Raw genomic sequence first — 70236 nt, forward strand, 5'->3', positions numbered from 1 at the left:
GTGTGCGTGACTCTGTGCATTAGGCAGGCTAGCAGGGAGTCGCACGGGGGTTAACCCCTGAGGACACTTTGGAGACATAGTTGCCAGTGGGGTGTAGAATGGTAGGCTGGGAGTTACAACCAGGGCCCTGTGCATGCAGTGATTTGCAGTTTCAGCATTTGTAGTAGCACCGAGCCCCATGCTGCAGGACTGTGTGCCACAAGCTACGTTTCAGTTAAGCTTAAAATGGTGTTTTTAGCCCTCGTGGCCATGATGAAAATGTGAACCATGTGTAAATTGACGCAGTAATTCCTGCTTGAGTCTGCAAACAGCCTGAAACAATAGCTCTGAGAGAGAGGGGTGAACTGCTCCATGCATCTCTATAGACTATTTGTTATTCAACACTTATTTGGCAGTAGAGCCTTAAGGGCAGCCAACTGGGGCCCCATTGTGCAAGAGGCTGTACAAGCACATTGTAAATGTGTCCCTCTTCCTCTGAACCCCAAACATAACAACATAAATGGGCACATTATCTATTTCACTACTGATAATTTTGGCAGAACCATCCAGCCGCCAGAAGAGGGGGGATGGCACACACCATAAATTCTGCACCCGTCATTTTTTACAGCATCCCAGTCCAGGCTCCTGAACTCCCTGGGAAGCAGACAGCATCCTGGCATGCTCTGTGAAACAGTTGCAAAGAGAAGTTCCCCTTCAGTGAAACAGTAAGTGACTAAGCCAGCCATCCCTGGTATGGGGGAAAAGCACTAGACCCTCCCTCCTGCCCCCATTTCCTGAGGGCTCTGCTGAGCGCTTCTTTCCCACAGAATTCCCTCTTTGCCATTGAATGTGGCCCCCACTGTCTTGCTGAATCGGGGATAAGTATGCTGCAGACTATGTATGGGGGGGGTCACCGCCTCTAGCAACCCTACAGCACTGCAATCGCATGCTTGACAATGCATAAAGGTTGCAAATCGCTGCGCCTTCCTCGTATCTATGACGATGAGACTGGCATGGTTTTAAGCTAATTAATACAATGTGTTTTCCGGCGCAGCCGCCACTGCCGAGCAGATTTGTGGATGTGTTTGCAAACAAATACACTGGCCAATTTGGGTGAGCTTTGTACATTGCAGTGACCTTCATGAAGAAGCATAATGTAGCCTTAATATACTGCGCTTTCCAAAGGGGAGACTTCAGACCTAATTTTTGTTTCTCGGGGTGTAAAAGTCCCACTGAATCACTGCAGCTAAACTCCAAAAAAAGGCAGGTGGGGGAGGGGAGAATGCTTGCAGCTCAGGTAGGATTTATGCTGCAGCAGAGGGACAAGAGGGGCAGCCCCTCCTTATTCCAGGGTTGTGTCCCACCTCACTTGGCTGGGCCTGTGGAAGAAGCATGCCAATCAGGGAGAGCACTTGGAGTGCCAGTCACTGTAATGTGCCACACTCATTCAGGTGTGATACGGAACACTGAGAAAACAGACTTAGTGGGGTGTGATTTTTCTGGCTCCCCTTTGTAGGGGAGGAGAAAGAGCAGTGATATTGCCTTTCTATCACCAGATGGTGCTATTGCAAGTAGCCTATTTGACCAGGCAATAAGACATTGGAGAAATGCTGTTGATTGGTTGTGGTGCAATTCTTTCTGGAAGCTGGGCATACCATCAGTAAAAGGCTGCTTACTGCCTTAGGCCTTGGCTACACTTACCCGCAAGTTCGACGGCTGGAAATCGAACTTCTGGGTTCGACTTATCGCGTCTAGTCTGGACGCGATAAGTCGAACCCGGAAGTGCTCGCCGTCGACTGCGGTACTCCAGCTCGCCGAGAGGAGTACCGCGGAGTCGACGGGGGAGCCTGCCTGTCGAGTGTGGACCAAGGTAAGTTTGAACTAATTCGAACTAAGGTACTTCGAACTTCAGCTACGTTATTCACGTAGCTGAAGTTGCGTACCTTAGTTCGAATTAGGGGGGGTAGTGTAGACCAAGCCTTAGTCTCTATGTCTGAAATGATTTCTTAGGTGCAGAGTTACTGCCTAGGGTGATATGCACAGAAGCAGACAAAATGCATTATGAGTGCCAAAAATTTCAGAAGCCACCTCTGATTCCCCTAGCTGTCCATGGAGAGGAGTGAAGTTAGTATGATGAGCTGAGATGCTTTGAGTATACCTGATGTAGGCATTATCTAGTACTTTGCTATGGAAGGTGTGCCTGGGAAAAAGATGAAAGATTTCACTAAAGAATGGCTGGTGTACTGTCCTGCCTCTTCGAAGGTTTTTTTTTTTTTTTTTTTTTTTTTTTTTTTAAACTGGGGTAGAATCTAGTGCAAATACTCTCCATTCAGTCTCGTCTTTATATTTGGGTTTTTAACAGGAAAGCGGTTAATTTAATATCACCCATCCTTCATCATTAAGATTTCCAAAGCAAGGAGCTGATCCGGACAGCCTTCTACATGCATTGACATCCATAGGAGTTCCATGCACCAGAATCGGGCCCTTAAGCTGATAGCTGAATTCCATAGAGGCATCACTTTCTCCCCCTTTAAAATGCAGTCAGCCCTGGGGTGGAACATATCAATTGTTTACCAGTGCACAGCAACACAAAGCAACTTCTTAGAGCAAGAAGTGAAGAAGACTGTATCCTATTGAATCCACTTGGGGAAGTGGGGGAGGCAGGGTATAATTCACACTAGAAAACACCAAGGTATTTACTGTCGTCTATGGAAAGTACATTTAGTTTTACCTGGTTCAGGTGAAGCTGCCAACTACATGGGCATCACTCCTGTTTTATACCATGGAATTGGGACCTAGGCACTTATAGAACTGAAAGCTTCCATCTAGCAAAGCATAAGGACATCACTTTAATCATGTGAAGCCATGGGGATTACTCAGGGCTTACCTTAAGCACGTACTTAGGTGCTTTGCTGGATTGGGGCCACCAGTGCCATGCCATCATTTTAAAATATTAATTTAAATACTAAAGTACCCGCATTGCTTCTCAAAACCAGCTGACAATTATAAATAGTAACCCCAGATCTGTATCCCTAGCCCATCACCCAGCTGGGGAAAATGATGGGCTTTACATAATATAAAAGTGTCAGGGGGTTTATGGCTGTTGTCTTTAGGTTCAGAAGGTCTCTCTTCTCTCAGCTCTGCCCCTACTTAGCTGCCAGGTGAAGGAACCACCCTGGAAATTTAAAAAGCTATCAAACAAAAAGGGCAGCTTTAAAAGTGGGTGGGTGGGGTGAGCTGAATGGGCTCTTCTGATAGCACTGTCTGGGGGCCCAGAGACACAATCCAAGCGCTCTGTGCTCTGGACAGAGAGCTTCCCTGCTCTAGGCACTCAGCTGCTTGGAACGCTGCCAGAAAGTCCCATGGCTTATCTTTCACTCGCATTAACCCAAGCTAGGGCCGGGTAGTGCTGGGAGCTGATTCAATATCAAATGCGTGTGTTTGTGCCGGATGCATACTTCTGTTGCACCCACAGTGCATAACATATGTGCTGGGGCAACTGGAATGAAGCAAAGGGGAATGGAATTACGCAGAGGACACTTCCCTAAGTGTAACATCTGTCAGACCATGGAAGACTCATCCAGGCATGTGATGGAGCCCCTGCCACCACTAGAGGAATGACAAGATGGACCTGGTAGAACAGCTTATATTATTCTGGAGAGAATGGTCCCGTACTGGCAAGGAGGAGGAACTAAATGACCAAGGAGATCTTCTCCAGCTCTAATGTCCATGAGTCAATGTTTTTAATGCTGTCCTTTCCTATTAGGGCAGAGGCCTTAATTGCAGGTGAGACAATAGTTGATCTAGCTCTAGGACACTCTGGTTGGACACCATTGTTAGTACTTGAGAGTGGGCTCCCACTGTACGAGGTGCTGTTACATAGAGATGGTCCCTGCCCCAAAGATGTTACCATCTGAATAGACAAGCTAAACAAAGGATGGGGAAGTGAGGCCCAGAGAGACGCAAGGCCCAGATCCACAAAGCTGCCAATGGGAGTTAAGAGCCAATATAGCTTCATGGAACTGGGCCAAAGTGACTTACCCAAGGTACACAGGGAGTCTACATCAGAGCTGCAAATTGAAGCCAGATCTCTTCAGGCCCAGTATAATGCTTTAACCATCAGGATCTCCTTTCCCTTTCACAGTCTTCTACAAAAGCTGTGTTGCATCCAGCCTGTGTGTCACTGGTTCAAAGACAGCCCAGGGCAACACTGAAGTAAATGGTCACTGGCTCGTGGTTGCTCAGTGGCCTGTTGATGGAACAAAGGCAGAAATTCAAATAAATAAAACACATGAAATGTCTTCTACTTTGTTTGCCGTGGGCTGGTGTCTGCCACACACAACACGCCATGAGCAGTGGCACTAACTGGCCCACTTGTTGGCAATTTCAGCCAAGAAGCCCAGGACTAGCTGGGGTGTGAGATGAACTACCCTCTCAGCCCCTGCAATTCCCATCCAGGAGATGCCGGAGGGTGTTCCCCTTCTAGGCAGCACGTGCTAGGTGTGCAGGGGGGTTGCTTTTATGGCCTTTCTCTGAAGCATTAAGAACCGGCATCTCTCTGCCCATCTATCCATGCACTTAATGAGTCCTGCCCTCCACTCTGGTGTTTGAGGCATCACTGCTGGAAGCAGAACAATGGACTGGCCCAGTCGGTTTTTATGCCAGATCCTATGCTCCCAAAAGCCATTTTTTCTCCTTCTGATGCAGCATGGTAAACTGTGGTGGGAGCAAAGGAGTTGTGTGGTTCCTGGCATGCTGCCAGCCAGGAGACAGACGGAAACGTGTTAGATTTCCTGCTTCTCTGTATGCCACCAACCCTAGGACAGCCTGGGATCCATTACCACCATTCTGGGGTGAAACCTCCGCTGTTCTGCAGAGGAAGCTTCCAAATGTGAACAGAATCGGTTTTACCTCCTTCGGCCTGGCAGCGTGACTGGTATGGCCTCATGCTCTGGAGCCAGTTGTGACAAAGTTCCTCCTCTATCTTGGTGGGTCCTGCGCTTATTGGCAGATTTTCCTGCCTCAGAGGTTCACCATGTGGGTTGGGGAACAGCCCAGAGACCTTCCCCTTTGGAAGAACCCACAGTCCAGGTCAATTGGGAGGTTTGGGGTGAACCCGGGCCCGCTCTCTACTCCTGGTTCCAGCCCAGGGCCCTGTGGACTGCAGCTGTCTATAGTGCCTCCTGTAACTGCTGCATGGCAGCTACAACTCCCTGGGCTACTTCCCCATGGCCTCCTCCAAACACCTTCCTTATTCTCACCACAGGACCTTCCTCCTCGTGTCTGATAACGCTTGTGCGCCTCAGTCCTCCAGCAGTACTCCCTCTTACTCTCAGCTTCTTGCGCCTCTTGCTCCCAGCTCCTCACACTTGCCCCACAAACTGAAGTGAGCTCCTTTTAAAACCCAGGTGCCCTGATTAGCCTGCCTTAATTGATTCTAGCAGCTTCTTCTTAATTGGGTCCAGGTGTCCTAATTAGCCTGCCTGCCTTAACTGGTTCTAGCAGGTTCCTGATTACTCTAGCGCAGCCCCTGCTCTGGTCACTCAGGGAACAGAAAACTACTCATCCAGTGACCAGTATATTTGCCCTCTACCAGACTCTGTACCCCACTGGTCTGGGTTTGTCACACAGTGCTGGGGGTGACGGAATTTTTTTCCACCCAGCAATTCGGGAGGGGACGGCAGTCATTTGATACTGAGGGGTCCAGTGCCAGAAGGCAGCCACGCTGTCGTTAACATGCCTGGTGGCTGAGCAGCCCGGGGGAGTTTGGACTCACTGGAGCTGAATTAAGTCGCTTGAGTTGCTTACGTCTCCATTGGGAGAGTGGATGGAGACTCGGGGGATTTTTTCCCCCCAACTTTATTCTGCGCGCAGGAACGTCTATGCTGCTATGTCCCTAGCGCCAGCCTCAAAGTCTGAGTCAGCTAACCCAGGATCTAAGGCTCACTGCTGTGTTATTGGTTTTTTTGCAGTGTAGACATACCCAATAACACATGCAGGGCTTTGCACTGTGGCTGCTTGCACCCAGGCTTGGCTAACCTGGCACTCAGAGCCGACTGCCAGTCACCCAATTCACTCTGCAATGAAGACACAGCAGTGTGAATGGCCCCACCGCTATTAAGCTCGTCAGGGTGGCAACTCTAAAGCCTGATGCTGACACTTTAATTATTTAATTGTTGGTCATTTTAGCTCTTTGACATGGCTGGGAGCAAGCAAACCCAGAGGGGCTGGAAATTTCAAACTTAACTCAATTTATGCCCTCTGCTCCTGTTTGTACTGGAGAGTACAATGAACACACAGGATCCAAGCCTGACTGTACCTGCTTTTCCAAGGGGTTAGCACAACTAGATTGTGGGGTACTTAGGCTATGTCTACACTGGCAGAGTTTTTTCGACAGAAGTTTGGTCGATGATTAAAAAGCACGAAAAGAAAATCATTGTTGCATGTTCACAATGTCCTTCTATGTTGGCATAGCATGTCCACACTTGGGGCAGTAGCATCAACAGTGAGAGCAATGCAGGTGGGACGCTATCCCACAGTTCAGCTCTTCATCTTCTGCTGCTAGGTCTTGTGGGAAGGCAGAGGGGATTGCAACGCATCATGGGTCTGGGCTCAATGTACTATGATGCATTGCTTTCTGTTCCAGCATTCCATATGCTTCCAACTTCAGTTCGTGGCATTTTTCAATGTCCCTTGTTTTCTGCTTGCCCTGCCATCTCTGTCTGAAAGAATGGATCCTGCACTACTCTCCAATGTTCTGCTAGCTGTCAGTAGCACATCGCGAATGGCAGTGCAGTTAATCTTGAAGTTCCAAATTCAACAGGATTCAGTTGCCTGATGTGCTGTCTGACATGGATAGGAGCAACATTAGATTACTTCTGGCATTCATGGAGCAGCTGAATGTGATGGAACGTTGCTTTTGGGCTAGGGAAACTAGCACTGAGTGGTGGTATTGCATCGTTATGCAGGTATGGGAAGATGAGCACTGGCAGCAGAATTTTTGGTTGAGGAAAGCCACCTTCCTGGAACTGTGTGCTAAGCTCTCCCTAGCCCTGCGGCGCAGGGACACCCAAATGAGAGTTGCCCTCACAGTGGAAAAGCGCATGGCAATTGCAGTGTGGAAGCTGGTGACTCTAGACTGCTACTGGTCGGTTGCAAATCAGTTTGGAGTCAGGAAGTTAACCATTGGGGCTGTGTTAATGCAAGTGTGCAGGGCCATTAATTGCATCCTGCTGTGAAGGACTGTGACTCTTGACAATGTGCATGAAATACAGGGTGGCTTTGTAGCAATGGGATTCCCTAACTGCGGCAGGGCGATAAATGGCACACGTATTCCAATTTTGGCACTGGACCACCTTGCGACGGAGTACATCAATAGGAAGAGGTACCTTTTGCATGGTGTTTCAGGCACTTGTGGATCACCACGGGTGTTTCACTGACATCCATGCTGGGTGGTTGAGAAAGGTGCATGACGCATGTATCTTCAGGAACACCAGCCTGTACAGAAAGCTGCAAGTGGAAGCTTTCTTTCCAGAACAGAAGATTAGAGTGGGGGATGTTGAAATGCCCATAGTGATCCTGGGAGACCCGGCAGACCCCTTACTCCCATGGCTCATGAAGCCTTACACGGGAAACCTGGACAGCAGTAAGGAGTGGTTCCACAACAGGCTGAGTAGGTGCAGGATGACTGTGGAATGTGCGTTTGGCAAATTAAAGGTGCACTGGCGATGCCTTTATGGCAGGCTAGACCTCAGTGAGGATAATATTTCCATGATCATAGCCGCATGTTGCACGTCGCACAATATTTGTGGAGGGAAGGGTGAAAAGTTTGCTCAGGGGCAGACTGCTGAGGCAGAACACCTGGCAGCTGATTTTGAGCAGCCAGACACCAGAGCTATTAAAGAGGCACAACAGGACGCTATTGAATCAGGGAGGCTTTGAGGCAACTCTTTGAAGATGAGAACCAGTAATGTAGGTTGGTATACTCTGGACTACAATGCTTAATGAAATCAAGTTTTGCAAGGAAGCACTTGTGATTTCTGTGGCTTAGGATTCAATGTAAGCAAATGATTTAACTGCTTGTTTATTAGTTCCTGCCATCCGCTATCACAATTTGCAGGAGACAAATAAAGACTTCTTATCATTCAAAAAACTTTGCTTTTATTGCACAAAAAAACTACAGCACCACACACACACACAGAGAAATGCTTGTGGGAAGAAGAGGTACCAGGGGAGGGCCGACTTTCAGAACTGTGCGTAAGTCCAGCTATCATTTGTGGCGGTGGAGTGAATGAGATAGTGAGAAGTCCCAGACAGCGGAAAGGAATTTGCGGGTGGAGTTTGGGAGGACACGGGAAAGAGTTCTGAATGCGCTGAAGGGGAGGGCGGGCATGCATCTGCTCAGTTTGGAGTGTTATGAGAGACTGTAGCATCTCAGTTTGCTTCTCCATAACTTTAATCATCCTCTCTGTTGGGTCCCTAGCATGGGCCTCATTTTCTTGTCTGTCCTGCCTTTCGATTTCCGTCCAGTGTCCACATTCCCTGTTTTTGGCATCCAAGCATTGCATCACCTACTGGAACATGTCATCCTTGCTCCGTCTTGGGCACTTTCTTATCCAGTGGAGGCACTCGGCCAGTGTGTAGGGGCCCTTTCAAGGCCACATCTGCAGAAGCACAAGGAACAATACACAGAAGCATGATTGTTAAGCACATGCACAGCATTGAAACAATACAGTAAAATACACCTCTAGAAACATACCGATCACTTTCTCACTGATCCTTGACAAGCACACATGCCGGTGAACACCCCAAGCATGGTGAGTTTACCCTGGGGTGGGGAGCATTGTACATGGGGAGATAATCAATATGAAAGAGTCGTGGTGCAGTTGACTAGGGACAATATTCTAAATTTTCCCACCCTTTTCCACAGGCGGGGGTCATTATGGCAGATATCTCATTCCTGAGGTTAACAGGGATGAAAGAGTGCATCTACTACACACTTGCGGCTTCCACCCCGGTCCCTATGCTGCTCACTTATGTCCTGCTTTGGTCCCTGCGCAAGTGATTGCAGAATGGTTCAGGAAAATTTCCTTCAATGGGGAAAGGAACAAAGTAGCTCTGCCAAGGAACCTCCAGTAGAGGATTGGCAAGTGCATCCAGGAAAGTTTCCTAGAGATCTTTCTGGACGATTCCAGTGAAATCTCGGTGTGCATCAACATCCTGTTCTGCCATAGTGTTTAGCTGCATGGGGAAATGTCCAGCCCACAGAAACACAGCCAGCCTTGTACATGTCTATGCCCTCAACCCACCTCCGCACTTCACAAAGCAAAACCACTTATCGTCAGTCTCCTCTCCCGCTTCTTGCTCGCTGGATTGCAACTGCCGAGACTGTCTAGACACCTCCGGGGTGGAGAACAGCTCCTGACTGGACGAACCACTGGGCAATCCTGCCATGGTCTCCACATTGTCATCCTCCTCCACCTCTTGGTCAATGACTTCGTCCTCAGAGCTAGGTCCACTTTCTGTCAGCTCCAGCCCCGCCGAAGTATCCACAGGATTCTTGGCGGTGGAGGTGGGGTCGCAGCCAAGGATAGTGTCCAACTCCTTATAAAAATGGTTTGCCTTCCTTACCTTCTGATACGCCTGTATCAGCTCCTTGATCTTTGCTGTGCACTGCAGTGTGTCCCAATCATAGTCCTTTTCGTGCAAGCTTCAAGAAATCTGCCCGTAAGTATCAAAATTCCTATGGCTGGAGCACAGCTGGGACTGCACAGCCTCCTCTCCCCAAATGCTGAGCAGATCCAACAGCTCCCCATTAGTCCAAGCAGGAGAGCGTTTGCTGCATGGAGCCACCATGGTCAGCTGGGAAGATGAGCAAACAGGAAGTGGAATTTCAAAAACTCCCGGGGCTTTAAAGGAGGAGGGGCGGACAGTTGCTTACCTGGCTTCAGGGCAGCAGAGTTGGAACTGTTGACCAGAGCAGTCATGATGGACATTTTGGGACACCTTCTGGGGGCCAATTATAGCAATAAAATCAAGCGTGATGTCTACACTGGCACTTTGGCGACTGAACTTGTGCATGAAAAGGTTATGACTCTCTTTGAGGTGGCTTTATTTTGTCACCGAAACTGAGGAATTTTATCACCGAAAGTGGCATTGCAGTGTATACACATCCACTGTTTTGTCACCAAAAGCTGCCTTTTGGCAAAAAAAGCTTGGCAGTCTAAACAAGGCCTTAGATATATGCAAGGTCTCAGCTCTTCCGGACCCTGCTCTGATTTCTCTGACCTTAGAAATTAACATGGACACTCATGAATAAAAGCCTTCATCAGTCTATTGTTACGATCGGAATTTAAACTCAAAAAGCCAGGAAATTCAGCAATCAAAGGTCAATTCCTTTTTCTTTCATGGCATCTCCACCACAAGAGGTTTCCAGCCATGGTGGCCCATTCTGTACAGTTCTCTGCTAATCTCTTTGTGGATGAATGGTTCTTTTGATTCACCCAGGTTACCACCTCATCCATCCAAGATCTTCTTTTTCTGCGATCCCTGTAATTGCCAAATTCACACATCTGGTTCACACTGAGGGCCAATCAGCTTGCATGGCAGTTGCGGAATACTAGATCAGGTTATCACAGTATAACTTTGGGGCTAATCCTGCACAAGGACCCCATGAATCAAGTGTAGCCAGTTTTTGGGGGTTTGAACCCTATTCTTCGCCCCACAGCCGGCTTATTGAATGGCAGCCTGCACTCGCTGTTTCACAGGGCCAGCTTTGGACATTTGTGCCATTTTATAGAGACAGCAGTGGCCTCTGTTGCTCCAGTGCACCCTGTTAGTACTGGCGTCACTTGTTCATGACTGCTCATTTGACAGGTTCCCCTGCTTATGTCACAGCTAGCCGTCCATCTGGGGGCGTTCCACAGAGGTGCTTAGTGGCAAAAGACACTGCCCAAAAGGACTGCTGTGCACTGGACTTTGGCACCCATCAGGCCCAGCCATGGCCATCCTTGCCCTATGCCCACACAACGACCATGCATCATGGTGCAAATCTAGGAGGAATGGGGGCAGTTCAATAACGTGCAATGTGGATATCTGAGAAATAAATCCCTCCGTCCACTCGCTCTGCCACCCTGCACAGGCTCTGTGGCAAGTTTGTCTGTACAGCGCAATGGGAAGCAGTAGGCAGTGGCTAGTTCACAGCAGGCTATAGTATAGTAAACTGGCCCTGCTGCCATAAGAGATCAGACGCCTTGAATTTAGGATCCAGTGTTGCAGAGCTCAATCCCTATCCCAGTAAGTCTTTAAGGCTTCCAGAAAGAAGGGGGGTATTCTTTTGGCCTGGGCTGATGGCAGCTATTGAGGCACTGCAAAATCTGTAAGACCCGCAGAAGCAGGAGCATGAGAAAAGAGAGCTCATTAACATGAATCATTATGGGCTGCTGGGGAGACTGAAAACCCGCTGGGCTGATCCAATGACAAAACTCTTTTGCCAGAAATGGAAAGAACGTGCTCTGTACAAAATGGAATGGTGTGGCATCGACTTGCATTCGTGGAGGGATGGACGAGGACAAGCCAGACAAAGGTGATAGAGGTTGACCTGTATCCCGTGGAACTTTACAGCCTGACAGCAGAGATACCGAAAACAGTACTGTACTCTGACAACTCAGAGCTCTGGTAGGCTTTCTGTGGGGCTAAGGAGTGGAGCCTGTGGGAGGGACTGATTTGTAGAGTGGAGGGTTGATGCTGGGGCTCCTGGGTTGTATTATTAAACTCTGCTGCAGACTCAGTGCACGACCTCAGGCCTGATTTACACTTAAAAGTTAGGTCACTATAGATGCATGGGTCAGAGGTATGAAAAAACACCCCTTGAGCGCCATAGCTATGCTGATCTAACCCCCAGCATACATGCAGCTATGTTGACAGAAGAATGCTTCCGTCGTCATAGCTCATGTCATTCGGGGAGGTGATGTTCACTCACCAATGGAAAACCCCCTTCCATCACTGTAGTCTGCATCTACACTAGGGGGTTAGGCTGGCATAGTTACAGAGAACTAGCTATGCCAATATAGTCTCCATAGTGTGTATATACCCACAGACAAACCTCATCGGCATTCATCACTGCATCTATCTGTGAAATGGATCTGATAGGATGAGCCTGGTCTACACATGTTGTGCATTGCTTTAAGTCAGCTGGCTTCTGAACTGATTACATTAACTCAGTGTAATACCCTTAGTATGGACACTATTCAACCAGTTTAAGAATGTCCACACTATGGGCCTGCCTACACTGACAAAAAAGGTGAATTTTTCAGTCAAGTTAGCTGAATGCCATTGAACCCCCTCCAGCAATTTAACACCTTTAAGATCCTTTGAACTGGTTGTGTTGTAACCTAGCTGGCAAGTGTTTTGTGGACAGGACTGAGGGGGTTACACCGATTTAACTCAAAGTAGTTAAAAAGGTGTACAAACTGGGAATAGAGCATCCCTTAATTATGAGTGTTTAGAAGTAGTTTTGAGATCATGAGCTGAAAGGCAAAATGTGGTTCTTATACAGTATTTAAGCTAAGAATGCAGGAGTACGGCCTGTAGGAATGGCTGAGCTCAGCAGAATATTGGTAACTGATAGTGACCCGGCTGTATGGGTCTACAGAATAAAAAAGTCCATTAAGATACATGTTTGGCTCCAGTGTCCTGTATTGTCCAGCATCCCTCTTCCAGGACTGGTACTGGGTATGTTACTAAATATACCAGGTTCTTAGCAGCACACATAAAACTTTTCCATGGGGCTCTCATCCAGATGCTCTGGGGGCATAATGTCAGGGCAAGCTGCTGTCATCTCAGATCTCAAGAAGAATATGGTCCCCTCTGCCTATGGTCACTGTCCACACTCAAAAGCAGTGCCCCACCTGGCAGACATTAGCCACGAGTGCGGCACACCAGAGGCTCCAGCAGTGGTGCTGGGAGCCTGACCAGCCCCTACTAGTGAGCAGTGTGACGAGCAGCTGACCTCAGTCTCTGGGTCTATGACACCTTGCAAAAGCCGCCTCAGGCACTTCAGGATGGTTTTTAAAAAATTAGCAGAAATCTATTTTTTTTCTGAGCAACTAAACATTTACTCTGGCTCCCATTTTGAGATAATGGCTTGAAAAGACGCTGACACCAAGAGACCGATAAGAGTTCCCAGGGAATTTTGAGAGTTAGGCTGTTTCACTCCCAGTTCTCACTGGGTCCTCAAAAGGCTAAATGAAACCCACTGCTTCTGGGAGCTGTAGCAGGAAGTGTGAAATAAATACTCGCAGAGCATTGTGATTGCAACAGTGTAGTGTAGTGTTACGATGGATGTGGGTCAAAACTGCAACCATTTGTCTCCCAAAGCAGATTATGTAGTGACAGTACACTGCAGGGTTGGTACCTACAACAGTGCTCTTTTACTGGTTCAGCTACCAATGGTGCAGTTTTCCAGGGCAGATGCAGCCTGATTTGCGCGAGGTTATGCAGGTTGTCTAAGGCAGAGCTAGAAACTGAAACATTTCCTGACTTCCAGTCCAGTGTCTTCACTGCAAGACCAAGTTTCCTCTTGCTCTGCTCAGTAACTTAAGGGCCAATCCTGGACAAGGAATCTTTGAGTAGAACAGCCTTTTGTTGATCATATATAAGTTGACATGTGCAGCTGGAAAATACAGGCCCCTGCTGCATATTCCTCTTACTCCTGCAATGGAGGTGAATTATTGTGTGAAGTCCTCTGATCTGTATGATGCAGTGTCAAACTAGATGATCATAATTGTGACTCCTGGCCTTAATGAATCTGTGGTGCAAGGATAATGGTTTTCCAGCTGGTGTGTAGTCATTTTGACATAGGGAACTTGGTGCAACTATGTCCCTGTCAGGCCACATTAACTGTCAGACTAGCTGTTCTCCAAGTATCAGTGACTGAGTGGGTGTGTGACACGCTTCTGTGGATGTTTATGAACATAAGAACGGTCATACTGGGTAAGACCAATGATCCATCTAGCCCAGTATCCTGTTTTCCGACAGTGGCCAATTCCATGTGCTTCAGAGGGAATGAACAGAACAGGCAATCATTGAGTGATCCATCCTGTTGTTATCTACTACCAGCTTCTGGCTAGAGACAGCCAGAGCATGGTGTTGTGTCCCTAAGCATCTTGGCTAATAGCCATTGATGGACCTATGCTCTATGGCAGTGATTTCCAAACTTTAACAACCTGTGAACCCCTTTCACCAAAATGTCAGGTCTCGCAAACCCCCTCCTAAAAAAGAATATTTCCAGGGATTTTCTCCATTACCTGAGAATAAAATATAAAAGCAGTGATCTTGCAAATATAAAATTTGTTTATGACATGCTTATTACACACTATTTATTATTAATTATTATTTATCATTATAGTATTTTTATTACATTATGAAAATGGCAATACTCTTCCAAGATCTCACTTTCGTAGCTTGTATCACTTTGAATAAGCTTGTTATAAGACAAGGCTCCTATGTTTCATCAAGGAGTATCAGATGTGAAACAGCATGAAGGTATCTAAGAAGCCAACTCCAAGAGTTCCTCTTATACAAGCATTCAGGTCTTGAGCAGTTAGGGTGACCAGATGTCCCGATAAAATTGGGACCGTCCCGATTTTGAGCTGTTTGTCCCAGAGATCGGACGGGATGCAATTTGTCCTGATATTTTGCGCCGGCTTTTTTTTTTTTTTTGCCCCCCACCCCGGTGTCCCAGTATTTTCTTCATCTCATCTGGTCACCCTATGAGCAGTTCAAGCAAACAACACATGTTATAACAAAGCTTAAACTTGTTCTTCATAATAATTTTAAAAACAATACTAGCTGCCTATTTAATTTTAAAAACAGCAAAAAATATCCACTTCCCTTTCCATTTCTTATAAGGAGTCTTGAAGTTTAAATCTCCTCAGTGTGATAGATACGCTTGCTTTGATCTGCTTAGCTCTTGGAAGTCCAGGGGCTCCGGGCTCCTGATCCCGTGCTGCCCGGGGTCCCTAGGGACAGCTCTGTCCGCCATTAGGGAATTTTTTCCCGAGAACCCCCTGTAACATTTCGTGAACCCCCAGGGGTTCACGAACCCCAGTTTGGGAACCACTGCTCTATGGCTCCATGTGTGGGAGACAGTAGCTCCATATAGGCGGAAAAGTAGCAACAAGAGCTCCGGTTTTCATGCAGAGGCCGCTGGGAAGGAATGATGGTAAATAATGACTAGTGAGAACGAAGTGGCATTCCAAGTATGTGCTCTGTGCCCGTGACAACATGTTGCCTGAGCAGCGTGATTCTAACATGATTCTGTGTTTGGAGAGTGTGTGTGTGTGTGTGTGAGGAGAGCTAGGTAGGCCCAGCTCCTCAAAGGTATTTAGATGCTTCGCGCTCACTGATTTCCATTGGACTGCATGGTTTCGCTACACTCAGCTAGGCACACACCCGTGAGAACAGGAGGATGCAGGGGGGTCTGATCCTGCCACCTGCTCTCAACCCTGTGGCATGGGGCAACCAGGCTGGCCCTGGCAGCACAGGGAAGGATCGGACCCCGTCTGCATCTAGGTGGGACGGGTGGCACTGTCCCAGCGGGGTTGGGGCTGGCGTGCAAGGCTGCTGTGACCTAGCTCTTCTCCCATAGCTCCCGCCACGTGGGCAGAACCCCGCCCTGGCCCGGCAGCGAGTCCCTCCCGCGCCAGCTGATGCTTCCCCACACGTGCGCCTTGCCCTTTAAGAGCCACCGCTTGGCCTGACGCGGCATTGCTGAGACATCGCGAGATCCGGGCCTCTCCCTCTGTGACCAGCTCTGCCCCCTCGCGGCCCAGGGAACTACAAACCCCGACATGCGCTGCACAGGGGGCGGAGGCTGGCCTGAGTAGTCAGCCAATAGTGATGGGGAGAGCGCAGCCTGGCGGGACCAGCCAATGGCGGAGAGCGAGCTGAAAGGCGCCGATTGGCGGAGTCGGAGGGTCCCGCCCCCTTTTCTCCTCCCCGCCCTCTCCGGGGTCCCTCGGAAGTGATGTCACAGGCCCCATGTGAGCGGATTGCAACACATGCAGCGCGGAGAGGGGGAGAGAAGCCGGTTTCCGACGTCAGAGCCGCCGCGAGCCCCGAGCCGCCCCCGCCGCCGCGCAGGGAGGAGCCGCCGCCGCTGCCGGGGGGACAGGGCCTGAGGTGAGCGCCGCTCCGGGCGGGGTCGCGGGGCGCGCGGGCCGGGACTAACCGCTGTGCTCTGTGTGTCCGCCGGCCCGGCCGCCGCAGGGAGGAGGCGGAGGAGGAGAAGATGGCGGACGACCCCAGCGCTGCCGACCGGAACGTGGAGATCTGGAAGATCAAGAAGCTCATCAAGAGCCTGGAGGCGGCCCGCGGGTGAGCAGCGGCGGGGAGCGGGCGGGGCCTGTGCGGGGCCGGGGCTGAGGGGGGCCCGGGTGGGGTCTCCCCCTGTCCCGCCTGGGAGGAGGCGGGCGGCCGCCGCTCCCGCGTGTCCCCGGCGGGGTGGAGGCTCGGTCTCCTCGTTCTGCTGGTCCTGGGAGGGCCCCGCCGCTGGCCTGCGCGGGGCAGCATTTGAACCGAAACTCGGGCCGGGCGCGAATCGCTCGTGGCAGAGTGAGCCCCACCCGCGTGGAGGGGGTCTCGCCGGCGCCAGGCGTCCCTGGCAGTGGACCCCCGAGGCTGCTCCGCCCTGGACGATGAGGGTCAGAGGGACAGGTTACTAGGCCGCCCTCCTTTCGCTATGCGTGGCTCCCGGGGCTGGCGGCGGCACAGTACCGGGGCGATCGTGTTATGCTCAGCGGTGCTGGAGCCCTGCTGACGGGCCGGCGGCTTCCTGATTGGAAGGTCCACTGCTTGGTGGGATCTGAAAGCAAAGGTGTCCCGTGAGGACGGCCAGGGTGGCACAAAACATGAGGTGGAATTGATCAAGGTAATTAAATTTTCGTGCCTTGGGGTTTAAATCAGTGAGTCTTCTCATGCGGACAAATGACCCCATAATAATCCTTTAAGGGTGCCCTGCAGCTTCCTCTGAAGAACTAAGTATTGAGCGCTGCTGTACAGGATACTGGACTGGATGGCTCCATGGTTTGATCCCATGTAAATTCCCTGTGTGTCGTGGCATTCTCCCTTAAACATTTGCATGGGCGTCTAGATAAAGTTGGGGATCTAGGACAGTGGGCTCTCCAAATTGCCCAGGAGTTCAGAAATGCGCAACATGTGATGCTTTGGGAGTCCAGATACAAAGAGCATTTTGATAACTGAGGGGAAAGGAGGTTTAAGCTGGCTGTGATACCTTAACTAGCTGCTGGCATATACTAATAGCAACTGGATACTTTCTTGGCAGAAAGTAAGCTATCCTAGCATTAGTAGCTTGTAACTCGAGATGTGCACATATCACTGAGTAAGTCTGGCAGTTGCCATGTGGTATGTATTTTGGTCAGCCCTGGTTTGAGACGAAGTTCCGAAAAGCTGGCATTTTCTCAGCAGAGCTAAAATGCGGGGGAATGTTAGGTGTGTATAATGAAGTAGCCATTTCATACCCACACTAAGCTAGAACACTGAATGTCTGTTCCAGCTCAGGGAGCTGTAAGATACTTTCCCTTCCCTTGCAGTTGTTCCAGTATCACCAGCTGGGAAGGGGGTGGGGGGAGGGGGGAAGGGAGGCAGGGAATCTTTAGCAGCCTCTAATAATGTGTCTAAACAGACTGTTGAAACAAGCAGGTGCCTTCAATGTTTCAGTTGATTTGGGCTGAAAATAAAAATCTGTGTTTAAAGGCTGGAGTATTTTAAATGCAAGCAAGTGGGGCTGGAAGGGAGAGTGAAGTGGTCCCTGAGAGAGACACTGATAAAACTTTAATCACAAAAGTAAAGCATGGAATTTATTTATTTATTTATGGGGGAGGGGGAGAGAAGTGCAGTATCTTCCTCAAAGCACCACTGTGAGCCTAGGAAATAGGTTTGTGTTGCAGTTGGTAGGTCTGTGACTTGCTTCATTAAGCAAAAGCAGTCTACAGCTGTTTGCCCATAGAAACACCACAGGTCCTCTGTGTTTTTCAGCACTGAAGACTAATCCTGCGCATCTAAGGGAAGCGGGGAATGGTCTGAATGCTGCCTTTCCTGGTGGCTGCAGAGCATCAAGCTGAGCATTCAAGGGGCACAGCCCTCCTCTTGAATGGGGTGGAGCTAGGAACACCTAATGGCCCAGTTGTCATGTCAGCTGGATTTTAAGAACGTCAGCTTCTAGTCTGTGGGGTTTGCGGAGGCTTGTGCAGACAGTCCTATTGCTGGGTTAGGTTTTACCCTAGATGAAAGGGCAGTCAGGAGAAAAGGGGGCTCAGGACTGGACTTTTGCTCAGTTCTTCTGCGGTCAGCTAGGTAGAGCTTCATATACTGCCTCTACTTTCTTTGGTGTGAGTGACTAATGGGAACTTTCCTCTTTACTATCACAGCCAAAAAGTGACTGACTCCTCGTGAGAGAACGAGGACCCCTGTCTCCCCCAAAAGCTGCCAGCTAACCCTTCTCAGAAATGTATGGTCATATTATATTATAAGCCGCTGAGTCCATCTGTGCCTCAGGCCCTTTCTCCAATGTTTTTTCTTAACAATTTAAGTGCAAAAAAAGGAAAATTGTTTGAAGCTGCTTGGCCTGGATGTTGAAAAGAAGTCAGTTCTTCACCCCTTGTTTGACTCTCTTGATCTTACAGAGACAAGGTTGGTGAGATGATATCTTTTATTGGACCAACTACTGTTGGTAGAAGAGACAAACTTTTAGGTGTGTATAGTGAAGTAGCCATTACATACCCACACTCATCTAGAACACTGAATGTCTGTTCCAGTTCAGGAATCTGTAGGATACTTTCCCTTCCAGTTGTTCCAGTATCACCAGCTGATACTGAGCTCTTATTCAGAGTTTGTTTACCTGGGGGTGGTGGGTTGTTATGGTCTTGGGTTAATGTGACTAACCAGCATATTTTTGCTGATTATCTAGTCTGGCTCCCTAGGAGCCTGAGCTATGTCTACAGTGCAGCTTGGAGCGAGCCTCCTAGCTCAGGGGGGAGTCACTAGTGCTAGCTGTGTGAACATTGCAGCCCAGGCAGCTTGGATGCTCGAGGCCACAAACCTCCCGGAGTCTGCGCTCAGGTGGCCAATCCAAGTCTCTGCTGCATTTTTAACACACTAGCTCAAGCCCTGCATGGTTGGGAGAGCTATGGGTATTAGAGCTCCTGTGTAGCTAATGAAGACAGCTTGTTTCTTTGAATTCAGAATGCAGTAGGAAACTAAGCAGGTATGGGGGGGTAGTACAGGTGTGCACTAGAGTTTCCTGTTAAACTGCTTGTGAAGTCAGCCACTGTGCTTTAGTGACCCTCACTGTTTAGAGAGATGCTGATCATAGCTGGGCTGCATGGAACATTTACTAGCCATCATGTACTACTAGCATTCTGGTGCTCAGAGTTTCAAAGTATGTTGGCATAAGCAGGTTTAGTCCAGAAAGGCAGTTCTTTGGATTTTCTTTGTTTGCAGTAGATGGCTGTTGCAAGGGTTAGTAGTGAGAGATCTCAGCTAAACATAAGCCTCAGAAAAAAGGCAGCGTGGAAACCAGCAGCGTGAATGCAGTTAAGGAAAAGAGTTTTGCACAAAGGATAATATCCTCTAACTAAAGTGTTGGTGCAAAGCACCAGGCTGTGGACTAGAGAAATAAGGGACGCAGTGGATGGAGGAAGAGGAGTGTGTTGTGTTGGCTAATATATAGTAAAATCCTAGTGAAGACAAAGTAGTTTTAAGTTAAACTTGTGCTAGCAGGTCTGGGAAACACCGGATTCTAGGATTCATCTAGCTCTGCAACACATGTTAGAACTGCAGCTACCATGTCTTCATTAGGATTTTACTTTGGCTTGGTCTGCACTTAAAAGTTGTTGTCATAGCTACGCTGGTCAGGCGGGTGGGGAAAAAAGAACACTCTGACTAACACAGCTATGCCAACAAATCCTCTAGTGCAGATGTACACCTCTACCCTGATATAACACAAATTCTGATATAACGTGATAAAGCAGTGCTCCGGGGGGAGGCTCCGTGCTCGGGCGGATCAAAGCAAGTTCGATATAATGCGGTTTCACCTTTAACGCGGTAAGATTTTTTGGCTCCCAAGGACAGTGTTATATCGAGGTAGAGATGTAGTTGTGCTGGCAGAAGAGGGCTTCTGTTGATGTAGCTAACGCTATTCAGGGAGGTGCTGTTCCTATGCTGACAAACTTCTGTGGGTGTAGGCTGTACCTATGCTATGGGTATGTTGACGGCTATGCTGGCATAGGCTCCATAGTGTAGACCGGGGTTCTCAAATTTTATTGCACCACGACCCCCTTCTGACAACAAAAATTACTGCACGACCCCAGGAAGGGGGACCAAAGCCTGAGCCCTGCCAACCTGAGTGGGGGAGGGCCAAAGCCCGAACCTCACAGGCAGACTGAAGCCGAAAGGCTTCAGCCCCAGGCAGGGGGCCTGTAACCTGACCACTGCTGCCCAGGCCTGAAGTCCTCAGGCTTTGGCGCTAGGAGGTGGGGCTCGGGCTTCTTCCTCAGGCCCCACCAAATCTAAGCCAGCCTGTGACCCCATTAAAATGGTGTTTCGCCCCAGTTTGGGGTCCTGACCCACAGCTTGAGAACTGCTGGTGTAGACATACCCATGGTGTATATGTGTGTTACCACATGTTAACTTAGAGTGTCTGAGACTGAGAGAGGTCTTTTAAAAATATGTTAACTAACATCGTGTTGTAAAGAGCCTAGTGTAGACAGGACAAGTTATGCTCTAATGTGTTGGTTGCAGGAACCTGTAAGGTGATCCCTGTTGAACACATTGTATCTTATACAGCCCCTCAGATGGGGATAGGCTCAGCAACTCTTCTCGACCTAGGAGTGCTAAGTTCTTTAGCACAAGAGAATTGAACCAGTGGAACAGGCTTTTCCTGACCTCAGGAGTCATTTCCTTTCCTTGTGAAGTTGGAGGACCAGCTCTGAGAATTCTAGGATGGGTGGGTGGCAGGCAAAGTCCTGGAGAAACAGGGTGATGCAAAGGGCAGGGACTCAGAAGTGTATTAGTAAGAAAGGGTGGAGATGCGGTAAACAGTAACCAAAAGCAGTGTCCTAGTTCCATGTGCTGGGTGTTACTGAGGTGGGTCTAGGTCTGTACAGCACAAGGTAATAAGTAGACACATGATGGCAAAGCTATTCTGGCTCTTTTTTGACCACTTGTAACAGCTTAGTGAAATCTGCAGGGTGTTCCCAAAAGGGTTAATAAGTGAGTGCGATGCCAGGGAATACTTTTATCATGTCTGTGGAATAGATGAGGTAAGCAGCAGGGATGTGGCCAGAAAACTGAGGGAATGGAACACAGGACTCCATATTTACCAGATGACTAGGCAGAGGCCAGTACAAAAGAGGGGTCCCACCAGATACACCTGGGGCAACATTCCAGAGAATACCAGCTCCTGGGAAGGTGGTGGAATTCCTGTCAAGGTGCTGTCCCTGGACCCTGCTCTTTCTCATCAGCATCTGGCTAGTAAGTACCCATTGAATCAAATTTCTCTTCCCTTTGCTGCTGGAAGGGAACAGCTGTGGTCAGGGAGTGTCTGACAGGCCAAACTAGCCATGTCTTATTAGTTACTCCCCTTTCTTCCAAGTTAGACGAGCTGCAGATTAATCTTGTAAAAGTTAATGAGGCAGTCCCTTAGGGAGTGATGAAGGAGGGAGAGAAGCTATCTGCTTCTTATTGTGAGAGCAGGCGTGGCCTGAAAACCTAGGTACTTGTGACCCTGGTGACTAAACTTCTACTAGCCAATGGCAGACAGGGGCTGGGGGCCAGTAAGGTGAGTGCAGTATCCTGGAGAGAAACCCAGCCCCATGTCATCTCCAGCTGCAAGGGAAGGGGAGAGTGCTGAAATTCTTACCAAGGTGCAGTGCTTGGTCATCTTTTTGGATCATCTTTGGCTATTGCGTTCTTGTATAACTGACTCTTCACATCCTCCATGTGCTGGGAGAGCAGCTCTCTTCTTTGAGCCTCCTGGCTGCTGCAGCAGTGGGACAGTTTCTCCACTCCTTTAGTCATTCCTATCCTCTGGTCTGGCTGCTGCAGAGGGCAGAAGAGAAATGGTATTGGCCACTGTACTCCTCCCTAGCCTCTTTTTATTTGGTTGATCCTTTTTCATCCCTCCCCCTTTGAATAATTCCCTTGCCTGCCTCTGTTGCTGCTCACAGCTTTCCCATTAGCAGCATAAAGCTGACACGATATTTGAATTTTCTTGGTGACCAGGGTACTGAACTAGATAGCTGTGAAACTGCCAGACTCATTAACTTCAACTGCTGCTTCTTAGTAAACCTGAATAGTGGCTCTGTTTCTGCAAACCATCTTGATCACGCTCTTATTAAACTTAGGTGATGCTGCTGTCCCCTCCTGGGCGGGGGAATGGATTTTCAAACCCAGAGTAAGGGAGTACAAAGGAGGACTGATAGAGGAGCTGTCCTTCCTATAGAAAGCAGGAGCACTTCTGCTGGTGCCTGTACAGCAGAGCCTGATGACATGAGCATGTTGGCCACCTAAAACCATCAGATAAACTGAGGGTATTTTGGGGGAAGGGAGATGATTGTGAGGATGAACACTGACTAGCTAGCAAATCATCTTCAACAGCTGCATGCAGGACTGCTGAGCCTGTGAGCCCTTGTGTGAATCCATCGTTTTAGGGCTGGAAGAGAAGGGTGATGAAGGGACGGCTGTAGTGAAACTGCTCCTGCAGGGCTTATAAGCTCTGCTCCGGCCAAACATCTGTGCAGCTCTGCACCCAAGTAGAGGGATTCCCTTTCAGGGGAAATAGTTCTTACAAATTGTTGTTGAAATGGGGGGCAAAGCAGAAACGTGAAAGGAGTGTTGTGGGGGCTGATATGGGTGGCAAACACAAGTAAGGCTGACAAATGGGTGGGTAAGAGTTGAGGGCAGTAGCTGGTGAAGTGACTGGAATACCCATGGCTCTCCAGGATTGTATAGTCGCTTTACTGGCCCATGATTCAGGTTTGCATTTCTTCCAAATTAAGGCTATTTACTTAAAGAGAGGGGTTCACTTGGGAACTAAAGCAGATACTTCCTTTCATAGCAAGAAGAGAAATTGACCTGTTCAGAAGCAATTCTGCAACTAATCCTAAGAACTAAACCAACCATTGGGGTGGGGGGAGGAGGCTTAGTGATCTGTATCAACTCCATGAAGGCAAAGCAGTGCAGGCTCTTGCAGGAAGAGGGATGCTATCCAGCAGGTCTCTTCGTGTCTTACATGTAGGAAAATAAACACAGGGTAAATACAAAGTGAGGTAAAAAGATTGAGGTTCAAAGGTGCATGCAGGAACTTCTGCAAAATACCACACTTTAGAGCTGACCTGTTTCAAAACTGGTTATACTTGAACACTAGCTGGGTGACTTATAACTTAACAAAGGTAGTACCCAGTATGTGTTGCAAAAAGCTGCCATTGTTTCTGAATTTTCCTGTGGCCCATCAGGCAACTTACTGACCCATGTGGAATGGCCCAGTTACAGGAGTAGCCTCAGGCTGCCATCGCTTTCCAGTCCTGTGCGACACTAATTGAAATCCATTCTGGGTAACAGCACACTGTCAAAGCTGGGAGGGCTTGAATCAGATTTACATGCATTGTTTTGGTGCATGCTTGTACCATGCCAGTCTTATGAGCTGGCAAAACTTTGCGGGCCCCTTGGAAGTTCACATACCCTTCTGGCTCTGGAGAAAAGGCAGATTTAATAGTGTGATATTGGCATGACGGGCCTCTTAACAAATGACCCATAACTTCTATTTAGTGGGGATTATGCTGCATAGTACTAACCTTGAACGGCTGACATTCTGCTCCTGAATGAATGGGCACTCCGTTCTGAGTGAGATGTCCCTTTACACTTTGGCCTAGTTCCTGTCCTGTGTGAGGACCGGGCTCTAGCTAAAGGAAAAGGTTCAGTAGGGGCATGCTGGCATTTTGTTGGTGTGCACTGGAGAGACAGTCTTGTCTGTTTTGATGAATATAATAAAGAATATATCAAAATTCAGCAACATGAGTATTTAAACTACTTATTGAAACAGCTCTTCCTGGCTGTAAATGGTTCACTCTACCAATAGCAGGCATAGCATTAGGCCTTGTTAACGCTGGGTTATTCTGCCTCAACTACACTGGTCTAGTTAATGCAGTACAGCCCTCCCTAGTGTGGATCCCCCCTGGCTATTTCTGTGTTGGGCGGATGGATAGGAGAACTGGTATAAGGCACCTTTTTATCAGTATAATTGCACCCACATGCGGGTTTGTACTGGTATCGCTATTTCAGTAACACCCCCACCCCGCAACTGACAACTATACTGACCAGGCCTAAGAAGGAAAAAGCTGCAGTATCCTTTCTCATTTGCACACACACTTCTGGCCATACACCAAGTCAATGTCACTTAGTGCTCTTCCCACAACCAAAGCCCTTGCAGCCTGAATTGGTATCCTCATTTCCATCTTGACCCTGCCCCACCTCTGGATCCTGGTGAGTGGGAGCTGGAAAACTCACTATATCAGTTTGAATAGGAAACTTTCCCAGTCCTGAGTCTGCAGCTTTCCCTGAATGTCATCCACTTTTGCAGAATCTAAGCCTTCCTCTTAGCGTCCCTTGTGGTTGTGGAAAAGCTCCCAAAGGTGAGCGGGAGTGTAAACAGTTCTGTCTTCCTGAGCCTGCACTGCAGCCATCCAGCTCCAGTGCCCGTGCTGCTGCTCTGTCAAAATGTAGCAAAGTGCAAACTGACCAGAGCCTTGTCCATTGGTTCTGCTGCTGTGCTTACCCCCAGGTGTAGCTGTGGAACTTGTTAAAAAAGCAAATAGGCTTTACCTTGCTGCAGCAGGGCAAACTCTGAGCAACAGAGGCCAACAGCGACAAAGTCCTGTGGCACCTTGTAGACTAGGGGTCAGCAACGTTTGGCACGCGGCTTACCGGGGTAAGCACCCTGGTGGACCGGGCCAGTTTATTTACCTGCTGACACGGCAGGTTTGGCCGATCGCGGCCCCCACTGGCTGCGGTTCGCCGTCCCGGGCCAGTGGGGGCGGCAGGAAGCCACGGCCAGCACATCCCGCGCTGCTTCTCGCTGCCCCCATTGGCCCGGGACGGCGAACCGCGGCGAGTGGGGGCTGCGATCGGCTGAACCTGCTGCGTCAGCAGGTAAATAAACTGTCCCGGCCCGCCAGGGTGTTTACCCTGGTGAGCCGCGTGCCAAATGTTGCCGACTCCTGTTGTAAACTAACAGACGTTTTGGAGCATAAGCTTTCGTGGGTGAATAAAACGTCTGCTAGTCTATAAGGTGCCACAGGACTCTGTCTCTTTTTACAGATCCAGACTAACACGGGAACCCCACTGATATTAGAGGCCAACAGTAGACTGCTCACTGAGGAGAACCTGAAATCTGAGACACGGGAAGGCTGGGTTTGCAGACACATCATGCAGCGAGTGGAAGAGCTTTGGGAGGGGAGAGGATCACATAGAACAGCAGCCAGAGGTGGGAGGGAGCTATCTGTATCACAGAGGCTACAAAATTGTCTGGGGATGGCACCCTGATAGGAATCCCAGCACTCCTAGGACAGTGTGGTTTGGCTTATCACCTAGGCGCTGCTCATGGGCTATATAGCCCCTTATTCTGATGTAATCTTGTGCAGATTAGGTGACAAACTGCACTCTCTGTGTGAGAGGTGGGTTTGAGTGGGAGACGGAGGGGGAGAGATTAGCAAAGTTAGAAGAGCAGGGTTGAAAATTCAGGGGAGGGAGGTGTAGAAGGTAACGTATGGTGGGGTCAAAAGGGGTTTAAGGTGATGGAGAGGAAGGATGGACACTGGAAATAGCAGAGGAAAAGATAGTACCAAGATGTGAAGGCAGGAAGGAAAAACATATCTAATGGTATGTGTGGGGTGGTTGGAACAGGCTGGATTTTAAAAATGCAGTAAAAAGTTGACTGCAAACAGGATACAACTGTCATGCCGCAGCAGGACTTTGGGAGAGGAGTGCGGCAATATGCACATTCACCGAGGCTACTTTCCAAGCCCTCTAGTCTTCCCTGTCTCCTTCTCTGGGCATGAGGGATTTGTAGCCCTCATCACAATCTGTCTTGAGGCTTGCAGGGTGGGGGAAGGAGGAGGAAGCGGGACGCTGGAATGTCTGTGTGGCCAGAGGAGTGCAGAAAGGAGATAAAGGTACTCCCATCTGCACAGTCTCAGAGCATGCCTGCTTCCAAGCATCAAGCTTTAGGCATCGTTATCTCACTAACTGAAACCCCTCCCATGCACTGAACAGAGGAATCTGGAATTGTAATGTGGTGGGATCACCTTTAATAAAACCCCCTTTGCCTGTACTTGCATCAGGGTTGGGGCAGTTCCAAAGTAAATGACTCCATATTCAACCTGAGAGAAGGCTTGAGTTAGGTCCCAAATATTATACATATATCCGCCAGGAATACTACATGAGATTTACCTTACTGAAGGGAAAATAAGTCTCTTGTTTTGGGCTGAGGGTCCCTCAGTCAAGTCTGTAGCATGTGAGAAGAGTTATATGTTTCCTATTTCTCCTGAAAGCTCACCTAAATCTGTTCTTTAATAGAGATGTTGCTTCCCTTTTGGGGAGTTCTCTGAATATTTACTGCTCTGGTAGATGAGAGAAGTGCATTAAAAGTCGTACAATTTGATGGTGATGACTATTAACCTTAAGGAGAAGCTTTAGACTCCATAACTGAAGTTTCATAATCATTAACCTAATTCCTGTCCCATCAATCAGCTTTTTGGCATCTCTGTAAATCTCTCTGCCTTTGCGTACAGTGTCCTGCTGCTATGAGCTCTGTAGGAGGTAGCACAATGGCTATTGTCCTGTTAGTGAGATGTTGCAGGTTAGCAAGAGACATTTTTTCTCCTTGAAGAAAAGGTTGAGGACTAAGAAACTGACAGTCAGCATGTGCTCTCCATGTCAGTTTCCCTTGTTCCTAATAAATTTGTCATGTTAGCTTGAAGCAGAAGGGATCTGTTAAGAGAGGCACCAGTGGAAGTAGACTTCCTTACTTGATGGTTACTCTTGTGCTCTGTGTTCTAATTGGATTGCTAAACAGCTACTTCAGTTAATGTATAAAGAGTGCTTTATGAAACCTGATGTTGGCCAACTTTGACCAGAGAGCCCATCAAACCTAGGCTGTTTACCCCAGGCTGAAGAGAGGGCTAAATGCATGTTGTGTGAGCTGGCCCACTCTTGATAAGAGGGAGTGTTTGCAGAAAGGGTATGGCCCTTTTGTGGTAGCCAGACTTCAGATTAGAGGAGTTCTCAAACTTCATTGTGCTGCGACTCTCTTCTGACAACAAAAATTACTACAAGGCTCCAGGAGGGGGGACCGAAGCCTGAGTTTGCCTGAGCCCTGCCGCCCTGGGTGGGCGGTCCAAAGCTGAAGCCCAAGGGCTTCAGTGCTGGGGAGGGAGAGCTATAACCTGAGGCCTGCCACCCTGGGCTGAAGCCAAAGCCTGAGCCCTGCTGCCCCAGGCTGAAGCCCTTAGGCTTCGGCCCCAGGCAGTGGGGCTCAGTCTTTGGCCCCAGGCCCCAGCAAGTCTAACACCAGCCCAGGCGACCCTGTTAAAATGGGGTCCGATCATGGACCTATCCTTCATGAATTTATCTAGTTCTTTTTTGAACCCTGTTATAGTCTTGGCCTTCACAACATCCTCTGGCAAGGAGTTCCACAGGTTGACTCTGCGTTGTGTGAAGAAATACTTCCTTTTGTTTGTTTTAAACCTGCTGCCAATTTATTTTATTTGGCAACCCCTAGTTCTTGTGTTATGAGGAGGAGTAAATATATTTACTTTCTCTACACCAGTCATGATTTTATAGACCTCTCGTATCCTCCCTTAATCATCTCTTTTCCCAGCTGAAAAGTCCCAATCTTATTAATCTCTCCTCATATGACATCCATTCTGTACCCCAATCATTTTTATTGCCCTTTTCTGAACCTTTTCCAATTCCAATATATCTTTTTAGAGATGGGGTGACTACATCTGCACACAGTATTCAAGATGTGGGCATACCGTGGATTTTTAGAGGCAATATGATATTTTCTGTCTTATCTTTCCTAATGATTCCCAACATTCTGGTCACTTTTTTGACTGCCGCTGCACAGTGAGTGGATGTTTTCAGAGAACTATCCACAATGACTCCAATTACTCAGGAGGAGTGACACACATTGAGTACTACGCTTGCTCTTAGCTTATTTGGTCATGTGTATTGTTACCTAGCTGTGCACCTAGGTTACTTGGATGCTGGCCCTTGTGTTGTCCTTAGGCTTAGGAGTTAAATATGCAAATGGCTGAGTGTCCGCCATTCACCCCTGGGAGCTGATTCTATCTAAGGCAGCATTACACTCTTTTATAAATGAGAGCTTGCCTTCTGTAGTCTGTCATGAAGCTGGATAAATATAAATCCATGGGGTGAGTGTCTGACACCCCTGTTCTAACTAGTCTTCCAGGACAGCAGTTTTCCTTGAGCCATGTGCTATCCAGAAGGAACTTGTAACTGTAAAGGGGAGCTGGCCATTTGCCTATTGCCTTTCTTGCCTGTCAATTTCAGAAGTGTTTCTTTAGGCTTTTTCCTTCCCCTGCTCTTAACTTTTCTATTGAGCTATGCTAACAGTGCAGATGTGCTCCAGGACACCTTGTTGCATGTCTTTCATAGCTGATGCATTGGTAGTCAGTGTAAAGAACTCTCTGGGTGCATCTGATTGCGAAGCTCTCATGCCTCTGGGTTTGGGAAAACTACACCACATGATGTCAAGGAAAGGACTTTAAGACAAGCATTTGGAGTGACCTGTGTGCCCTGTAATCTTCCTTCACAATGCTGCCTGAATCACTACCAAACAGCATGGTTCTTGCACAGAGCATTATTCACGAACAGATCATCACTGAAACTGACTTTTATCTGAAAGATAGACACAGCGAGAGGTGGGAGTGGGAAACTGAGAAGGGGACAACTTTCTGTGCTTACTGGTGAGTGCTTTGCAATCAGTTCGCTATTCCCCGTGTACCCCTGAGGCCTAAACATCTGAATATGCAAATCTGGCCGCCTTGCTTCAGTCATTCAGGGTACATCTTGCACCAAACTGACTGGCCTAATAGTGTAGTGCAGCTAAAATCTTTTGAAGTTGGAAAGTACAGTAATTGGTGACAGAGTATGGTGGCAGAACTAAGTCTGCTAGTGAGTCATCCGTGTCTGAAGTATAAAAGTGTTCACATGGGTTACCAATATCTGCCTCACTGCCCCAGGAGAACCCTGGTGCTTCAGGCCTGCAAGCTTCCTCTGAGAACATGCCCATACCGTGATGCTTTGAAATCCTTGGCTGAAAAGTGAATACAGCAAAGTGGCAGTAACTAATTCAGCTTCTGCTCCCCTGTATGGGAGCTATGGGATATAGAGAGAGCACTTTACCCACCACTGAAGCGCAGTGACCACGGGCAGATCAGTGGTTCCTTACCATTATACGTCCGTGCTCTGCAGCAGTACATGGGCAGCCAAAAATGCCATAGCCCGCTGGAACGGCAGGGTATTCAGGGCAGCAAAATGGAATTACCTGAGTTGGGATCTAGTGAGGAGACAAACTGTGGCAGAAGTTGTCAGAGCAACAGTTGCAGCTTAGGGACCTCCACAGGGGTGGGCGAAGGGAAGAGGCTGCAGAGGGGAGTTGGTGGGTCTGACATGTCACAAGAGCCCAGCAGTGGCACCTGGCCTAGTTCCTGCCAGATGGAAGTATGAGGAGGTATATGATCTGGTTCTTCTGTCATCTCTTCCACTCCACCCCCACCCTCCCCAGAGATGAGCTATGCATGCTGAGTGTAGGAGTCAATGCTGGCAGCAGGCCAGAAGCTGCTCAGGGGAAGCATTGCCTCTGGGTAGCATCTCACTGAGTGTAAGCAGTCTCGCCTCTGCTTCTTCACTCAACACCCACCTGTTGCATCCTTGTGGGGCTCTCTCCCACAGGCCGGAATGAGGTCTCTGCCTAGACAAGGCGTTGGGGGAGAAGAGCCTTGCCACTTAGTGTCTCTTGCTTGTTGGTCTCAGTGCTTGGCTCCCCAGCTTGCATCCAAGGGTTGTACAGCAGCTGGTGACTGTTCCCCCTGCTACCCCTACAGAACTCCCCTCCATAGGGGGAGCATCTCTTCCCTAAGGCAGTCCTTGGTGGGACAGAGGAAGCTGGGGAGCTTGGACAATCCAAATGATCCACTGTGTGGCATCTGTTTAGTGCTGCCTAATCTGGCACATGAGGTTGAGCAAGAGCAAGGATCGAGTTTACAGGGCTGGGGATGAGAACTATGTTGTGAGAGACTGGGCCCAAGCTGTCACTTCAGTCCACAGTGCTATTAAGCATTGCATCTCCCTTCAGTGCTGCTAAGCTGCTCTAGTTTGCCACAGGGTGGAGTGGGGCACTACAGGGCAGCTGGGGTACTAGCTTTGCACAGATCAGAAGTGCCTTTCAGGGCAAGGAATTCCATTTCCTTCAAGTTCCCGTTCTCCCTCATTATACCCAGAGCTACAGTTAGAGAAGGAATGTATCAGACTCCTGCCACCACAATCCCAAGCAGATGGTCCTTCTCTTTCCCAACTGCTATCGGATACTTGATCCCAACTTCCTTCCACCTAGCAACTGGCCCTTTTCTCGGTAGTTGAGCATAGCATTCCACGTGGTCCAACAAAGGTGCTGCACAGAACGCTAGCCGCTTCCACAACCTTCCTTTGGAAGGATGCTGTTCAGAACATGGGCTGGTGCTCTGGTGGTGCTCTGCATCTTGGTGCACTTGAGAAACCCACACAAACGGCAGTATATTGATGCAAGAGAACATGGGGCTTTTACTGAGTCTATATTGAGAGTTGCAAAACATTTGCCACTAAGTGAATAAATGCTCCTGATGACCTGGGTTTGAGCTCAGCCTGCATTTGGGGCCCATCAGTTGTTGCTTGAAACTTGCACTGTCCAAACTGTTAGCTAATTTCTTGGCTCTCTTTAGATATCTGTGAATTGTTTGTCTACTGCTCAAGGGACATTTCAAGATTCTGATTACTTGGAATGGATCACATGGCATTTTGCCTGTTCCTGATTGGCTGAGACCATCTCAGGAAGGGCCAGTTCTGTAGAAAGCATTTTCACTTCCCTTCTTGGAGGTTGTGTTAGTTCCTCTCTGGCAGCAGATTATACCAGTTATTTGAAGACTGAGCCAGGGCTTTCTATTATTGGGTGCGTTTCAAAGTGATGTTGGTCTATCAAGCCCTGAATGGGTTTGGGCAGTGGCTACTTGAGACTGCTTCTCCTTGTTTCTGTGGCGGTGGCGGTGCTGGCGCCTATCTGGGAAATGCTTGCCCTATCTGCATGCATCCCAAAGCATGACATTCAGGGTACCATGTAAGTAGGATAGCATTGTCAGGTACTCATCCTATAATGCTAGGTGCAGAAAACAGACTGAATACCATTGGGGTATTGCCTAGTTGAGGGTGTGACTATAGGTATTCAGTAAAATGGCGTATGTGTATAAGACAGATTTAACAAGAAAACCAAGACTAGCAATGATTTTATTGAGATTTGTTTTTGCAAAATCCACGTTGAAGAACACCCATCCAGCGCTCTGAGCATAGGAATGTAGAGGAGCGGCAGCAGCACCTCTTCCTCCCACCCAACCATAAATCCTTTGATTCTGAGCCACATGGCCAGCATGCGTTGTACTTTCCCACTAAATACCAGTTCAGCCCTCAACCCTTGCTCACGCAGTCTCTGCTTTGTGCCAGGAAGGTCAGCAAATTCAGGCTATTTCAGACCTTCGGGAGGCCGGAACATTCCAAAGGAAAGGAGGAGGCCTTACAGGACTACCAGCAGCTCCTGAGCAAGGGGATCAGGCTCGGGGGCCTCATTGCAGCTGTGGCAGTATGGCATGGGGAGAGGCAAGGCAGTATCAAGTCAGTGAGTTTCCAGATATTGTATACACCTCTACCCCGATATAACGCGACCCAATATAACATGAATTCGGATATAACGCGGTAAAGCAGCGCTCCTTGGGGCGGGGCTGCGTGCTCCAGCAGATTAAAGCAAGTTCGATATAATGCGGTTTCACCTATAACGTGGTAAGGTTTTCTTTTTGGCTCTCGAGGACAGCATTATATCCGGGTAGAGGTGTATGTGCAGAATCCTGCCTTTTCTGAGCCTTCTTCCCCCACTAATGTAGCATTCCTTGTTTTTGCCATATTGGATTCTTGAATTTCATGGAAACTTGTTGAGCCTCAAACACCTGGAGGCCAGTTGTGCCTATTGATCATTCAGAAATGTGGACATCTGGATGAATGTGCAGTACTGACTGATGGAAGCCATGCACTAAAAGTTTCAATCTCCCATTTGGCTATGGGACGTGCCTCAGTGAGGCATAACCTGCAAGTCAATTATGTATGGCAGTGGGGAGTACTTCTGCCCAGCCCGTTACCACCACATTAAACATGGAGGGACTTTGCTTGTATTCTCTAGTCCTTTTTTGGGGGAGAAAACACAGAAGTACATCCAGGAAGGTGACTCTTCTGATAGCAGTATCTGGGCTCGATGGTTCCATAGAAAGTCTTCCAGCTACAGTATGTAGCTAGGATCACTTATCTGCATATCTTGTTTGTGGTAGGCTCTCTGCAGGCTCTTACAGTTAAAGAAATAAGGGCTTAGAGTAGCCCTTTGAGAACATTGCTCCCAGCTTTTACTACCTTCAACTAAAGCAAGCCAACTCTGCACTTGACTGACAACATTTAGTTATTGGAGAGACGTGGTGGGTGAAGGTAATATCTTCTATTGGACCAACTTCTGTTGGTGAAAAGGGCAAGCTTTAGAGCTCCCCACTGCTCTTCGCCGGCTCTGACTACTGACATTCCTTACATTTGCTGATATCTGCTCATTACATCTTGTGATATTAGAGTAAAACCATCTATTGTGGAACAGCTACTGCTCAATTGCTTTTTCTGTGTTTCTAACAAAGGTTCCTCTGATATTTCAGTGTAGGCCACTAACTCCTATTTATTTAGCAAGGTTGGTTATAAACAGCAATAATCCTCCCTTGCCAGCATCAGGTCAGTAAGGCAGTCTAGAGTGAGCCTAGCTCCTCAGATTTCCACCTGTGATTGCTACTTGCTCTCCTAGCACTCTGAAAGATCCTGAGGTGAGAATCGCTGTCACTACGAATGATCTGTGTGGTACCAAACCACATTGGAGTCTAGGGCAAGAGGCAGCCAGTTTGCTGAGGCGAGGCTGTGTGCCCCTTCTGGAAGAGACTAAACTGATTGCCAGCTTGGTTTATCCGTTGAAACTTGAAAATGTGAAAACCTGTTCAGCTCTGTCTAAAAACCAAATCCCTTCTCAGCAAGATGGCCGCCTCTGGTAGGAAGCTCAAATGCCGATTGTAATGAAAGTAACCATCTACAAGTACAGAAGGCAGCTTGCTCCAATGAAATATGCCACTTGTCTTGTGAACGTTCATATGCTGGCTGTGCTCTTCCTTCAGACTGACTGGAAAAGACACAGAAATGAGTACAGCTTGGAGTTGCAGCTCCCCGGGCTGGACCAATTCAGCACAGCCATGCCAAACTAGTTGTCTAAAATGTCTGCTCTGGAAGTTTGGAAGTTCCACTGTTGCTTCACAAAAGAGCCCAGAAGACATTTTTTTCTGGCCCTGCAGATTCCCCAACAGCCCCCAGAGGTTGCAGCGAGATGGATGAGGCACTTGGGGATACTCCGACTGGGAGGTGCAAGAGGATTTTATGGGGAGCAGGAATATCTTTAAGTGCAAGCTGTTGCTGAATGCCTCTATGCCTGATCAGTGGGATGCAAATCTGTGCTGCTCACTTTTTTCACTTTTTTTTCTTTGCAGAACTTGGCTAATGACCAAATAGAGCACATCCATTACTGGGAGTGGCAAGTGTTAACACTAACCCTGATGTCTTCCTACAGTTATTAGACTCTTGTATAGCACCATGTGGCCATATAGAAATTCCATGATTGTAATAAGACTCCAGGATTAGTTACTCTCTGGTCCCTTGGAGTTTGCCATTTAAAACCTTAAAATAATTTGCTGTGTATAGGGAGAATAGAAGACATGTTACACTGTCCTAGTGACTTAATTCCTGACAGTTGTGTCATAGGATCACGTTGGATCCTCAAACCTGTAGTGATTGGGGAAGGGTTTCAAACTCTGGCCCTTCCCTGGATTCTGCTCTGGAACCCCTTATGCTGACATCTACTTAAGCCCTGGCCACACTTAAGTATGAGTTAATTGCTGATTGCTGACATGGTTGCTGACACCAGGTGATAGGATGCTATGGTAACTAATCAAGTCTTAAGTGTTTCCTTGTCAGAGGCTGGCACATGGCGGCTTTCCTGCCATGCAGTGTGGACAGGAGCCCCCTAGTATGTCTGTTTGGCTGGTCCTCACCCTGCTGCCCAGAGCTGGAGGAATCCTGAGTTCATTGCCTCATCTGTTGCTTCTCTACATGCATGCTCCAGAGAGCGCCCACCTCCTTGCTGAGCAAATGTCCCAAATACTTCAGACTGAGTGCAGTGATATCACTGCTGAACTGTGACTACAGATGAACAGATGCCATTAAGAGGATGACAGGAAAGCTGCTGTGCAGGCAAGCTGACCTGCCCATTAACAGGAGACACTGTGCCTCTAACAGCTTACAAATGCCTGGTACAAAGGACTTTAGTACCATCCTTCTAGCAGATCTAGTATAACTTTTGTTGTGACTCACTAAAATCAGAGGGGAATTCTTAAAATCACTGTCTTCACTTAAATGAAAAGTCCCATGTGTAGCTAAGTAGGAGGGAATCTCTCTCTTCGGTCTTGGCCTTTCATGGGCGGCTATGAGGGGAAGGGAACAGGGAGAGTAAGCTGGAGTTTTAACACCGTGGTGCATGCTTAGCAACCAGTCTGAACACTCCATTAATTCAAACAACTTTCATGTCTCATGCCATGGCGTTGATACTTAAATTTCACTGTATTGAAAACTTTATTGTGGCAAACACTTGGTGGAGCACAGCTATTCCCAGCTACGGTAGGGGGTTCATGCCTTGCCGCATGCCATCTAGGTAGGAAATACAGTTACATAGTCATGTAAGTAGTTGGTGGACTTTGTGCCCCTGTTTAGATTAGACCGCGTTCCTACCTGGATTCGCAATTGGCACGTTTTCCTGTAGATAATTTCCACAATAATTCTGTCCAGAATACACCATTGGTATAGCAGTCAGAAGTCCAGTAAGATATGGGGTATGCAGAAATATTTGTCTTCTGGTGCCGAGGCAGTCTCGCTGTGACAGTATAGGGGTTGCTAGCAAATGTGATTTTCTGAGCCCAGATACAGTGCATATCACTGTAGAAAGAAACACTGTCTTCAGTGCATCTCAGACTCTGGGCTCAGTGTGTTAAACTGTAGAAAGAACAGTGCTTATCTGAAGATGACTTATCTCACAGATATGATTTCAGATTTACAGGAATAGCTTGGCCATGTAGCAGCATGACGCGTTACAGATATGTAATCGCTCTGAGACAGGAAAGCTGCTTTCCTGTGGTAAGCTATTGCTGATGCAGGTGAGAGTTCTGAGAACTTTTGTCATCAGGGTCTTATTACCACTGTAACAGCCACAGCTCTCCAGCTACCATGGGATGACTCTTAATACACGTTCCTTTGAGCTGGTGTCTTACTGGATTTCTAGTTTCCTAGGTCCACTTAGTATTAAGTTACAGAAGCTGATGGTCCTGTCTCTCAAAAGCATTCATGGATCCCAGTTTGGGTAAGTGAAACTACTTCAGAGCAAAGAAAATCATTCTGAACCCAGAATGTTAAAACTTAGTGCATTTGGGTTGGCTGTTGATCTTCCATGCCTTCCTTTTTAATGAAAAATAATTTGGCTGCTTTTACTCACTTACCCAGCAGATGGCAGCAGAATGCTCGGCATAAACTACTGAGTGAACCTGAATAGACGTGATAGTGTTGAAAAGAGATGGCTCAGTAAACTGGAACATGACAATTGGATAACTGAGCTGTCTGTCTTTCCATGCCAGCTTCAAGCTCAGACTGTGCCATGCCTTTCTAATGGCAAATCGTGAGCCTGCTATCTTACATGATTCTGCAGGAACCGCTTAACACTGAAATGGCCTTCACTATGTGAATGGTAGTGAAGCATGTCAAATCAGAGGAAAGCACTTAGCATGCTTTCACATGAATAGGGAAGGCAGAATTCATTAAAGTGCTCGGTATAAAGCAGAGTATTATTGCTAATCAAACTCTGGCTTGAGCAGAGCAATTCAATGTGCCTTCTCCCTCCTCTTCGGATGCCTTTGCTCTTGTATTGCTAACTGCAGTAGCAGACTACAAGGATCTCTGGAGCCGGCTGTGCCATTATGGCCAAAGATGGTGGGAAGATACCCACTGTCTCATATGTTCTAGTCTATTTTGAATGTGGCCACGAGTGGCTCATTGCAACAGGATTCCTTGCTGCAATGTTGAGATAGGATTTACAGGTGGCACGGTAGTTTGGCACTGTACTGTAGTTTCCCCTATACCCTTAACCATGGGTTGTCCAAACCGTCTGTCACGCTAGCGTGAACTTGGACGGGCGATCCAGCACACAGCAATGGCTCCTGTCTCAGGGAAGCCTGCAAGATGTGGGATTGCCTGATCTGCTTGCTGCCCTAGCTTATGTGAGGGAATGGTAGTAGGCAGTGGGCAAGCTGTGCCAGTATGTATGTATGTATAACAGATCTTTGTTCCTAGTCTAGCTTTAGACAATGGCATGTTCTAAGATAGTGTGTGAAATTCTAGGCAAGGGGGGGCTTGAGGAACAATGGGTTGATGGGGAAAGAACAATGAAGTTACAATGTGAAGGCTGATCTCCGCCATACGCTCAAGAAGATCCATCAGTGATGGATGATCTCGTACCGGGCCAGGAGCACACTTATGGAACCTAAGTGCTCTCTCCATATTTTGTTCTACACCAGGGCACTTTTCTGCATCAGCCTACTATCTCTTCCCATTGCTGTTCAGTGGAGGAGAGGGAGAGAGACTTGGTGTGAAATCTCCAGGACTCTGCTGTTAGAAAGGAGTGCACAAAGTGTATGGACCTGCACATGGCAAAAAACCTTTCCCCCTGTTGGAGCAGGACTATTCTTATTTCATGCCACAAATAAATTGTCTTCAACTAATAGTGTGAACTAGGGAGATTTCTAGTCTCCAGGTGTCTCAGGGTGCTTTCAGAGGAGATATCTATACCTTTTCTAAAGGTAGCATTCACTGGAGTGAGCTCCTACCCAAGACTGGAAGAGGGGGTTTTCATTCTCATCAGCCTTTCTCTTAAAGAACCAGCTGGGAATTTTAGACCATTGTGTCTCCTGCAAGGTTCATGCCATTCAGTGAGGTAGCTAATTGCTTGAAAGAGTGGTATGAAGTACTCTGTGGCTGCAGTGACCTGGAAGTCAAAGCTGCACTTGAAGATCTGTCGCTCACGTTCCCTTCAGGGAATAACTTGTATGCAAGTGACTCTTCACAGCTGTTTGATTCTGCGTGGGACGGTTATGGATATTTAAAACCAATTAGTCCTCTTAAGTTTGGGGACTTGTTTAAACTTATGCTGTTGGGTCAAACTTGGCCCAAAATGTAGGTCTTGGAAAACACCAAGGACACTTGTACATTCAAAGGCTAATGGGAAGTATGCTTTTTTTTTAAAACCTTCCCCTGTATGTTTGTAGCTCAGCACTTTGGAGGACTATGCTAGTGCTTGAGACACTGAAGAGAAAGCTGATGAGAAAATGACATGCCTACTTTCCCTCCCAAACTGAATTGCAAAAAACAATGTGGCTCTTAAACTGTTCTTGCTTGGCAAAGTCAGTAGTAACACTAATTATAGTTAAAATAAAGGGATGTTCAGATTTTCTGGTAGTCCACTTGTTTAGATGCTGCATGCATCTCCTGTTTGTCCCAGGCAATTACTAATGGGTCAGTTTAAAAAAGAACAGGGGGATGGGGGTTCCAGAAAAGAGGAGCCCCTTGTACTTAGCACTAACCCTCAGGAGTTTGAATCTCACGATACTTGGTATCTGTCTTCAAGCCCCAGCTCCTGGATTCCTGTGATTACATGAGAATCTCATTTTCATTTAAAAGTAAATTTTCAGCCCTTGTGGCTAGAGAAGTTCAAAGTAAACCCCAGAGAGCTCAACCCAGAAGACCAAATAAAAAGGAATCCCAACCCCATTTAAAGCCAATCTGTGATTCTTTAGGGGGCCTGTTTCATGTTTTTTTTTTCTTTAACGCTTGGAGTTAGCAATGCTGAACTAGCAGACATGCTCGCACAGTCTAGTAGCTGCTTCGCAATCTCATACCTATTTGTTTAAAACTAGTTATCTTAAAATGGCTTCTATGGTTGTGTGCAATGTGAGGGGGCTTGTAGTTACTCTGCAAACTGTTCTTTCCTGAGTCACTTTCACTTCAGACTTTTGTATAAAAACTGAAATGGAAAGAGCCCCTCCCACACCCCAAACCCCTCATCCCTAGCTCCGTTGGATCATGGGCAGCAACAATTTTCTTCAACTTAGTTGCTAGGAAAAAAGTTTGAAAACCACAGTCCTAGGGTATTGTTCATACCAAAGACATTCCTGTATTCTCCCCACCCTAAGCAATATGTGCTGTCTTAATTTCTGTGATTAACCCCATTTTTTTCCTTCCTCAGCAATGGCACCAGCATGATTTCGTTGATCATTCCCCCCAAAGACCAGATTTCACGAGTGGCAAAAATGTTAGCGGATGAGTTTGGTACCGCGTCAAACATAAAGTCTCGAGTGAATCGCCTTTCAGTACTGGGAGCCATTACATCTGTACAGCAAAGACTCAAACTCTATAACAAAGGTAACACATGGCCTGTATGGTACTCCTGCTTGCTAAACATTTTCCCAAGGCAAACTGTCCTTACTACGATATTTGCTTGGGCTGTTGCAGCAGGCTGGCCAAGGCAGAACGTAAGTTGCTGTTAAAGCATGTTGTCTATTGCTGCCTCTCACCATCCTTCTGCTGCTTTGCACTAGTAAATTTCCCCTCTGCTATCAAGATGTTTAAAGCAAGTCACCCTTTTGGTGGGGAGGGGAAGGGAAGGGGTGTGGCTCCTCCAATCCACTGCTTTGAAACCCTAGCCCCTTTTGTAAACCTATGCAATCTCCAGTGTGTTGGTACAATGGCCAGCACAGTGGAGCCCAGTCCTCACTGCGAGGACCTCTGAGTACTGTCATGAGTGGGCTCCTGGTTGCCTTTCTTTGGCTGTCTTTGTGGGCTCAATTCTGAAACTTGAACAGTTTAAAAGGGTGTGGATTCTTCAATGTTAAATCCATGCTTTCCTGCTTAACTTGGCCTTGGTTTATCTTTTAGCCCCTCTGTGTATGCAATGTGACACGGATGTGCAAATCTGGGGAGGAAATAAAGCCTGCCATCAAGGTGTACCCTCGAAGGGTCTAATTGTGCAGCTCTTATTCAAGCAAGTAGTCTGACTCCAATAGGGCTATGCACACAAATAAGAGCTGCAGGATCAGGCCAGCTGTAGGAGAGCTGCCATGTAGGAATTGATAGTCTTTATGGAGTGATGCTGTTTAACTCTCTTCCACACTGTAAATATTTGCCTTCTAGCTGGTTTAAGAGCTGGGTACATGTTCTTAACTTAGTCCCAGGGAAGTCTTTGTCATCATAATGCATTGAGTTGCCAATGAATAACTCTCCTGTTGGCAAGCTTACTCCTTTTAGCTAGCTTTTAGAAATGCATTTGTGCATTGCTCCCCGTATAGCTATGATGAGAACACACAAATTAGTCCTTTGGGTTTCTTGAAGGAACAAGTGAGGTGGGGGGTGGGTAGTGGGCTGGGGGGGAGGGGAACTCCTGTAGTAGTGTGGGGAAATTTGAAATTAAATCCTTATGTCCTCAGATCTTGGAAATCCTGGTGTTCTTTGTAAGCAATACTGAATGTAATATTTGGTGATCTAAAACTATGGTACTTCATGTGTCCTTTACAGTACCTCCAAATGGTCTGGTTGTTTACTGTGGAACAATTGTGACAGAAGAAGGAAAAGAAAAGAAAGTGAACATTGACTTTGAGCCTTTCAAACCAATCAATACATCGTTGTATTTATGCGACAACAAATTCCATACGGAGGTAGGAGAGATCCTGTACTGCTCACAGGTCTTGCTGTAGCCAAAGCATGGTGATGCATTTCAAACAGCTGTGCTAGACTTACTAAATAATTCATATTGTACTTGTATCCAGACTCCCTAGAGCAGTAGATCTTAACAGAGGAAACCAGCCTCTTTGTGTAAATGCTGTGGGGTGACTTATAACTGGATTGTGTTCAGAAATGCATGATATTTGCTGATTGGGGTTTTGTCTTGGACAGATTCAGAGTTCTCGTGTCCTCACACTCTGCTGCAGCTAAACTTAATAACCGAAGTGGATAACTTGGCTGAGTTTGTATAACCCACAGGCTTTTCTTTGGAGTTGGTGGCAGGCCTTATCTAGCATCAGAGTGCTGTGACCTCAGAGTATTGGTTGATCACAGGATGACTGAGCTGCCAATGTGATCTGGCTGTTAAAGCTAAGGCGGTCTTGGGATGCATCAGGCGAGGTATTTCCAGTAGAGATAAGGAGGTGTTAGTGCGTTAAACAAGGCACTGGTGAGACCTCATCTGGAATACTGTGTGCAGTTCTGGTCTCCCATGTTTAAGAAGGATGAATTCAAACTGGAACAGGTTCAGAGAAGGGCTACTAGGATGATCCGAGGAATGAAAAACCTGTCTTATGAAAGGAGACTCAAAGAGCTTGGCTTGTTTAGCCTAACCAAAATAAGGCTATGGGGAGATATGATTACCCTCTATAAATATATCAGAGGAATAAATGCCAGGGAGGGAGAGGAATTATTTAAGCTCAGTTCCAATGTGGACACAAGAACAAATGATATAAACTGGCTATCAGGAAGTTTAGACTTGAAATTAGACAAAGGTTTCTAACTATCAGAGGAGTGAAGTTCTGGAACAGCCTTCCAAGGGGAGTAGTGGGGGTAAAAGACATACCTGGCTTCAAGACTAAGCTTGATAAGTTTTATGGAGGGGACGGTATAATGGGGATAGCCTAATTTTGGCAATTAATTGGTCTTTGACTACTAGTGGTAAATATGCCCAATGGCTTGTGATGGGATGTTAGATGGGGTGGGATCTGAGTTACGACAGAGAATTCCTTCTTGGGTGTCTGGCTGGTGAGTCTGGCCCACATACTCAGGGTTTAGCTGATCGCCATATTTGGGGTTGGAAAGGAATTTTCCTCCAGGGCAGATTGGCAGAAGCCCCGGGGGGTTTCGCCTTCCTCTGCAGCGTGGGGCACGGGTCACTTGCTGGAAGATTCTCTGCACCTTGAAGTCTTTAAACCATGATTTGAGGACTTCAATGGCTCAGACACAGGTTTGATATAGGAGTGGGTGGGTGAGATTCTGTGGCCTGCGTTGTGCAGAAGGTCAGACTAGATGATCATAATGGTCCTTTCTGACCTTAAAGTCTATAAAGTCATTCTGAGCCATGCTTGAAGTGAGGTTTAGTAAAGAGTCAAGATACATCTGTGCTAATGTCACTAGTTCTCATACATGTCTTGCTGGAGGAAATGGAGCAGCATGTTGGGTGAGGATTACCACGCACTCGGGGCCGAGCCATTCAGGTTTATTAATTCAAACCTTTGTTTGAACCAAAAGCATGGCTTTGTATTTACAGTTACTATAAAAGCAATGAATGACAGATATCTAGAAAAAGGTATCAATCAGTTACCTTCTCCTGAGGAATAGGCAGGTCACAATGGATTATTCTTCAAGGGTCCCTCTATCCCCTAACGGTTCAGCATATTTATACCTTTCCACATTATCTGACCATCCAATCAATATTAAACATTCTTACATAACCCATACGGTATGCATGAGCAGGCTTCAGTTTACATCACTCTTGCTGTCCATGCAATTTTCATGTCTCTCTCCCAATCGGTTTACTTACTTGCATCATACCATTCAGTGCAGGGACTTTCCTGTTTTTCCCAATACAGGGACTTTTTGTCTGTAACTTTTGTGTTTCGTTGTACTGATTAACTTCCTCTTATCTATGGCTTTCAAGACACTACAAAGCATCATCTTTATCCTACATAGCAGCTGTAATCATGACTTAAACAGCTTCATAAGGATGAATTTAGCAAGCAACACTCAAGTCAAGCAAAGACCAGGCTGAAGCCAGTTAGCTTAGCATAAGTATTACCCTGGCCCGTCTAAACTCATTACACTTCTAGCAAGCACCACTCTATCCTCTGACAGCAGAGGGTTAATTACTACTCAGGCAACTGCCCTAATGAGTTGCATCAATGACTTAGGAGGCAGATTGCAGTCACCCTTCTGAAAACAGTGCTGGGGTCCCTTCCACCTGGACTAGGAGGGAGCATGGCATGCTGGAACTTATAGTCCTTCCTGGCTGTTTTCACTTTGCACAGGCCTTAAAGTTCATGGTACAGTTCTGGCTGCACTTTGCACTTGTGAATTGTACATGCAGCTTTCTGAGGTATACTTACCTGGCATCTAAAATGAGAGCATGCGTCTGAAGTATTTGGGGGCATGTACATATCAGTGACTGGAGTCTCACCGCAGCTCTCCCACTCAGTGTTCACACTTCCGAAGGGTGATAAGGTCCATTGCCAGCCTCATAGTGGATTATAAACTCTGGGGTGGGGACTGTCTTCTTATTCTGTTTCTACAAGATGTGAGAGATCTTTCCCACCCCTCCTTTTGGGGATATACTCCTGGGAGGACTCCCAAACACCCCTTTGGCTTGCCAGGAATTGCTGGCACTGGCAGCAGTCTCCCTGCCTAGGTGGTACACCAGCCTACAGTCCAGGAGAGGCAGTGCTGCTAGAAGCTCCAACTCTCACTCATCTGGGGCAGAGACCATATGGAAGAAGGGGAGGGAAACCACAAAAAAGAATAAAAAGCAAACCCAGGGAAATGGGAAAGACCAGGAATACAAAGGCATAAGACATGGCAACTGCTCCAGCATACTGTGTGGGGACCCGGAGGTTTGAGACCGGAACAGTAGTCTGCAATCTGTCTCAGACATTGGGGGCTCCAGCAAAGTTAGAACCTTTGGCTTCAAGTGGGCTAAACCCCTTCTGAAAAATGTAGCTGCAGCCCAGCGAATAACTTCCTAGCTGGCTTTGCGTTGGTCAGCAAGAGAATGTCATTTACTTTGGAAAATTGTAATAGATAGACAGTGACATGATAATAGCACCTTGTTCCTTGGCCTGTCTGCTTCGCCTGTCTCCACTGAGTAGTGCTTAGTTCCAGTTTTCCTAGCTCTGCTTGTGGTGCAGAATCCGTATATCTATGAAAGAGCATGTTGTATTCTATTCTGTAATGCCAATTTCCACTGACGTCTGGATGCCACAATTGCTATCCATTTTGATGGGTAAAATGGAAGATGCAACACTTGACTCCTGTGATCCAAGGTGGCACCTTTGTTTTGGCAAACAGAAGTGGATGGAGGTCATGGAGTAGCAAGAGAGACCCAGGCTGAAGGAATAGCCTGAACAAAAGCTGCGGGGCTTTTGTTCAGGAACAATAGAATCCATGGCTGAGCAGTGATGAAGGGGAAGTCACTGGTGACCATTTGATACTTATATTAAAATAAGAATGAATCAAGAACACACAGATTTTAGTCACTTACCTCTTGGCAATCGTGAGATCTGATTAGATTTCCTCAAGCTATTTTATTGCATGTGTGAAATTGAAGTAACTTCCCAAGAGGGATTTGAACTCTGAAATCTATGTCTAAGTAGTGGATTTATGAAGACTTTTTGATACCTTGGCTGGAATGCTCTTCCTGGTCACATAATTTGCTTGGCTCTGTCCCAGTTAAATAGGTTACATTGTAATAGGCCACTATTCCTCCTCATAAATTAATTTAAAAAATGCTTAGTTTGGCCAAAGTCCTCCATTAAACCTTTATTTCCCTGATATTTAGCTCAAAAGCCACAGGCTTGTTTGTGTGGATTTTGAATAAAGGTGGCTGATGCTTTTTGTTCCATCCATTCAGTCAGTCTACTCTGAGACACATGCAAACAGCTTAAGCCCTGTGATAGCAAGTTAACAGCATCACTTCTCCAGCATTCAACAAGCTGCTGAGAACTTGTCAACTTAAAATTTAATTTCAGGTACCAGTTACAGATTCTGAAACTCCTGAATTAGGATTGGGCAAGAAACAGTCTAACTTCAAATGCTAATCTTTGCTCACTGTCTACTTGAAATATTCCTCCCTGCTTTCCAGAAACTGGAAATGGAAGCAGCTTTTGCAAGGAAGCAACTGATAAGGTCTAGTCAGTGAGCAACCATTATAAGTCTTGCTGGCTCATAAGGGAACAGTCAACTCAGAACATGATGGAGACTCAAACCCTGCTTAACCTTCAACACTGCAGTAGGAAGGAGGCTCGAGATACCTGATCTTCCAGATGATGTTGTCTGTCCCTCTTCCACCCATAGCTAATAAATCAATAGAATCATTACGAATCCCCCTTTAATCTGTAAGGCTGAGTTTTTGTCACAGTTGTCATGGATTTCATAACTATCAACACTGTGAATCTCTTGCTGGTAGACATGCGATAAAGTTGAAATTCCTTGATAGCGGCCGAGCTAAAGGTTGGGTTTCATTGGTGACTAATACAGTAAACCTAACGGCATTGCACGGATAGAGCCAGATCAGAGGACTACATGAGACATAATCCCCCAGACAGGACTATTAGGAAAACTAGCTCACCTTCCTCTCCACACATCCAAGCAGAATAGGATTTTAACTTGGAGAGCTAATTTGGATACACAGAGGTAATCCTCCTGCTAAACCTGTCCCTTTAAGCAATGAACAGTTGATCAATGGCACCGCAAGTGGTGGGGACAACTTGTGTCTGACTCAAAGCACTGGCATCTTGCTCTAGCACTCAGTGGTACCGGGTACAAGATAGCAATCAAGAATTTTCTCGGGTATTTTTGTCAATTTTATCTTGACTGCTTCATAAAAATATCCATGATTACCAAACCATTGTTTCAGTGATCTGTATTGTGCCTGCTGTTCTCACTTAATGAACTGCTGCTCTGCTCAGTAGTCAGACCAAAGTGCTGATGTTGGCTGATAGTGGTTATTGCTAACCATGTTGTGTTCACATTTCAGGCTCTGACAGCACTACTGTCTGATGACAGCAAGTTTGGTTTTATTGTAATAGATGGTAGTGGCGCACTCTTCGGAACTCTTCAAGGAAACACAAGAGAAGTCCTGCACAAATTCACTGTGGATCTCCCAAAGAAGCATGGTAATGCAGTAACAAAGATCTTAACTGCCTCCAGCAGAAAGGGAATGTGGAGGCAGGGAGAGGAGTGTAAAGTACAGTTAGTGATGCCGAGACAGTGTGTAATTCCACACTCAGGAAACTAACTTAGACAATGAAATATTAAGACACAGGTACATTTGAAAGAATGAAACCGGTAACGTCCAAATCCTGCAGTCCATTTCCCTGCCATCTTATGTTAGTCTCATAAACTGTTAGCAAATCAACATGACCCATATAAAGGGACACTTTCTGGCCAAATTTGACCCTAAACTTGGGTGTTCACAAATGAATTATCCAAAACAAAGACCAGCAGCTCTTAAATTGCAGTGGAAAGTGCCTTTGAATCTTGCCCTGAAAGTGTGTGCATTTCAGACACTGACCTATTGCATGAGCACCACAATGGAACTGACTTGGCCCCTTGCACTGTCAAAGCAACAAGAAATGCCAAAAAGTTTAGTGGTACCGAGTTCAGTAAACCAGACTTCTAAATGTTCAGTCTGGTGTCTGTGATGTAAGCAAGGATATTTAACTTAAATATCTTCCTTTTGTCTCTAAATATTTGTGAATTAAGTACTTAACCAGCAGTTGCCTAGTCTTAGTTAACTATCTTTCTGTTTCATCTAATTTTGCCCCAATCATATCCACATTAAGGAAGTTTGCCCCGATGTAGCCAAACCTGTATAGACCTCTACTGCAGAGGCGCACCGTGCTAGTATGTAGCAAGGCTTAAATTAGTACAGCATAGCCTGGTGACATACCAAAGTAAACTGCATTGGTGTAAGCCTCACATCTCCAGATCTTTAGTCATTCTTCAATGATTCCTTGTGACATACTTTCATGTGGAAGACATGTAGAAAATCACCTGATGGGTGGGTCCTGCCTGTTCACTCTTCGCTGTTTTAATTGAATGCCCTTATCCCTACTTGTGGTAGACTAATTTGCATCATATCTTGGGTTCTGTTGGGGCCACATGCCAACAGTTTCTGTGGTAGTAGACCTCAAAATGGCTACATCCCATCTCTTCTCTCTTAAAGGTAGAGGAGGTCAATCTGCCTTGCGTTTTGCTCGTTTAAGGATGGAAAAGCGACACAACTACGTGAGGAAGGTAGCGGAGACAGCTGTGCAGCTGTTCATTTCCGGTGATAAGGTGAATGTGGCTGGTCTCGTTTTAGCTGGATCAGCTGACTTCAAAACTGAACTAAGTCAATCTGACATGTTTGATCAGGTAAGCGAAAGTGGACTTCCTGTGCTAAATGAAACCCACAGCCTGCCTGCTTAAGGACTGTGACTAATGTCCTCATGGTGCTAGTGGTGGCAGGTGGTTCGTGGCTGATGCATGCTCTTCAGGAGAAACCCAACTAAAGTATCTTAAATTAAGAATACAATTAAAATGTAAAATTGTTGTATTCTAAAGGGGGGGCTCTTTCTAGAAAGGGAGCTATATCCCAGTGACCTGTAAGGAGCTAGGATTTCACTTAATAATGGAGCGTTCCTGATGGGATGCTTGTCTCTTCTGGCTAAAAGTGGAATTAATGTTCTTTGGTTATATTCCAAAGCAAAAAGCAGAGGCTTTAGTAGAATTCAACTCCTCTAAACTTGATCTGTGTGGCCCTGCACTCTGAAAGTTGTATTTACACACTGAATGTTCAGAACTGTTTTGTTTCACTTGCCTGCAGAGGTTCTGAAGTCAGATTACCAGTGTAGCTTGTCAGGCATTTTCATTCTGATGGGGTTTCTGAAGTAGTTTATGGCAGTGCTGCTCAATAGGTTGGTTAACACTGACTTTCTTTGTATGTAGCGGTTGCAGTCCAAAGTCTTGAAACTAGTTGATATCTCGTATGGTGGAGAAAATGGATTCAATCAAGCAATTGAGTTGTCCACCGAGGTCCTCTCCAATGTGAAATTCATTCAAGAGAAGAAACTAATAGGTATGAATAGACCTACATAGCTAGCCTCTCATGAGTTGGATACCCATCCTGCTTTACTACTCACCCCTAGCTAAGTCCTCATGTGAAAGTTGGGCAAAAGGGGATGTCACTGATGACCTCCATTCTCCAAGCACCACCTCAAACACTGCTTTCTGCTTAGAATAAATCCTCCACTCTTCTTTCTGCCTTGCCACAAAAGTGCCCTCTGAATGCACGTGGTGTGAAGTGAGACATCGCAGCAGCTGGCCTGGTATCTGTTACATACGCATCTGGTTGGGTCCACGGTGACACACTGAAGTGCTATCAGTTGTTGCTTTAGTCAAGGACCCCCAAGTTTGTCAACATATGGAGGACTGTGAGAGTTGGGGTTAGGGCACTGGGCTTCAACTCTAGTGACCTGGGTTCAATTCCTGGACCTGCTACTGACTTGCTGCGTGACTTTGGGAAAGTTGCATCAACTCTGCCTCAGCTCCTCATCCGTAAAACAGTCCCTTCTGGCTGTAACATTGTTCATAGCGTCCGAAAAGGAGTCCCGGTCTGTACAGACTAAACGGCTCGTTGGGTGTTACCTGCCTCTATAACAATATTACAGACTGATGTGATATTGTGAATAGAGTGCTAGGGAATGACTGGATCCTTAAATACCCTTGGAAATACAGATGGAGCTGATAATGGAGATTGCTCTCCCTTTCTTACCAGTTTGCCTCCCTTGCAGTCTTTCCATCCATTCCACCCTATTCTTTATCCTTTCATCAGGGCCAGGTTTAGTTTCTCAGACCTCCCATGCAGTCAGGGAAAACAACTCCTCTGCTCTGATCTCTCCCATCTCCAAGAAAATGAGGATTAAACTCTTGCTTTTCTTTGAAATTGCAGCAGAAATGATCCTCTCGTCACACACCAGTAGGAAAGCTTAGTAAGACCCACTCTGGGGGACGGTAACAGTAGCTGCCTTACACTGAAGGGGAATAAAGTTTAGTGCCTGCTTGTGGTTGGTGGCTGGGTGTCAGAGGTTAACCTCTCTGTCTCACTTCACAGTGCTCCTGAGAGAGCTGCCTAGCTGGCACTGAGACTTCCTAGCTAAGAGCTCTGAGTGACATGTTGCCAGCTCCCTAGCAGGTGATGGATAGTTAATTCTGCCTGGCATACTAGTGTGTGGCCTGTATAGCCAGGCACAAAACAGTCTCACTTTACTGTAGCTTTTCTTCAAACGAGGCTTAGTAAAATTTCATGTGACATGATCTGTGTTCACAAGTGTTTCTCTGTCTCCTGAATGCAGGCCGATACTTTGATGAAATCAGTCAGGACACGGGGAAGTACTGCTTTGGTGTTGAAGATACACTGAAAGCTTTGGAAATGGGAGCAGTAGAGATACTGATAGTTTATGAAAATCTGGATATAATGAGATATGTTCTCCATTGCCAAGGCACGGAAGGTATGTCATAATTCAGAGCTGGACTAGGAGCCTGGAGGGGATTAGCTGTTCAGTGTTCCTTGGGAGAACTCTCTGCTGTTAGGCAGGAGCTGTGCTTTAAAACCTCCCTTTTAGGAGTTTTTCATAGAAATCCTATAGACAGTCACTAGCTTGTCACTTCCCACTTGCATGATGATGTGGGAGGAGAAGCTGAAAACAAGCAGAGACTTGGTGGGGTGGCATAGCAGTGCTGGGAGGGGGCTTGGCTAAGTAGGCCTTGAAGATATAGTTTTGTGAAAGTGTTAATCCCTGTGTTGTGATTGTATTTACACTTCCATAATACAGTGGGAGATTGACCTGACCCTGCGGCATCTAGCCACCCACCCATTTCCCACCACTAGCACCCACATTCCTCCATCCTCCTTTTAGCCAGATGCAAAATTCTCTTCCTGCCCCAGCAAGGGCATTACATGCCCAAAGACCTTTTCTGACTTCGCACCTCGTGCTCAGTGCCTCCATGTGCAGCCTTTTCTGTGCGACCCCAAACAGAAAGGAAGGGATTCAGAGACCTTGTAGACCCCTGTGTTGCACTGGCTTCTACAGAGTTTCTAGCCTGCTGCTAGTTGCATCAAATCTCTAACACTGTTTTTCTCTCTCAGAGGAGAAGATTCTATATTTGACACCAGAACAAGAGAAAGATAAATCCCACTTCACAGATAAAGAGGTATTTCAACTCCTGGTCTTGTAGTACACTCAGAAAGGATGATTATGCTGTACTGGTGCAGGGCTTTGATTGACTCTAACTATGCTTAATGCTCCACACTTAGCTAATGCTTGAACGTTTTGCACCAAATTATGCTCTGGCTCCTTTACAAAATCTCGATTTGATGGGCTGTGCTGCAGTCTTTCCTATTGGCTTTGAATGTTACTCCAGAGTCTCACCTTGTTGTTTTTTTTCCTAATTGATTTCCTTGCTGCTCTGTCTTCGTTCTCAGGTCAAATGAGCTTGAAAGATGAAGTAAAAGGGACTAGTTGAACACAACTGAATCTAGCTCTTCTCCTTGAGCACATGCTCCGCACCTGGTGCAGCAGTCTACACCAGTGTGAAACATCACCATTTTGACTGGGTGGCATTTGTACTGGTCTAAATGACTGCACAAGGTGCAGGGCAATGGAGAATCTCCCTCTAGATACAGTAGGGTTGATGGACAACTTTGGGGATGCCTCCCCATCCTTAACTAGAGGATGCTAAGTGCTCTTACATATAATTTTCCCCTTTTTTGTCGTGAGTCAGGCAGGACCCTGTCCCCTTGGAAAAGACAGCACTGAAAAGACACTGAACTGCTGCAGTTTGACCACATGGCTAGCATAGCCACTTCCGTCTCGCTTTGTTTTGCTGTTATGGTTGCCGTGTGCATGCTGAGGGCCCTAATGGTAATGGTGGCACAAGGCACTCAGCTGTGGTGAGAGTGGTCAGTGGTGGATAGGCACATTATGCCTTCCCTTCCCCCCCCCCCCCCCCCCCCCTCCCAACTGCTTTAAACCACTGATCCCTCTGCCTTAGTGCTCATCTAGGACACTCTGTTCTCTGCTCTCACTAGCATGCTCAGCACCAGAGCATCTCTTCAGACCTGTGCCATGAGCATGCCTGGATGCCCATCAGCTACATGCTTAAACAATGGTGTGCCTATGGAGCCAGGACTCTGAAAGCACCACCAGTGCTTGTGTTTGTGAGACCAAAGAGTGCTTCTAAAGTTAATGTGAATTGGGAAGAAAGTGACCCCTCAGTAGATGCTGTGAAAACTGAAGTCAAAGAAACATCACTTAAGCCATACCTGCTATCGTGGCACAGCTATGGCGCTGTAGCTATGCTACTGTAATGCAGGCGCTTCCTAGAGCAATGGGGTTTTCTGTCACTGTAGTAGCTCCACCTCCTCGAGTGATGGTAGCTAGGCTGACGGAAGCATTCTTCTGTCAGCGTAGCTGGGTCTGCATCACTGGTTAGATCTGCATAGCTGTGGCACTCGGGTGTGTGGATTTTTCACCCCTGAGCGCCATAGCTGTTAAGCTAACTTTTGAGTGTAGATCAGGCCTTACTTTTTTTTTTCTTTGTCTGTAGACCGGCCAGGAACACGAACTGATAGAAAGTATGCCCCTTCTGGAATGGTTTGCTAACAACTACAAGAAATTTGGAGCAACGTTGGAAATTGTTACAGACAAGTCACAGGAAGGATCCCAGTTTGTGAAAGGATTTGGAGGAATTGGAGGTAAATTGCAAGAGGAAAAAGTAGGCTAAGCTGAAAACATTGGCCCTATGTAACCTGCTGTTAATCTGGTTCTGAAACCAGAATAGGAGAGGCTACATTCCCATGTCATTTTTCCCTCTGCTCAGTGAGTCAGTGACTGTCTTCAATTATCTATATAGTAAGGACCCCATTCAGTAAAACAACTTTGTGTATGCTACATCATATAGCAGGGATCTCAAACTGCAGCCCAGGAACAACTGGTGGTCCACAAAGCGCATTTCGGTTCTCAGTGGAGAGTTGGCTGGTCACATGATGCTTGCTCCCCTTGTATCCAGCTGCAAAATGCATTACTGCCCTGTCACTCAAAGAAGCTGCTGTAGTTGCATGGGAATATTATGCCCTCATGAATGGGAAGGAAGGTGTCTGAGACAATGGGGAGAGTTTCAAAGGGACACCTGCATTTTGGGTATCTGCCACTTTTTCCTTTGAAAATCTGTCCCCATCCATCTTCCCAGTCCTCCAGCTCCTGTGCGAAAGAGGCCGTTTTCTCTCTGGGTAAGTTTGGAGTGCTGTAGAAGTCCAGGAGCTCTTAAAAGCTTGATGGACCTAAAGACTTAACTCCCTGGTGGGATTTTATTGCCCACTGACTGCTGTGCTCCAGTGCCCATAGTCCTAGAAGGATGGACTTCCTGATTATTGTTCACTTAAGCAAGCATTGATAAGGATCAGGGCCTTCAGAGCACTGTGGGGAGGGAACTACTTTGTGTCAAATAGAACTCTGCTCATGATCCCCAGTGTCAGCCATTTTACCTAGGCCCTTCCTGGGGGGAGATGAATTCAGAGCTGATGGGTGACTCTCAGGTGAAGGTCTAAATCTAAACGATTTCATACTGCAATAACTATCAGGGTGATTTCTTTTGTAGGTAGTTACACCTTTGCACCCTTCCTCATGGACCCATTTACGCCAGTACAAAGGTTTCTTACACCCAGTGTAGCTTCTTCCCCTTTCTGTATGGGAATAAACTATCCCAATATAACGGCATCCATGCCAAGGAGTTGTACTGCTTTAGCTTTACTGGTGCAACTTGTCTGTGTGTACCCTGTCTTACAGCTGCAAAATGTACAGTGGGGGTCACTGCCACACTATGCTCCCTGCCCTGTACAATCTACCGCAGCCATACTCTGGCGTTGGGTGGGAGAGAGAGAAGGTCAGTCTCAGAAACTACCAGCAATGGTGCTAAGTGGAGTAGGGTTTGACAGTTGTCTGCCCAGCTTGGGACTACCAAGTCACTTCACATTGCCACGAGTACTGCTTAGCCCAATGTTTTTCAGTTAGGGGGTCTCCAGCTGTACTGACAATGAAGTTCACTCTGCTCTACTGCTTCTCTGTGCCAAGAGTTCTGTTCCTGGAAGTCTAGTGACTTGGAAGCACATGAAATATTTGGAAAATATATTAATTAGTTTTTGTCAAGGCGAAGATTTCTTGGTCAAGGTCCAGACTCCAGAGAAACGTTTTTCACACTGAAATAAGAATCAGTAAATAAAAAGACTTCATGGTCCATTGGCAGTCTGGGTTTGGCCTGTGGTCCGCCTATTGACTACCCTTGTTCTGTAGCATCTTAATTCCACACAGACCAAACACTAGACTCTGTTGTTAAAAATCATGGTCTCCATCTCCATGGTGCAAGTCAAAGTTTGAGATGACATGATCCAGAAGTTGCTGACTAGCACATATGTTAAATAGGTCCACAGTGTATTGTAAGATATATTTTGTACTAAGCCCTTTCTAGTACACTGAACTAGGAAGAAGCTAAAAGGTGTCTTGTTTTTACAGGTATCTTGCGGTACCGAGTGGATTTCCAGGGAATGGAATACCAAGGAGGAGATGATGAATTTTTTGACCTTGATGACTACTAGGTAGTCGACCTGGGTCCGGCAAAACGTGCCTCACCCCTCCAGCATCCAACCCAAGGAGCAAATGGTGGAAAACACAACAGATCCCTGCCTTAGAATTGGAACATTTCCAGAACTTGATCCATAAGCATTGGATTTAAAAAAACAAAACCCTACACTTTGATTTGTCATAGTGTCAGTACAGCAGCAAACTACTAAGTTCCTATATGCCACTTTGGACTAATTTAAAAGAATCCCAGTTTTTACTCTTACTCAATGGTGAAATTGGTTGCTCTTGTATTTTATGAAAATGATTTTTTTAACCGTCATGATACATTAACTGCTGTAAACCTTCTTCCTTCAAAAATTAATAGAAGTAAGATCATACTGGTTTGTTTCTTTTATTTTGATTGGAGAAAATCAATTGCTGCATTTTGCAGTGACATGACCCATTTACATGGCATTCTCAGCTTAGACTGCAGAAGAAGAAATGTAGTGAGATATTGGAGCCACTGTTTCTCTATTTAGTATTGGAAGAATAAGAGAAAAGGCACTCTTTGAGTGCCAGCTGACAAGGTGTGGCTGGAAAATTCAGATAGCTTGGGGAGCTGCTTTGACAAGCCAAACTCTTACCTTAATCCATTTTGCAAAAGCACTACTTGTACAAATTAGGAAGCACACTTCCTTGATTGCAATGGAAATGCTGCCAGAGTCTTGGGAGGCTTAATTTGGGAATTGAGTGGTGTGGCCTTCACTCTTTTCAGAAATAAACACATGATGTAAGGGAAGTAAGGTGGAACCCCTTTGGGTCTTTTTTGGTAAGATTTTATTATTTTTGCTTTAGGACTGCATAAAATTTCCTTGATTATGTGAATTTGATTGTTGGTGAACCCATAAATGGAAGCAGGTATTTCACAGGAGCAACTAACAAGATGTGACTGTGATTAAACCCTTGGCACTGGTGGATTTGGAAAACTTGATGCTACTGTTGAACACTTAAGTACCCCATTGGGAAATCCCAGCTCCCCAGCACCAAGGACTTCATAATGGATCACCAGGTGGTCATGTACATCTGAGACTGAACTCTAGTCTAGCCTTAGAAGTGGGTTCAAACTTCTGATTATACCCAGACCCTCAAGCAATGTCTTTGTAATGCCTGTTAATAGAATGCATTTCGAAACTGTAAAAATGGTTCCGTTTACCTAGAGCCAAAGGTTAAAATCTGCATTGGCACGAGACCTGATGCACAGAGCTGACCTTTCTGTTCTCTTGGGATAGCGGGTTTTCTGATGGGTACTCTGACATTTTAGTGCCTAACTGCTGTCCTTCACTGATTCTTCCTCAGTCACTTTTAGCATGTTGGTTGGAAGCAGCTTTTTGTTCCCAAGTGGCATACTTGCATATCGTTCCAATAATCCTGTTTCACTTGAATGGAGGGGAGTGTTTGTCTTAAAACATAGCTTCTGACACACTGTACTCCTAGAGGTCCAAAATGACTGTCAATGTGAGCAATATAACTTGTACCGCTGTTTTATAACCCAGCAAACAAGGCAGTGTTTGCCATTGTCTACAACAGATGTTCCCATCAAAGCTGGAGTCTCCTATGGAAGTTTTGCAGTTGGGTCTGCTATAGATTTGCACAAAACCCAAGCGCCAGTGAGTTTGCGGTCTTCAAAGCAGTATGTTTGGATTTTGCCATTGTAAATGGGTCTAATGTGACATGACAAGACCAGAAAAATTGGATGTAAATTTACATTTTTGAATATACTGCTTGTTGTTTCACATGATACATTTAGGATATGCAGCTCCTTTTTGTAGTTTTTATTTTTACTATTTAAGTTTGGAAATGATGCCAAATTTTTGTATTTCTTTAATCAATGTGTTCTCTTTGGTGATATATATTGCATTATATATTGATGTATATATCAATATATACTGATATGTATTACACTTACACATACAAACACATTAAAAGGTGGGTGAGAAATCCTAGCCTTCGCATACTATATAGCCTCTGCAGAGAGATCCCAAGCAGTGATATCTTGGTGTTGTGATGTACAGAAATGGAGAAGAGTATTAAACCATATTTAAGAATATAGCATGGACTCTTGATTTTCTTTTAGTACAGTAATTACTCTTACAGGGGGCGATGTTGCTTTACTGGCCTCATGAACTCTCTCAGCAGAGGCCACCTAGTCAAACAACCTTACTCAATTCTCAAACCTAGATAGAGAGCATCTTGTTTCCATTTAGCACAAAAACTTCCCCAACTGGCAGCCCAGAGTGCACAGGTCTTTGTTTGGCTTCCCTAATGTTGAGCTGAAATGTAGAATATTAGAAGCATGAGAGGAAAAACCAAATCAAATTCAAGCACTCTAGAACTCTGAAAAATGCCGTTCTTAAAGGTTAGCTGCTTGTCTGTGAACTGAGCATGGTAAGCGTTGGGCAGTGCCTAGGACAATTGCAGAACAGTTGGTCATCTTGTTGAAAGAGATGCAGAAATCATATTCCTACTAGTCTTGTATCAAAGCAAACTATCAATGCTTTCTAACAGCCTCTTCCTCTCTTTCCCCTGTGTGTTAGTCTGAGGCTAGGTCTACACTATGGGGGGGAGCGGGCGGGAGGGGGAAGGTCGACCTAAGATACATAACTTCAGCTACATGAATAGCGTAGCTGAAGTTGCGTATTTTAGGTCGACTTACCTGGCTGTGAGGACGGCGGCGAGTCGACCGCTGCTGTGCCGCCGTCTACTCCGCTTCCGCCTCTTGCCGCAGTGGATTTCCGGAGTCAACGGCAGAGCCATCGGGGATCGATTTTATCGCATCTTCACTAGACGTGATAAGTCGATCCCCGATAGATCAATTGCTACCCGCTGATCCGGCGGGTAGTGAAGACGTGCCCTGAGTAAGGTAAATTCAGTTCAGGATAGTGCCCAGTGCTTGTGGGCTATCCTGTTGCAGTGGTCAGCAGTTTTCACTTTCTGTCCTAAATTATGTTAAATGGGACCTCCTCGTAGGTGATCACATTTTCAGTAGAGGGGGAAGTGATTGTAAAATAGCGTAAGTACTCTTGGTTGAAAGGTGCTTTCATTTAAGCTTCCCTGTTTATGATGAAATGCAGGGGCCTCAGGAGTTTTTGTACTCTGAGTTAAAGAAACTTTTTTGTGTAACTGCAATTGAAGTTTGCTAGCATTGGCCAGCTTTGTTTTGATATTAGGCTGCACTGTAACTTTTGAGTAGTGCTATTGTCATGCGTTAGTTATCTTACTGCAATGTGCTTTCCCTATTGAAGATGAGATGGCAGGCTGGGGTTCATTAGCCAGGACTGCTGTCCTGTTACTGACCTCATCACCTGCTACAGATCTCTGGGTGAGTGAGGCTTGTTTTCCTAGCACAGCAAGGGTTGAAGGAACAGATACCAAGTAATTGACATGATAGCTTGGAATAGTGGAAAATGGGATCGTTTTTTGATAGAAGATGAAGGGGAGAATGCATCACTGCTGTGGAACTTGTCTGACGGTGGAAGACTGTGCTGATTCAGCTCATGCTGCTTTCCCTTCCTTGAAGGTATAATAATTTGCACAAACAGCGTTCATTGTCAGGCATGGCATTACAGCAGCCAGTTGGGTCTTCCCCAGTTATTCATTGACACACTTCTGGCCAGGTGCGGGATTGGGCATTTCACAACTAAGCAGCTGGCTGTACAGTGCTGAAACATTTCAATAACATGCCTTGTTGAGTGAGTATCTGTTAAGTGCATTGTAGTGGTAGCCTGAAACTTCTGGGGGGCTTTCCTTGGAAATAAGAGATCACACTGTAGTTCTTAGTGATTCCTTGTCATAAAAATACGAGCTACATCTCTAAGGGAGCTAGGGCTGGCCTCTGAACTCCAGCTTGGCAGTAACTTTTCCCTTACCACTAACAGCCATCAGATCTGGTTGCTAGACCAGCCTCTTGTGGCAGACTAATGGTGACTTCAGACTACTGGCGTCATGGTTCCTTTATATCAGCACTCCAAACCAGGCATTGCTGATCCAACTAATCTCATTCATCCAGCCTTGCTGTTCTGCCTTGGGCTTTTCCTCTGCTCTGTAATCTGAGGCAGAGTCAGACTTGTGAGTTGCCAGTAAGGGCTTGGCTCCCGCTTCTAGAGAACTCTCCGGTTGGATCCTCCTCCTGGTGGCAGCAGGTAATTTCCAATCCCCTGATCCCAACTCTAGAGCAGCAGAGAGCCTATTAAACTACCAGCTTGGCTCCAAAATGTCTTTTTTTTCTCTTCCTGCAAAGAAATGTACTCTCTGACTTGCCGGGCTGCCTTGTTCCTCATGCTGGGCAGACATGCCCACCATGAGGCACCTCTTTGTGCTTATGGCCTGCTGTACTCCAAACAGCCTTGCCAGGCAAGGAGACTTGCAACTTTTCTTCCACCAGTTTATTTTAGCCCCTACTCATTCCCATCCACTCTTTGCTGAGAGCAGTTTCCTGGCATTTGCCACCTGCGCCTGGCAACTCCATAAGATGATGAGCACTATTCCTGCTTCACCCTCTGCTACCCAGCAGAGCAAAAACAAACGGGAAGATGCAGCTGAGATCTCAAGCGCAGGCATTTGTCAGTGCTGGATCAGCAAGAGGACTTGGTGGCCCAGTCAACACCAGCTGCTCCTTGGATCTTAGCTCTGGTAGGCCACCAGCCCTCTCCTGTATCAAACATATAAATGAGGTTCCCCTAATCCATAGAACTCAAACCTGTGCCTCAAGTAGTGCCCTGTCTCACCCTTTGGTCATGCTGCTGCTGGCTGCCAATGCATCTCTGGCTGGGGATATGAGCTGTTCCTTATTGGTCCTCTCCCCATCAGCAGAGGTGACTGCAATGGCTCATGGTCACCTCTTACAGGCAACTGTATACCTACAGCTTTCCCTAATCCCTTCTAGCTGCCTTCCCGCCACACACGTGCAGGGGCCACATGTGGCCTACTCAAGCCAGGCTGCCTCGTGCTACCTTGTGGGAGCTATAAAGATGGACTCCTACTTCACACATTCACCCACTCTTAGGCAGTATCAAAATCCAATTCTGCCTGCATCCCACTTTCCACTATTGCCCTGGAGAACTTGGTGCTTGAGCCTGATGGCAGCATCCTTAAATCAATCACTTATTTTCCAGCTCAGGGATGATTTAAAAGTCCTTGTCTTTTTCAAGTATGTGGGTCTAGGAAGACTCTGGCAACAGCATCGATATTTGAATGGAAACAGACAAGACAGTCTGTTCCACAAGGACACCTGGCTATGCTAGTCTTGATCTACAAACCCTGAGTAACAATTGACTTCATAGCGCAGAGTAGAAGAATCAAGATGAGATCAGCACAAATCCGTCAGATCCTAGAAAATGTAGTTGATGGGCTATTGCTCTCCAAAAGAAGGCTTCAGAGTTTGTACTCCACTGCAGGTGTCAACAAGATGCAGTACATTTAATCACATCTGTATGTCGCATGGCTCCCAAAAGTCGCATGTTTGCATGACCCAATTTTGTCAATGACACTTGTTACTCTGAAGTTCGTGAAGACTGACTGAATTGTGCAATGCAGAGGGAAAATAGCTGATGTGGCTGAGCCAGGTATCCTCTCTAAGTTGGCACTGGGTCACAAATGATCCATACCAGATTTATTCTGAGTATCTAACTTATTCCAGCTATGGTTGCTGTTGTTTTCCCCTAGCACTAATTCAGTTGGCAGGGGGCATAATACTCTTCACCTTAGCACTTCAATGAAAAAGCAAAAATGCAGCTCTATGGAGCTGGGCAAAGGTCACCTCTATACACACATCTAGCGGCCCTCCAGCAGAATAACAATCAAAATGTATGCGCTCCTTGATACAAACTTTCCAGAAGCAATTAACGAACCAGCAGAATCAGGATGCTGTAAGGGGTTGGGATGGGATCCTATTCAAGTGAGCGTACCTCTGTGCTGACACAAGGCCATGTCTCCTGTGACTCACAGTGATGGTATCTACCAAAGGCAGGTCCAGAGAAGATTTGTTGGTCTCCTATATGCTGGGGGTAACTGTGACAGCAATCCATGTCAGCAAGCAAGACTTGCTGTAGCTCCAATGCAGCTTGGTTCTACAATCCCTCTGAATCTGTTGGGTGGCATGCATTGTTTAGCTCAGAGGTTCTCAACCTTTTTCTTTCTGAGGTGCCCCCCCCAAAATGCTATTAAAAACCTCCATGCCGCACCTGTACCACAACTTTTTCTGCATATCCAGTAGATTAAAAGACAGGGCTGGTGTTGGAGGGTAACAAGCAAGGCAAAGTTGCTTAGGCTTTGGCTTCAGCCCCATGTGGCTTGGGCTTTGGCTTTCTGCCCTGAGCCCCAGAGTGTCAAACACTGGCCCTGCTGTCTGGTTTATTTTGGCAGACCCCCTGAAATCTTCTCATGGCCCCTCCAGGAGGCCCTGGACACCTGGTTGAAAACTGCTGATTTAGCCCACCAGCAAAGCAATATCCAAAAGTTGACTGTCCTCAGACTTATGATCACTGGCATATTTAATCAGAGCTGGCAATGCTTTGGAAAGGGACCCAGACTAGAGTCTGATGGAATGCAGGTGAGGTGTGCACACTTCCAGACAAAACTGTGTAGAATCCTAAAGCTTACGGTCGCAAGGAACCATTAGACCCAGTGTAGCCTCCTGTATGTCTCAGGTCACTAAAATTCACTTGTACTGAGCCGAACATGTTTGACTAAAGCATAACTTGTGTTTGGCTGATGCATGTCTTTCAGAAGGCATCCAGGCTTGATTTGAAACCATCGGGAGATGGAGAATCCACCACTTCCTTTGTCCAGGATGACTAGCAGAGCAATTTACCTCTTGCAATGTTGGGAACTTCTTGGAGAGCATCCTGAGAGAGCATTTTAATCCACTGTGAAGGCAGTGGAATCAGGCTGGGATCTGAAATCCTGTTCCTATCATCTTTTTTGTATGGATACCCTGTTGAGATGCAGAGATTTGAAAAAGTAACTCAATAGTCTGTCTCAGATCTTCCATCTGACCTTTAAAATAACCCGGGCAGTCTTTTGAGTATGTATTGCTTATTTACTTCTGCTAGAACTGCCTCTAATGTGGCATGTGCCTTCTGATCAATCATCAGGTATGGGTTCCTTTACAGAATTGGTTAGTAAAGGTGAGTTCCTCAGACTCGCACTGTTATTTTAGATAGGGTAAACTGGCCATCTGTAGCACTTGTACACTGGCTTCTTTCCCTGGCTAGGTTTGCATTTGTTTAATTGGGCATCAGATGAGAAATGTTCAGGCTTTTTGCTTTAGTCTACTTTCAAACTACCTGAACTAGTCAGGAAAGAGGTCCATGAATTGGATTAGTCAGCTAGTCTGCTTACCATTGTTTAAAAATGTCCTGCATTTCAACTTCTTGTCCACCTGCACAATCGCAATTAACCACCTTATGTCCCTTCTGCTAAATCCATGTCCTCTTCTGATATGTTACAACCTGGAAGTCTGAGAACACTTTCGCATTTATATGTGAATTGCTTTGGGGGCTTCTGCAGGAGGTAATGGGAGGTGCTGGAATGGCATTAAACTGTATCCCAGATGTAAGAAGGAAGAGGGGTTGGACCTGTCTAGGAAAGAGGAGCCAGCTGCTGAGGGGATCACTGGAGAAGCTTCCATTAAGGGCTGGGGTGGAAGGAATCCCATGGTACCTTGAGATACTGGAGTAGTGTTAGGAGCAGAAGGGCTAAAAATGGGGGTGGGGTTGTTTCTTGGGGTGTTTGGGGTGGTGGTGGTGGGGTGTTATGTATATGTGGGAATTGTTGCATCTCTGTAGGTGAGATGTTGAAATGTTGGCAGCACAACCCTGCATGGTATTTAGGTGGTGTCAGTTACTGGGCTAAGTGTACCCCTGCTCCCCCTACCCCCAGGTCTCAGGCCTCAGCCTGGCATCTCAATAATTTTCCAGGAGGGGGTCTTGATAGGTTTAAGCTGCCTGTAGCCACCTCGCACACCCCCCCCCACCGCTGCAGGGTTCCTAGAAGTCTGGCTGTCATTCATTCCCTTAACAAACCATTTCTCCCTCCCCATCTCAAGGGCAGAGTCAAAAGTTGTTTTGAGTCAAGTCCTAGCCTGATGAAGCAAAGTTTGCCTCTTCGTTGGATATAAGGGCCTCAAAAGAAATAGTTTTTTCCTATTGGGTGGTACTTATCTCTAAGTGTTTCTCTGAAGGTTGCTTATCTAGATCCACTGTGCTGCTTCTCTGTTGGCTTTCCCCACAGCCCCCCTCTAAGCAAGATCAATGAAATCGTACAGGCATGTCTTAAATCCAATATATACTCATTTCGCCTCCCTACCCAGGTCACATACCATGTTCGTAAAACCATTACACCTTCCTATGCTTAAATAATTACATAGCCTCGGCACCGATGGCCCAGGATGCAGTTCTGCATTAAGGCAGAGCACATCCTTAGTCATCTGACTGCCCAGGGCAATTCCTGTCCAAGAAGTGGATACATGTCGTGACTGTGGCTGCATAGACTTTTCAGCTGTTACTGGATCTGCATATCACGGCCAGTGTACTTGTTTTGAGCTTTGCCTGTGGAAAGCAAAAGTTCAATGAAGATGTAACCTCTCTGATTCAGCAGCTGTGCACAGGTTTGGTTGCACACCTGTTTGAAACCCAACAGAGGAGGGTTTTCATATCCAACCCTATGCCAAAGCAGGTCTGCAAGAACATGTGCCGGAAGAGAAATTGGGAACACTAAGAGGGAGACCTAGGGGGCAAAGCTCTGAGTCTGACCTGCTTTGGGGCAGCCTCGTTCCAGGATGAAGTTCAGTTCAGTCCATCTCTGAAACTACCCCACCTGGGAGACTGTCTAGGACAGAGGTAGGCAACTAGAGCCCACAGTCTGCGTCCAGCCCATCAGACCTTTTAATCCAGCCCTCAAGCTCCAGCTGGAGAGCAAGGTGAGAGGCTTGCCCTGCTCTGTGCGTGCCATGGCTCCGCGCGGCTCCCGGAAGCAGTGGCATATGCTCCCTCTGGCTCCTACACATAGGGACAGCCAGGGGGCTCCACACGCTGCCCCCGTCCCAACCGCCACCTCTACAGCTTCCATTGGCTGGGGACTGCGGCCAATGGGAGCTGCAGGGCGGTGCGTGCGGATGGAGAAGTGCGCAGAGCCTCCTGGCCATACCTCTGCATAGGAGCCGGAGTGGGGACATGCTGCTGCTTCTGGGAGCTGCTTGAGGTAAGCGCTGCCTGGAGCCTGCACCCCTAAAACTCCTCCCATTCCCCAATCCCCTGCCCCAGCGCTGATCCTCCTCCCACCCTCCAAACCCCTCATCCCCAGCCAAAGGCCCTGCACTCTGAACCCATCAGCTCCAGCCTGGAGTCCCCTCCCACACCCTGAACAACTCATTTCTGGCCCCGCCCCAGAGCCTGCACCCCCAGTCAGAGCCCTCATCCCCTCCCACAGCCCAACCCCAAATTTCATCAGCATTCATGGCCTGCCATGCAATTTCCATACCCAGATGTGGCCCTCAGGCCAAAAAGTTTGGCCACCCATGGTCTAGGAGCTAGATGGCAGAGGTGGAATGGAGCAGCACTGCACTGAACAGAGGCAACTGGGAGTGCAGGTAGAAGGGTAAGATTAAGTAGCCAGAGGGAGGAGAAGAGCACATTCCTTTGTGGCTGAGACAGCTGGCAGGCCTCTGTCTATTCAAGGGCATTTTTGTTCGCTCTCCAGTCCCAGCCCTCGTTGAGTTTTCCCATGTTCGTGAGGCTGCGTGAGTTGCATGCAGCTGCCATAAAGCAATCTCCCTTCAATATTCCTGATCCCCACCCAATGGCAATTCTCCCGTGCTGAATACCAACCAACTTCAATATTTTCTTAGAATACTGAGCAGGTAAGTAGGACAACACTGCCTGGTTAGGTCCGGTATCCTCAGCTGAGCAGAGGGGAACTCCCACGAGTCATCCAGGTGGAGTCTGGACAGACAGACTCACCTTTGTGGCAGCTGGGAAGTACTGTCATAAGAGTCAACGCCTCAGTAAGCTGCACAGGCAAATACCAGCTGATGTATGCTCCTCTACTAATTGCTTCCTGGCCACACGCAGAAGACCTAGTGCTCCAGCTCCTGCCTGATACCAGTTCTCGCCTAAATGTGAACACCCTACTGCTGGTTTGACCTGGTTGTCAGGCTAAGTGGGAGATGAGGTGCAATGGCTGGGAATGCAAGGCAGCACCTACTCTACATAAGAGTCTCAACCCATCCCAGCAACAGTCCTCTTCGACCCAGATTAATGCTCCATAAACACCCTTGGAACACCCAGTTCCATGCCTTTTGCATGGAAACTTCAGTGTTCTCGGGCTTTCGCTCCTGTTGATTGTATTTCTGTGGATAGAATGCCATAGGTGAGAGAGACATTGTATTTTTAATCACAGAACTAAGTGGGTATTTAACTCTGCTGTGTATGCACTCATCCTTTCAGCGTGGCTTTGTTCTTGTCTGAGTTACTCTCCCTCTGCAAAGTCTCCAGTGAACCCAGGTGCAACCATACTGGAAACAATGGGTGGAGGAGACCCAGGTGTGTGACTGCATGTTCCTGCACTGTGCATCTACAGCAAAACAAAACGTTGGCGAGAAGGGACATTTCCCCCCCCCCCCCCACCTTGTGGTTTCACCTCCTGTGAGACACCATCTGTGGCAACTGAATGCCACAGTCCTGGACCTGATTGTAGACAGCTCTCCTTTGCCTAAACCTAATCCTGAAACAGGGGTCTCTGACCTCCATACCCTGGGAGCAGAGGGAGTGTTGGGGCCATGCTGCTGGCTTCACTTCCCCCAAACACAGCTTAATGTGGAATCTGCCTGCATTTCAGAGGAATCACTTCCTCTGTCTTGATTCAGGCCCCTAGAATGAAACTGAACTCATGCTGGCCCTTGAAAATGTTTTCTGGTCATCACATGCCTTCAGTGGGTGTAATGAACTGACTAGCTGAAGGGTCTTGTGAGCACCAAGGAACGTAGAGACTCTGAATCACAATTCAGTATGTTATCCGCAGTAATTACTCGTACTACAGGAGCAGCCAGAGGCCCCTATTTTGCAAGGTACAGTACAAAGCCAGATGAAAATATGGTCAGGCCCCAGAAAAACTTAACTGTTCGTCTTGTCCTTTATCAAATCAGTCTGCTCTTTATTAGTCAGTTTCTGGATTATCATGTTAGCTCAGAGTGTTGCCAGTGCATTTATATTGTAAGTTAATATGGGATCCATTGAATTTAAGCATTATGCAGAAACTGCCAGCATGCTTTGGTCATGGGAGAGTGTTTGAAATATCTTGCAGGGCACCAGAGGGAGTACTTTTTTTATGAACATTCAGAGCTAAAATGTTCCCTGCAATACATTGGAACAGGATATTGAAATGCCTGGGTTTTTTTTATTTATTTATTTTTGGTCTACATGCTCTCACTGCCGGTATTCCCATTAAACCAATCCCTTTAACGCTCCACCTCCCTTTTCCATGTCCCCTGCTCATACGTGAACTGGGAATAGGTGGTGTTCAATGGGGTTTGGTCTCAGGCTTGGTTTTTAAATGATCTAGAGCAGTTTAGTGAACCAACACATGAGCATGTACATGCTAAGCAGTAGCAATAACCTGGCTGGCCTGCTCTCTAATCCCTTCTGGGAACATGGGGTAAAGGGAAAGGCAGATTCCATCCTCTCTGTTGCTAAAGCCTCTTCTGGTCAGGGACATGAATGACTGGATCTCCGATACATAAATTTCTACTCCGTCTGTATCAGCCAAGCCTTACCATCCCAGCTCTCCCCTGCAAGAGGCCTTGGCATTCTCTCAATCCACTCCGCTCTTTCTCCCCCCGAGTGAACAGCACGTCCTCATGACACTCAGGAGCGTCTCACGGGGGCTCAGTTAAGTCCAGAAACTGCTGGAGGGAGCTTCTGTTGGGTTGGTTGTTACAATAGAAATAGAAGTTTTACCTCTACTTTGTTGGTAAGAGTCTCTGGATGACAGCTGAACTAGCGGGGTTGTGCCAGCAGAGCTGCCATGCAATTAAACTTCTCTAATACAAAGGGCTTAATTTGTCATGAGGCTATTTAAAACTCTGATTCCCGGTTACACTAAGGCCTCTTTACACCATGGTGGCAGTGTGGCGGGGCCTAGTGTAATTGAGAATCAAGCCCTTTGTCTCTGGTTTGGCTAGCCCCTACTGACTCAAATGCCTGATTTGTTCTCCTTTGGCCCTGCAAAGGAGGCTGTAGGCTCTGCCACACAAGCAGTGCTGGAGACGTTGCATTTGGGCAACTCAGTCCCTAATTTAGGAGGCTCTTAATTTCCTTATTGACAATTTTAACTGACATTTGACTGACTTGAATTCAGTCTTTTGAAAAGAGTAAATAACTGAAGTGGGAGGAGTCCATGGAGTGAGGGTTTTGTCTTCAGTTGTTGTGTATCTGTTTTTAATATAGTGCTGAGGGTTCGGACATGATTTGTTGTTTTATCATTCAATTTCTTGGTGTCTGTGGTTTGTGATTTGATAGTGGGATGTTGCTGAAGCTCCATTGGGCAACTACAGAGCAGAGGCATTATGACCAAAGACAAATCAAGAGACGGGTAAGCATCCAGTGCAGCCAGCTCTCTGCAAACCACACCAGCAAGTGCTCGGCAGAGCCTCAGTTGGACATGGGCTACAGTTTGGAATCGTATAGTCGGGTGTGGGCTGATCACTTGCCAAGCTCAGGAAGCTGTTTCCCCACCATGTAGATAATTGCCCCCACTGACTAGCTGTAATGTGCTGGTTTTGCAATCCCCTGAAACAACAGACACTGGAAGTTGCTGGAGACAGGAGCACCGCCTAGACAACCTGACCTGGTGTGGTAAGTCCAAAGATCCTATGTAAATAACAACCATGACATAAAAACAGATTGGTCTCTAGACTGAATGGTTCCAATTAGCTGCTCTCCTAGAGGAAGTGCCTCTCTCTTTTTGCACTAGTAGGCAGTTTTTGAGCACTTAATTTGTTTTGCTGCATTCCCAAGGGCTGCTAAATTGGTCCTGGTCTCTTCACTGAGATGTAACATTAGTGGATATGACTGATAGATTTTGATGGATTAAGCCACTTTGGAAAGGCTCCATGAAAAGCAGCATCCAGGATACAATTAAACAAAAGGGTATAGAGGTGGATGGGGCCAAAGATACAGCTCTAAAAGCAAAGCGTTTCAAAGTGTGGACACCCACAAGAGAAGTGTCTCCATTCCAGGAAGCAGGTGTCTGTCCCACAAAGCTCTCTTGTTGTTCTGTAGCACTCGAGGTTTGCTAATGTTGCAAGATACAGGCCGAACAGGGCAGGGGCAGCTCCCCTGAAACAAATCAAAAGAATTGGACCTGCTATCTCCAAGCCAATTTGGCCCCCAGCCTTGTGTTATGATTATAAATGATGGGACCCCCTTGCTGGCCAGCCAATGCCTGGGATTTTCCTAGGGTGATCAGATGTCCCTATTTTGGGGTCCTTTTCTTATATAGGCTCCTATTACCCCCCACCCCTGTCCCAATTTTTCACATTTGCTGTCTGGTCACCCTACATTTTCCAGACCTCTGATGCTCTTTCCTTTTGCTAAAAGAAGAACAGGAGTACTTGTGGCACCTTAGAGACTAACAAATTTATTAGAGCATAAGCTTTCGAGGACTACAGCCCACTTCTAGTTAGAATTAATAACTAACTAATTAGCCACACTGCAGCATGCTCACTTCTAGTGGGCTGTAGTCCACGAAAGCTTATGCTCTAATAAATTTGTTAGTCTCTAAGGTGCCACAAGTACTCCTGTTCTTCTTTTTGCGGATACAGACTAACACGGCTGCTACTCTGAAACCTTTCCTTTTGCTAACACTTCTTGTGTGCAGCTTTCAAACTGCCGGGATCCCTGCTTTGCTGGTGAGGAGACGAGTCCCCTCACCTGGTGGAATGAATGGTCACTAATGGGGGTGTTCTTGCTCTCTAGATGGTCTCACTGGGGCCCCTTTGAGCTGCTCCTGTGGTGTAACGGGGCCCCATAACTAGTTTGTCAGCAGAGGGAGGGAGTGGCTAGGGAGCATGCTGCAGTGTGGCTCTTCTTGGCTCGCTCAACAGCACCAAGTTGGAGCCACTATGAGTAGGGTTGCCAACCCTCCAGGACTGTCCTGGAATCTCCAGGAATTAAACATTAATCTTTAATTAAAGATGGTCATGTGATGAAATCTCCAGGAATTTGTCCAACCAAAGTTGGCAACCCTAACTATGAGTAGCCCTGACTCATACATTCAGAGCTCCTGGACTCGTGCGGATATCACATAATTGTATATTCCTCCAATGTATTTTAAGCCTGAATCTCCACCTGGACTAGTGACCAGTCATTCTGCAATGAGGATAAGCTAAGCTCTGTGAAACCCTGCTCAGTTGATGCTTCCCCGGGTGAGCAGAACCAGTCCTGCAAAATCTCAGCTTCCTTTGAGTTTCTGCCACTTTCGGTTGCAAACTTAAAAAAAATGGAGTACAACCAATGCAGCAGCTGCTGCGGTTATGCGGCTCGGCCTACAAGGGGAGCTTCACTCACTCTGTCTCCACTCCCCAACAGCAGGGAGGGGCATCTGCCATTACCTTGGCTGCATCCTCCATCTGGGCTCCTCTGAACTCCCCTCCCGTGGGCCAGGCCTGTTTCCTGCCTCTAGCCAGATGAAGGTAAACCCCAGAAAGCTGCTGCTTTGCCACACTACAGCCTGCATGACCAGCTAGAGCATTCCCCACCCAGGCACAAGGAAAGGAAGAAAAGCGATCCCAGCAGCTTCCATGGTCCCCACCTTAAGCAAGGAAGGGCTAGAGCAGCAGAGCCCTGGGCTTCTCCACAGTAACTGCTGCCGTGGTGCTGCCTGGGGTGTCCAGGGGGAGCACAGAGGCACCTGGCACAGGGGAAGAGACCAGGTAGGGTGACCAGATGTCCTGATTTTATAGGGACAGTCCTGATTTTTGGGTGTTTTTCTTATATAGGCTCCTATTACCCCCCACCTCCGTCCCGATTTTTCACATTTGTTGTCTGGTCACCCTAAGACCAGGCCTGGCTGGGGAAGAGGAGGCAGCTGTGAAGAGCTGCTGCTGGTCTGAGGGGAGAGTAGAGGAATTTGGCTGGGGGGGTGAGTGAATGGTGACTCAATCAGGGTCTGGCTGAGCAAGGGGATTGAGTAGAGTGTGCAAGGCAAGGGATGTGTGTGTGTGTGTTATACAGGGTCAGGTTTACCTGTGCCCTTTCTCTTTAAGGATTGAAGGTCTGCTGAGTGGGCCAAAGCGGGCAGCTCTGGTTGTAGCAGCAGAATTGGGTGTGCTCCAAGAGTACATCTACCCCGCAATTAGACACCCGCAGCTGGTGCATGCCAGCTGATGGGCTCCGGGGGCTCAGGCTAAGGGGCTGTTTAATTGTGGTGTGGACATCCGGGCTCGCCTTGGAGCCTGGGCTCTAGGATCCTATGAGATGGGAGAGTCCCAGAGGTCTCCCAAGCACTGCACTGCAATTAAACAGCTCCTTAGCTGGAGCCTGAGTCTGCTCAGCAGCTGCCGCTAGATCTCCTCTTCTTTTTTAACATACGCAGCAGTGTATTTTTTTAAATCCAGAAGTTCAATAAGCTGCTCTGTTGGTTCACTTCCAAAACCAGGATGCATAGCACTAGATTAAGTCTCCACACTGCTCTTGTCCTTTGCTCTATCTCATTTCAAGGAGGAACAAGCCCACTCTGCATCTGCTTTTTAAGTGCTGGCCACAATTTCTTTTACAAGCAGTTCTTTCATTATTCATTTTAATAATTGTATATTTATGCTTTTTGTGATCTTCTGCATGGGGATTTAACCGTCTTAAGAACCAGCCCAACAGGTGAACTATCCAGTTTCTCAGCAACTCAAGAAAAACTTAAGGCTATATATATGTTCCCGTGGCTTACATGCCAGGAAGCTTACTACAAAGCCTGCCTCAGTTCTGTGCATGAGTTAAAACCTGTGACGAGGTGTGGATGCTATAACAATGGTCCCACAGAGAAGATAAGCAGTGGTACAAAAGTGGACTCTGTGTAGAACTGTGTTGCCCAAACTCCCAAAAGCTGAGCTGATGTTTAGGAAGATGAAACCAAGGGTATGTCTACACTATGGGATTAATCCGAATTTATATAATTCGAATTTTGGAAACATTGTATAAAGTTGAATGTATGCGGCCACACTAATTCGGCGGTGTGCGTCATTGTACCGGGGCTAGCGTTGATTTCCGGAGCATTGCACTGTGGGTAGTTATCCCATAGCCATCCCATAGTTCCCGCAGTCTCCCCCGCCCATTGGAATTCTGGGTTGAGATCCCAGTGCCTGATGGTGCAAAAAACATTGTCGCAGGTGGTTCTGGGTACAGCCTCATCCCTCCCTCCATGAAAGCAACGGCAGACAACCATTTTGCGCCTTTTTTCCTGGGTGAACACTGCAGACTCCATACCACAGCAAGCATGGAGCCCGCTCAGCTCAAGACAGCAGTCATGAACATTGTAAACACCTCGCGCGTTCTCATGCAGTTTATGCTGAGCCGGGACCAGAAAAACGAGGAGAGGAGGCGGTGACGGCAGCACAGCGACAAGAGTGATGAGGACATGGACACAGAATTCTCTCAAACCGCGGGCCCCGGTGCTTTGGAGATCATGTTGTTAATGGGGCAGGTTCTATCCATGGAACGCCGATTCTGGGCCCAGGACACAAGCACAGACTGGTGGGACCGCATAGTGTTGCAGGTGTGGGACGATTCCCAGTGGCTGCAAAACTTTCGCATTCGTAAGGGCACTTTCATGGAATTTTGTGACTTGCTGTCCCTTGCCCTGAAGCACCAGAATACCAAGATGAGAGCAGCCCTCACAGTTGAGAAGCGAGTGGCGATAACCCTGTAGAAGCTTGCAACGCCAGACAGCTACTGGTCAGTCGTGAATCAATTTGAAGTGGGCAAATCTACTGTGGGGGCTGCTGTGATGCAAGTAGCCAAAGCAATCACTGAGCTGCTGCTACGAAAGGTAGTGACTCTGGGAAATGTGCAGGTCATAGTGGATGGCTTTGCTGCAATGGGATTCCCTAACTGTGGTGGGGCAATAGATGGAACCCATATCCCTATCTTAGCACCGGAGCACCAGGGTACCCAGTACATAAACCGCAAGGGGTACTTTTCAATGGTGCTGCAAGCACTTGTGGATCACAAGGGACGTTTCA

At 47.0% G+C, this 70236-nt stretch overlaps 1 protein-coding gene across 4 annotated transcripts; it reads left to right on the forward strand.

The window, feature by feature from the left end:
* Positions 1–16002: 16002 nt before the first annotated feature.
* On the forward strand, positions 16003–55061 carry ETF1 (eukaryotic translation termination factor 1). Of its 4 annotated transcripts, XM_065554841.1 has the most exons (12): positions 16036–16161; positions 16249–16356; positions 18429–18508; positions 38789–38964; positions 40114–40253; positions 45329–45467; positions 46520–46710; positions 47284–47413; positions 48690–48845; positions 49484–49548; positions 50944–51091; positions 52905–55061. In XM_065554841.1, the coding sequence occupies exons 4-12, from the start codon at positions 38802–38804 to the stop codon at positions 52985–52987; spliced, it is 1215 nt and encodes a 404-aa protein (XP_065410913.1). In that variant the 5' UTR covers positions 16036–16161; positions 16249–16356; positions 18429–18508; positions 38789–38801; the 3' UTR covers positions 52988–55061. The 4 variants fall into 4 exon arrangements, with proteins under 4 accessions (XP_005312449.2, XP_065410913.1, XP_042706694.1 ...); XM_005312392.5 differs by lacking the exon at positions 18429–18508 and having other exon boundaries at positions 16003–16161; XM_042850760.2 differs by lacking the exon at positions 16036–16161 and having other exon boundaries at positions 16237–16356.
* The last annotated feature ends 15175 nt before the right edge of the window (positions 55062–70236 follow it).

This window comes from Chrysemys picta, chromosome 8 (genome assembly GCF_011386835.1).
Source record: "Chrysemys picta bellii isolate R12L10 chromosome 8, ASM1138683v2, whole genome shotgun sequence".
NCBI lineage: Eukaryota > Metazoa > Chordata > Testudines > Emydidae > Chrysemys > Chrysemys picta.

Coding starts and splice junctions, on each gene's coding strand:
- ETF1 (XM_005312392.5), top strand. CDS start 16,007: ATGTCACAGGCCCCATGTGAGCGGATTGCAACACATGCAGCGCGGAGA. Junction 40,254..45,328: donor ACAACAAATTCCATACGGAG/GTAGGAGAGATC, acceptor TTCACATTTCAG/GCTCTGACAGCACTACTGTC. Junction 46,711..47,283: donor AATCTGACATGTTTGATCAG/GTAAGCGAAAGT, acceptor CTTTGTATGTAG/CGGTTGCAGTCCAAAGTCTT.